Here is a 72,089-nt window from a genome sequence, read left to right as displayed (position 1 = left end):
AAGAATTCCCATCGTCGTATGCATTTAATGAAAATGTCGTATGGGTCTTTTTAAGAAGTAAAGACTTTTACCCAATAGAAGAGTACGTTAGAAATGTCTATAAAGTTGGAATTGTCTTTGCTAGGAACGTATTATCTTTAAAAAATATATTCATTATATACACAGACACTTCTTTATCACAAAAATAAGTTATTCTTTTCGAAAGTTTTTAGTATAAAACAGAATTTAGTCCACCACATTTCTCATATAAAAAAAAAAATTAATAACAAAACTACAAAACATAAAAAAGAAATTAAATCGAAGTCCTTAAACAAATGTCAAAATCAGAAAATCGATCACATCAGAGGTTTGTCTTGGTACAAACATTTTCATATGTATAAAATGATAGATAAAACCTAGTTTTGTAGCTAGCTAAACCTTTCACTTGCATAACAGTCGCATACAATTCCATTATATCATGTATATTGACAAGAATGTGTGAACAAAGAAAACAGACATAATAGGGTAAAAAAAATGAAAAAAAAACATGAAAAAAAGGTACAGCAGTGAACATTGTGTTATAATCTTAATCACTACTGGTATATAAAACACAAATATGTCAACAAACATAAAAGATAATGACAAATAGATAACGTACATATGCAAAAATGAAAGACAAGAATACAAAAAGTTACCATATCACAAAAGATAGTGTCGGGATATACAAGTACCAAACCACGCCAAAAGGATATATCTAACATAGACTAAACAGTAAAATGTTAATTATCTACAAAGAACCATAAACATAACTAAAACGATAAACAACGCTAGTACCAAGAACCTATACTGCACGACCATAATGTATTATTTGTAAAGTTGATACGTAATATTTATCATCAAGGTCTTGGTATCTTCCTATCAAAAAGAACGAGACGTGCTTAGAAATAAATCTGGTTTATCAACTTTTTGCACAAACACTGGTGACATTACAAAGTCTGTGTAGCAGCTGCAAGCTCTTGAATACCGAATAATTGGGTAAATGTATGTCCCATATGACGGTTAAGTTGGTTTATTGCTACTAAGGAGAAAAAAAAGTTACAATCGTCTACTCTGTCATATATCATAGTTGTGAGATGACCGGTCATTTCAAATTCGAGGTATATGTCTAAAATTTAGGCGGCTGTTATTTATTGGATTTCTAGTTCCGAGGGAAATATAAGATGTAAATAGAACCGAATCAGAAATGTTAAGATGCTTAATGAAAAGAACTTCATCAGTATATCTGATTGTGCAATTAAATGATTAGCTTCTTTTGTCTTCTTGTTTTTGTCAAGTGTCTGACTGACTTGAAAATAAGAACAAATTGACAAGTAGATGATGCAGACAGTTCGCTCCCTAGGAATGCCAACATTTTGTTAAAAAAATTAACCTCCAAATTCAACAACTACAGTATGTTGTCAATAAGAAACTCCAGCATACTGGTCACTTGTTCTTCTGTGTAGCATGTTTTACCTTTTCGTTCACTATCAACAATTTTTCTGTGGAAAAACCTAGTGGAATATATCTTCCGGATGATTTATTAAATTCACTTGGGAAGTAGTGATATACAGTGTTCAATATTCAGAAGTCTTAATAGAACCAATTTCGAACTAACAAAATATTTAAATTAAACAACGTATTACTAAACAGATGATTATACAGACAGAGGAGGAAATATGCTGAAAAACAAATTTATTTTCAATAACCTGTTTATATAAATATGACGTAATTTTTTTCAAAGTTGATGTTTTTATTTAATTGTTTAGCATTTCGCAGGGGTATATTTTTTTCTTTTATGTTCTGTACCAAGTCTGGAAAACGGCCATTGTTATATTATAGTTCGTTTCTGTTTGTGTTATGTTTTAATATTGTGCTTCTGTTGTGTCATAGTTCTCCTCTATTGTTTGATGTGTTTCCCTCAGTTTTAGTTTGTTTATAACCCGGTTTTTTTTCTCAATCGGTTTATTAATTTCGAACAGCGGTGTACTACTTTTTAATACATTTGTAGTAGATTATAATACTTTTACTTTCAATTATTCATCCCGTACTTTTATAACTTTGTATTTACATGTTATCATAGATCAAATTTATTTGTTCAGTGTACATAAAATTGTGAAATGAAATGGGGAATATGTAAAAGCGACAACGATCCGACTATAGAGCAGACAACAGCCGAAGGCCACCCATGGGTCTTCAATGTAGCGAGAAATTCCCGCACCCGGAGGCGGTCTTCAGCTGTATGTATGTTCCTTAGTGTTACTGTGTTCTTTTATTGAGTTAAGTCCTTTCAATTGATATTTTACAGTGTGTCCTTCTAAGTTTTGATGTTACACTATTGGTTCGGATAAGGGAGAACGTTTGGTATTATTAAAACGTTTAATGCCGCTTCAATTGTGTGGACCTGTCCAAAGTTAGTATACTGATGTTCAGTAGTTTTCGTATGTTGATGTGGTTCATAAGCGTTTCTCGTTTCTCGTTTTTGATATAGATTAGACTGATTTGAAAATACAGTTGAATTTTAGATTTTTGATGAGCCATGGTACTGTAATGCGTGTGTACAATCTAAGAAATAATGACCTATGAACATGGAGTTTTTGTTTTCCAAACAATAAACATTTTGATAAATTTTAGAATATCTGAATTTCTATGAATATACTACCATTTCAGTGAAATTTTAAATGTCAATTATCAGAAAAATGTTCATTTTATCAAATGGACATCATAGTTTTTATTTCATTTTTATTCTGAGGTTTTTAATGCATTATCGAGAACTGATCAATTTGTATTCAAATTTGGCATAATTTGAGTATGTGAATCAAGCATGCCCCAAGGTGACATCATGATAGGAATTAAACAACCAATCAGGTCCTTTTATTTCAAATAAGGTCAACTATCATCAAACAAAAGGTCATGAATCAGTTTGCAAGATTATGTCGGTAAACAGTAAAAACCAATGTTAAATTATCGAGCACTGGTCAGTAGAGTCTAGATGTTACATGTACCTCCTTATGGGCGAAGAGCGTGATGTAGACTGCTACAATTTCTTTATTAGAAGACTGAACTGGAGGAAATTTAAGAAATAATTCCTTCATGTCATGCTCTATGCTCATTTTAACATGGGTAGGCATTATATTTGTCGATATTTTACACTGAGCGTTAGAATTATTTCGATTTTAATAGGACAAATGTAGTATTTTTATAGGTCGAAGCGGAAGAAAATTACCATAAAAATGTTTGGCTGTTCCCGTTTCCTCCTCGAGGAATCTGTGCATTGCATTTCATATTTGATAAGTTTAAAAACTACTAGCAGGATAAATATATGTTGTTTCGTAAATATATATTAAAAGTTTATGTTAGCTGCCTATAAATGTATATATTTTAAAGGATACCGATGCAAATAACGTTAATATAAACAGTAAGTCCTTGCGCATGTGTCAAGCATATTTTTGTGCTCATTAGAACACGGCTTTATTAACAAAGCGTTATACATGAAAGGACGTCATATTAGAATTCCTCTTCTCTGTGAAGGTTTCGATCTTACTAGTTTAAAAACAGACGAAAAAGAGCTTCTTCAAAACATGAACTTACAAATCTGTATATTAGGTCAAATGTATTTATGCATCCTTTGTCAAGTGCACAATCTTTCAAATACTTTCGAACATTAACAGACAGGGGAAAAACGTTATTATTTAATGAAAAAAATATATTGTAACACAAGCGGATGATGATGATGATGATATGAAAAAAGGTCATCAAAGTTCCTATAGAAGATTTGCACAATGTATAGTGTCCTAATCAACTGCATACAAGTTACCGTCTATACTACTACATCCTATATTATTAATACATGTAGGATAAAGACAGCATATATGTTTAGCATGCCAGTTTTTTTTATGTATCATCCCCTGGATGCAGCAGAATTTAAGATACCGCACTGCTGTCTTACTTGCCGCCGACACAAAAAAGGCTACTAACAGGTTAATCTTTTGGGCTAGACAATTGTTTAATGTTATGTTTTTATTTCATTTTACTACATTGTAGATGTTACTTTTATTTTTCCTTTCCCCCCTCAATACTAATATATGCTTTTAAATCTAATATCAGCTTAACTCCCGTCATAGTGCTTATAGAAGCATTGTCTGCTTCGATATTTATTAATAAAAGTTATTTATATTACTAAATACATTTATTCTATTTTGTTTGCTTTAATTTAAAATTATACTGTCCTTCGAATAGGAATACAAATGTTATTCTTATCTTTTCGTTTTACGAGAGGCGAAAGGAATATTCAAATAAATAAACTGAAAATGCCATGGCAAAATAAAAAAAAACCAAACTCACACACACACAATTTAGAAAATTAAAGACTGAGGAACTCAAACCCCGTTTTTTTAATGTTATTTGCAGAAGACACGAAACATTGAATAACCTCCTCCCTTTCTTGTTGGGATCGGAAAATATGTTTTGGTGATAGCCGACTATGTTGACGGTTGTCTGCAAGTATGATTGTTTTAGAATATAGAATAATTTATAGACCAGAAGATATAAATTTTATAATGTATACAATATAGATGGTAAAATTAAAAAGAACTAGAACATACCCGTGATATCGCGTGTCCGTGACCGAATAAAGGAAAATATAACTATGCGTAAGCCTTATTCTAGTTTTGGTATCGTCATCGGATAAAGTCATGCCGATTATAAGATACACAGTTTTCTCTGCTTTCAAAATCTTTCTGTTTGAACCCGTCGACTTGGAACTTATCAATTATTGATAATATTAATTATTTGGAAAACATAAGGTCCTGGAATGGAATATTTCAATCAACAGCATTGTCTTATATGAGTTATAAATAAGGTTGAATTCATTTATTCGCTGTTTTATGTTTTACGTCATGGCATTGCCAGCTAATAAATTGAAAACTGTACCTATATAAATATAAATACGCTTTTTTTACGTCCATATTTTTAGTATTAGTATTGTTATCTTAGAAAGTCTTGCTGATTTAAATACTACAATAGGGAACAATTTGACAATAATTGAATTTAGTAGTGTCAACCCTGTGATTATGACCCGTGTATATAGCAAAATCATAAATACACCGTTTGGTGGTGCGTCTGTCAGATGCGAAACGTACAGATAAGGTAATAGGTAACAGGCAAATATACTAAAATTGGTATCGGAATCGGATTCGACCCGGAACTTTTTAATTAAATAAGGTGTCATACCACCAATTCAAAGTCCCTATCTGTTCAACCAAATTTTGCAATTTTAACAGCTTTCCAAATATTTTACCTTAAGTTTAACTTCATAGAAACTAGGTATATCCTGAATTGTACAGGTGTCACCTTTCTGCATGCCAATTTTCAACATGCATTCAAAATCATATAAGAAAGAAGAGAGCTCCCGAAAGGAGGTACCACTAAAAATAACCCCTGGTTTTCTGGAAATCTTTAATAAGTATACCATGGAGCGAATTAATCCTCAATTTTAAATGCAAACTCATAGACAGGTAAAATTTGGCTCAAAATGGTCTTGATATATTTCTCTTTCAACAAAAGTTTCATTTCTGCAAATTTGCTGGTTAGTTTAGGTGAACAATGACATCAAATGTAATATTTTTTTGTCCGAGTAGGCCTACTTTCACGTTCTAAATTTGAGGGAGTAATAGGTGGTATGACACCAATAAAAAAAGGATCTTGAGTGGTGTAATTTTTAATCTACACCATTGTCCTATATTATATAGCTATATATAAAGTTGAATTCTTTGATTTGTCGTTTTTACCCCATGACGGCTGACAAATTGAACCTCGTCATTTTAGTATTATAATAGATAATTCACAGAAAACAGTATTTATTAAGATGTAAACAGTCTAAACACAATAACTATGTAATCATGGTAATTGGGACACGAAACTTCAATATAATTTTAGCTACAAGATATATAACACATTAATTGCTTATGGGAAGACCATTTAACTTTGAGGAGCTTTATATTGTTTTTATTTATAAATCAATTTTTGTGCGCATTACGTGTGTTCTTACCGTGGCACCTGAACCAAACAACAGAAGTCGTCTTAAGTCTGCTGCAAACAAATTTACATTAAGCACAGTTGATTTGAAAATTTATATAAACTGAAAATTTACAAAAATTCTCATTAAGGATCAATAATTACTTTCCGTATAGTTCACAGGAAGACAGTCATACTGCTGCAGTCGTACCGATTGAAAGAATCATATGATACTGATTTCCGCGTCCGTATGACATATTACAGTCATAATTTTCATAAACATTTAGTATATTATTAAGATTGAAAACGCTTTATTTGTTCCTTTTTCTATCAATTTGTTTTGACGAATTCTATTTACTTTCTTGTGCTGGTCCCTTACGCCAATCCAAAGATCATTAATATAAGATTAAGCTATTTTACCGAAAAATATGAATATTATGTTCTAACTCTGGATATTTACATATGCATCATTTAGGATATGGCAATTACAAATTATTGAAAAATTCAAGAGCTTTCTAGGGAATCCAACAGTTTACTCCTCGCTGCTAGTGTGTATACCTGTGAATTTTAAAGACGTTGTGTATGATAAAATTCACAATGTTTGTGTATACATCAAAATGTGTTTGAAATAGTATATTTTGTTGATATATTGTGTGGCCAGGTAAATCCTATTTTTAAAAGGTTGTCAATAATGCAAACAGGTTATTTTTATTGCTTTATTGATTGTCGATCCGTTGAAAATGACATACATTAGCGTCCGGGTTCATTAAATATGCTGAAATAATATTTGTACCGGTTATATATATATTGTAAGTCGAAAGAGACTTACAAACAGATGCACTAAGATACTGGTAAGTACAAGTACGTTACCATATTATTACAAAAAATATATAGACTAGCTTTTCGCAATCTGATAAACCTAAAATCGAAGACAGCGCACTAAAACGTACAAGTATAAAAGTTTACAATAAAACAAAATCTTTAAAATTTGATTGAAAAACTTCCTGTCAAACATCAAACAGTATATATACACTAGCCAGTTACAAGATCAACTTGTCAGAGTTCCAATACCGTTTTGAAGCTAGAGTATTGACAGTTTCACCTGATTGGTGGTGTCACAATGTTGTGTTTCTACACCGTATGAAAAGAGCATATAATATATTGAATTTATCTTAAAACAATTGTGTAATTAATGATTGATAATTTATTCTTAGATGCAGACTTTTTTGTATTAGTTATTATTAGCGTTGAACTAGCTTTAAGTAACTGCGAGTACTCATAGATCTATGCCTCGTGTCTCTTTGATGTTGAAATATACCATTACCCGTTCACGTCCACACATTTTTTTTTATAGAATGTATTTCGTTTTGCATCCATCTGATGAGTTAAGCCTCTTTCAACTGATTTTTAATTTCCGTTCTTTTAATTTATATGTTGTACTGTCACACTACTGTCCAATGTTAGGGGGAGGGGCGTTGTCGATACCCGCATACTGTATGTATATGTATGTGCCTGTCCCCGTCCCATTCAGGATCCTGTAATTCAGTTGTTGTCGTTTGTTGCTGTGTTACATATTGGTTTTTCGCTCATTTTTTTGTACATTAATACGGCTGTTAGTTTTTCGTCTTATTTGTTTTACGATTGTGATTTCGGCGACTTTTATAGCTGACAATGCGGTATGGGCTTGCTCATTGTTGAAAGCCATACGGTGGCTTATAGCTGAAATTTCTGTATCATTTGGTCTCCCGTGGGTTCATTGATAATCATACCAGATCTTCTTTTTCATATACAATCATCAAATGAATACATGTATTTCAGTGCTTCGGTTTTTACATGGTATAAAACATAATTGGTTTTTCGCTCATTTTTTTGTACATTAATAAGGCTGTTAGTTTTTTCGTCTTAATTGTTTAACGATTGTGATTTCGGCGACTTTTATAGCTGACTATGCGGTATGGGCTTGCTCATTGTTGAAAGCCATACAGTGGCTTATAGCTGTTAATTTCTGTGTCATTTGGTCTTCCGTGGGTTCATTGATAATCATACCAGATCTTCTTTTTCATATACAATCATCAAATGAATACATGTATCTCAGTGCTTCCGTTTTTACATGGTATAAAACATAATTTTCTGAAATCATCCATTGATATATAAAAAAAACTTTGCAGAAGGCAATATTTACCTGCAAGAATTATGCTAATTTTTCAAAATGACAGCACACTGATATATCTATACATGTTTTATATTCAAGATTTGCCGGCTTCAGTTGAGAAATGGTCAGTATGCTTTGGAATCCAGCCAACACAATCAGATCCTCTAAAATACCAGCTTTGATGCAGGATCCGGGAATCATAATTGGTTACCGTCAGATAAATCAGACGTGGAGTTATTATGCGAGAAGCATGTTTAAAATTCACAACGAAACATTCAATATATGGACACATTTGATAGCCATTTTCATACATTTAAGTATGATTTACCAGTATGCCGAAAAATGCAACTATTATCGTGACCAACAATCATGGACTCTATTGATATTTAGTGTTTGTTGCATATATTCGACGACAATTAGTGTAATAGCACATATATTTCATAGCAAAAACATTGATGTCCATTTTAGCTTATTTCTGCTTGATTACGCAGGCGCGTATATGTATGGATATGCTTCCGGTTTGATAGCCATTTACTACTTTTCAGATGAATACACCTACAGCATGATCGTAAATGTTTACTTAATTTCCCATTGGATATTCTCTTTGTGTGGCTTTGTTCTTTTGTGTATTATAAAACTGACTTTTGGGCATAAAGAGCAACAATGGAGAAGGAAAGGTCTATTAGCTTTATTTTTTACGTTGCATGGAATTCTTTTGTCTGCAACAGTAGCAAGAAAATATTGGCTTTTACTGAATGGAAACCAGCAATATTTAGCACCCATTACTAATTATAATTGGATATATTTATCATTTTTTCTTGAAGGTGCGTCGTACGGTTGCCACTTGCCAGAAGTGTTTTTTCCAGGCAAATTTGATATTGTTGGACAAAGCCACCAAATTTTCCACATATTTGCTACATTAACACAGATATTACAGATACGCGCAGTGCGCTTTGAAATATCAAAAGGGAACTCTTCATATGGACATCAATCTTTGCCTTCACTGTTTATATTGTCAACTATTTCTTTAGGTGTTATTACTTTTATATGTGTATTTATCATTAGAATATATTATCCAGTAAGAAATATAAAAAAAGAAAAATAAGCCATATTGAGTTTCAATCTTAAAGTTAAAAAATGTATATACACGTCAGTTTGCACGCCAATACTGTTGTGTTTAGTTTTTCGTAGGTCAAAAACAGCATATTGCACAGGGCATACAGCATGTTACTAAAAATACATTCTAGAAATCCCCAAATTTACATTGTTCATGCAATAGTTGTTGATTAATAATATAACAATTGTAGCCTTTGGTTGTTCAAAGTCAATACGATGTTATATCGACCTCTGTCAATATGCTTCTCTTAGGTCGATATATAGAGAATAATACATGGCAAAATCCGTATCATATGTCGTATCATCCCGAGACATCAATATCAGTCCGAGGGCCTTTAGGTCCGAGGGATGATATTGGTCGAGGGTGATACGGCATGTGATACGAATTTTGCTATGTATTATACGCTTTATCATATATTTCAACCAACAGAAGAGTTTTATTTTATATGAACTGTTTTCTGATCCATAGCACTGGGTTACCTTCAATTCTCCTTTTGTCTTGTTTCAAAGCTTTAAAATAACTGCTCAATTATTTATACGAAGCACCTAGGTTACCTTACAATCTGTTGTTTTGAATATATTTTGATTTATTATTGTATAATTTTGATTCTAACATGACGTCCTTCAAACGCTTTGAGTACATACCCGTGGTAAAATATGAATATATTGCATTGGCTGTTCCGATCGTACTCCCACGTCATATGTTTTTTTAATGAATGAAGTACCCGACGTCATAGAATGATGACGTTATAATTTAAGCATTTTACGGGAAAATACACGCTTTTGATACCGAAAATCATCACAACAAGGAAACGTAAACAAACGATGCAAAAATGTGGTATAAGCCCATTTTTTTTTATATACATAGAAGGCATATAAGTAAGTTATCATTAAAATTTATCGAAATCTATCTTTATAAGTTTTGTGAATAGTTTGAGCATGTCACTTATTCTGTTTGCTCCGTTCTTTTACGCCAATCTAAAAGTGCGTGAATTTATGGGAACGGCAAATAATGGCCTCCACCTATGGCGCTTCGATCCAAAAAAGTAGCCGTATTTGTCCTATTAGAATCGAAATAAATCATGGGGGCTTGAATATATCTAGATTTTACCTCGGGTTGTCCCTTTATGCCGATATTTTACCCCTCGCTATCGCTCAGGGTAAAATCTTTGTCATAAAGGGCCAACCCGTGGTAAAATAACGATATATTCAAGCCCCCATGAATTATTTCTTAAGTGTTTTGTATTTTTTATAGTTGCATTTAGTGTGCCAAAAAATTTGTTGTAAAAACTTGATGTTCGTGACGTCACATACAATATGAAAACTTGATGTTCGTGACGTTACATACCAAACAATGACGTCATTAAAAAAATTGACCTTTTTTTACAAAAAAATAATCTTCAGCAAAAAAACAAAAAAAATGAATTTAGTTTAAAAAAAAAAAAAAAAAAAAAAGGCATGCGATACGGGTTTTACCATGCGATACGGGGTATGCGATACGGGTTTAGCCATGCGATACGGGGTATGCGATACAGGGTAGGTGAAACAGACTGGAAAGAAGAACCTTTATTAGATATACAAAATAGCTGTATTTTGTACTAAATATATGATAAAACCTCGTATCGACCTCATACAAAGGCTATAATTGTATAATATATAAAAAAATATATATAACAAATGAGGAAAGATTGAGAGTTGAGAGATTTTGTAGGATAGAACAACCAAGTGTTCATGTGTATGGCCCAAACAAGTAAACTTCTGTTTAAATAATTAAACCCGCTGCATTTAATTGCACCTGTCCTAAATGAGGAACCTATTGTTCCGTGGTTGTCGTTAGCTTATGTGGTTCATAAGTGTTTCTCATTTTTATAATATATAAGGTTTGCCAGTTTGAATGGTTTTACGCTAGTAATTTTTGGGAGCCTCACTAGCTTGCTGTTGGGTGCTAGCCAAGGCTCCGTGTTGAAGGCCGTTCTTTGACATATAATGGTTCACTTTTACATATTATGAAGTGTCTTATTGGCACTAATACCACATCTTCTTACATTTCTATGGCTGTCTTAAATGGGTTGTCTTTGTGAATTCTACATGTGTTTGCTGGTATATTCTTTGACAATTTGATGATCTTATCCTGTTTAACATAATCACCTTTACTAAAATATGGCTGTGGAATTTAACTTTATCAAAAATTATCAAAAAAGGTCACATTCCGATATGAATTCATTCCAAAAGTCTGATTGTTAATAATAGCAATTTGCTTAGATTAATTGTAAAAAGCAAACTATATGTTTACTTTTGAACAATACTGGATTTAGATATCGCAGATCAAATTTTATTCGTTCATAGTGTGTTAATTTACGTTTTTTGAATGAGTTAAGCCTTCAAATTGATATTTTATCGTGTGTTTTTCTTTGTTGTAATGTTATACTATTGTTTCAGAAAAAGGTATAAGGTTTGGTACCATTAAAACGTAAATCCAGCCGCAAATTTTTACACCTGTCCTAAGTCAGGATTCTGATGTACAGTATAGTTGTCATTTGTTTATGTAATTTATACGTGTTAAGTTTTTTTATATAGATTAGACCGTTGGTTTTCGTTTGAATAGTTTTACACTAGTAATTTTGGGGTCTTTTATAGCTTGTTGTTCGGTGTGAGCCAAGGCTCCGTGTTGAAGGCCGTACATTGACCTATAATGGTTTACTTTTATAAATTGTTATTTGGATGGAGATGTTTCTCATTGGCACTCACACCACATCTTTCTATATCTTTTTATGCTGTATGTTTTGTTTCCCCCGCCCAACTTTTTGGTCATTTGGTCTTTTGTGTAATATTGTCTAATTTGCAACCATACAACATTTTCTTATTTTATAAGTTGGTTGTTTGGCATAGTTAACATGGCTAGGTTTTGGCATTTAATTCAACACTTGCAATATGCTTTCAAAATTACACACATATAAATGAGAGACGAAAGATACCAATACGATATTCCTACTCATAAGTCGAAAACAAGCTCTGCATGTATAGGATAGAAAACGAAAAAAACCACCCCACAAACAACATAGATAACTGAAGACTAAGCAACAAGAGCCCCCCAAGAAGTATTGCAGTAGCCTCGCAGACCTGTTATGATATCCAGCTCCTCGTGTAAAGGAGAGACATATATCTGTTACAAATGTTTTTGACTCAATCAATTTATACAGGAAAAGTCTAAATACAAAAAATAAAATCAACTGAAAAATCATTGCAATAAAAATCTATTTGAAGCAGGTGATTGTAATATGAGATTGACAAAATTTCATAACCAGAAATTAATATTTCGATACAAAAACTAAGATTTAATAATAAAATATCCGAAAAAGAGTAAATCAAAGAGTGTCACATAATGCTCTAAATTAGAGATAAAAAAAATGATTGTATACGGAAACTAACAAATGTCATGACCTTCAAATACTATTTTAAATCTTAAACTAAATCAAAATATCTCCGGAAACAGGAAACAGGAAAAGTTTGTGAAATTAAATGCATATTAAGATTTTATGTCAATATTTTCCGATATATATAGTGAGTTATTTGAAATATTTATGACAAAAGATAAACGTGATATAAAACAAATCTGACAAAATGATTCTGAAAAATTGAAAAGTAAATGACAAAAGTATAAATCGGAATTCTGTCTATAACACTTTTACGACATCGGCTGTTGTCTGCTCTTTATCTAGTTGACATACACGTAATTCCCATTTCTTATCTCAATTTTATTTTTAAAAGTAAAGATTAAATTATTCCAAAATCATAGAGCTATAATACATAAATTGTTCCGGATCCATGGAAGTATCAGGGGGGAATTAATGTTGATACACATTAAGTCAAGTTATTGGAATCGGGTGAGTTTGGCTATTACGGTAATTAAAGATGGTGCATGTAGAATCAGATAAAAGACCAAGGCCCGGCCACTGCCTTATTATTTATGAGCAGACTAAATATAATTAAGAAGTTGGTTTGGATTCTGACATCTTCTAAGAGAACGAAAAAGGTTCTGAAATATAAAAAAAATATAATTGATTTTTTGTACCTAGGTCATGCATGCCTTAAAGTTCATTCAGCGATTGCAAGTACTGAATGCAAATTATTTGGAGTTCGGCTATTTTAGCCTAACTACCAGCATTGTAAAAACGAAGCTTTCAGTATGAAGTGATAATTTAACTGAGACTGTTATAGGTGCATTACATGTAAATAATGGGTGCTTTGTAAATAGAAATTGAAATCAATTGAACTTTTCGGAGATGTTTTTAACAAAGTTACAAATTCGTTATGAATAAGTATCACAACCTGTAGACACACCCAATGATAGACAGTTGGGAAATTGTGAGACGTTGGATAGGGGTAGGCAATTTTGCTATACATAAGGACCCATAACATAATTGATGGATTTGTTTTCATCCTGTCTAATGAAACTACGTACTCGGGACAATATCGAACTTTTGCATAACCTCGACCATATAAGAGGTACAAAAGATAACAGAGGGACATTCAAACTCATAAATCGAAAATAGACTGACAACGCCATAGCTAAAAAAAAAGGATGACAAACAGACAACCTATAGTACTCGAAAGCAATTTAGAAAACTAAAGACTAAGAAACATGAATCCCACCAAAAACTAGGGGTGATATTAGAGTGCTCCGGAAGAGATAAGCCGATCCTGTTCTACATATGACACTCTTCATATGACATAATGAGCATATCCGCTATCATCTGTGAAACGGATATTCCATAGCGATCAACCAACTCGTGAAAGCGTCCGTAAAATTCACGAATGGATGCTTAAGTTTAATAACATGATTCTCCCCGTCTCCTTCCTGGTGTATAAAAATAAGGAGATGTGGTATGATAGTAAAAAAGACAACTACCCATCAAGGTTCAAATGACGAAGTGTAAGCAATACAGTACAAACTTCAACTATGAAACAAACCTTTACCATATAGTAAACTATGAAAGGCCCCAGCATGTGCTTGTATGTGCGATATAAAATGTTCTAAATTTGAATCTGAATCTTTGAAATATTTGATTTGCATAATTTAGAGCAGTACATATATACATGTACATGTGGTTGTCGTTTGTTTATGTTTAACATATTTGTTTTTCGTTAATTTTTTCACATAAATAAGGCCGTTAGTTTTCTCGTTTGAATTGTTTTACATTGTCTTATCGGGGCCTATTATAGCTGACTATGCGGTATGAGCTTTGCTCATTGTTGAAGGCCGTACGGTGACCTATAGTTGTTAATGTCTGGGTCATTTTGGTCTTTTGTGGATAGTTGTCTCATTGACAATCAAACCACATCTTCTTTTTTTATATATACATTGTTTATCATGAACAACATAAAGGCAAAGACAGAGTAATTTTATTTCTTTGTGTTTTCCTAACATTATTAAGATAACAATCTACCATGATATACAGAGAATTGTTTGTCTGTCATATTACATTTATTACAGATGGATCTATAGATGAAAGACTATATTGTAATAACAATTTGATATTTATTATTCTACATGGAGTGGAACTTCTTGCGAACTGAATAAATATACAATAAATAGAAGAAACAAGATTCGTAGATGTTTATGTTTGTATTTAAAACTTATAAAGTAAGTCCGGCCAATTATCAGATGTAAAAAGCGAACTAATCACAACGAAGTGCTACAACACTTCCGTCATTCGGATAATCAAACACCAAGTCATTTAATGGCTGTTAAATTGATTTGTCAATAATGTTTCGTCATACATACAGCTCATTGTCAATTCAAATACCCAATGGCTTTCAAATTTTAGTTTTTAGCGTTCCCGATGAAGATGATAATCCAGAAAAGCGCTTCACAGGCATCAATTTTATAAGTAATAAACGATATTTTCATTTTCATTACGGGATTTTTACATCTAAAAAAAGATGAAAAAAGAAAACATGTTCTGGAATGCAGTCATTCATTTAAAAAAACCAACATATTTATAATATTTAAAGACGCATATATCTATATTTTAGTTGTGAAATAAATATTAACTTGTTACATGTTAAAGCATTCAGATAAAATTAATAAGTTCAAAAAATACTTTCATTTCATTTTCTAAGTAGACATATAGCATTTGGGACCGAGAAGGACATAAATCATAACATGCGGAATATACACAAGAGAGCATCAAAACAGTATATTAGATATTGCTAACAAATTATTTATTAAAGATTTATATAACCCAAATATTTGCGTTTACACTGGATTTTATTGTTCTCTTCAGAATGGAAAACACGCTGTTTACAATTATCTTTTAAGTTCGTTACGTGTATGAATAACACATATATAGGTTTCATAGCATAATATTAAACTAAAATAAAAAATAACAATGAAAAAAAACAAAAAACGATTGATCAATTTTAACATATTAACCAAACATGATCTTATTAAGGATTTATATAATTTACTTAAAGATTATCGCTTTCATAGTTATTATGTTATTGTGCGACTTGACAGTGAAACTGATAAATGAGAATATATCTCTATGTAGTTTACTTTTGGTTTTTTATTTTTTACTTTAGGTCAGGTTCAACTAAAGTATAACAACTATAAAATGAATAAACATAAAAGTATATTATAGCACGCAATCATGTTTGAATTAGACGAACAATGCCTTTTGTAATACAAACTAGTTTTCACTTTAAGTGAAAGAAGACTGAACTGACATATTTAAGTTAGGAAGAAGTAAGTTCAAATGAAAAAAAAGCACGATCACTCATAGAAAATGGTATGTCTGATAAGCAAGTTAAAAGATGCGTTTCAAATGACAACAAACATTCCAAGTGGTGACAAAACCAAACGCGGTTAAAAATGAAGATTGAGAAAATAAAAATGTCAATAAAAAGCGTTCACAATGCCATGAAATATACTTGATGAATGATTTAACTCATAAGTCTTCAGTTCCTAAATACATGCACACATTATTTAGGACTATGAGCAATATACGTATTTCCAAGCCACTTATTTCCAAATTGCCACATAGATTTAATCTTTTCGAACACTTCCTCCGTTGTCTCTGCTTGAGGCTTCATGAATGGTTTTTGCTGCGTTGGTGGTCGTTTTTGTTCTACGGAGTCATTATCACTTTGCGGTAATAGGTTCCCGTGCTCGTCTACTTCAGGTGATACTTGCTGAAAAAGAAAATATGATTAATACACATAGACGGATCGTCAAAAGTGATTATATCATGTTTTTTACCGTTTTTAAGATTTTTTTTAAACATAAAATAGTCCATTTTTTTTTATTCAGTTGAGAAACCGTTTTATAGAATTACGCTCACTTCCAAAAATCCTGGATTCGTCCTAAAATACATGTATATACATGTAGCAAGCTTCTTTTTTTTTTTTAGAAAATGCAGTGTGGAATGAGGAAATTAAATCGAGTGACTTATGAGAGGAGGCTACCACACTCTCTGCGTTATATATCATATTCAGCTTCTATAAGAAGGGTCCGTGCGAGGCCTGTAAAATATGACAATATCTTCTATTAAACATAACCTCATCATCCAGTGACAATGAAAAGTCTCAACCTGTCGTTTTGGTAACTCAGTCTCGTTTTAAAAATCAATGAATTTAAAAACTTACAATTTAATACCAAGTAAGTTTCGTGTTAAGAAGCCTGTTATATCTTTTGGTCACCATTCGAATCAATGCGTTACCAACTGGTAAAGCTCAAATAAAAACTAAACAAATAAAATACTAGTATTACACAGAAAAGTATTTTGAACTTGTCCATCCTTAAGATTAGAAATGAGAATAATCCATTAATCTAGATATTGTCTTGGACTGACAAACGTTCAGCAGTATACCCCTCCCTCTAGGGACACTCTTCATTTACCAAAAAAAATCAGTATATTTCCTACATGATAGTTAGATCATAAATGGTTATTACCTCCCCTTCCCACAAGTCAACATCCATATTAAAGACATAATGTCATGCTTCCCTTTATCAAATGTGATGTAGACTGTTATAAGGTTTACAAACCTTTAGTATCTATCAGATAAATCTCCGTTATATACATCTTTTGTATTTTTTAAATCTTTTAATTGTTATTTTTTCATAATAATTTTTCAATTTTAATCGTTCAATTTAACAATGACTCTTATAGTCTTTATCCATAGTAAATAGTTTTGAATAAGCTAAGGCATTAAAACATTGTGAGAAATTAAGTGGATTTAGATTGAGTAATACGATACAAGCACATGTACAGTGTACATGTAGTACAGTGTACATGTAGTACAGTCACATTCTTATTATTGATATACAGGTCAAACTTTATAATAGGGATTATATTAAAGAAAGACGAGCAAAATGAGAAAATAACCGAAGATAATGAATACGGGGACTATGTTCATGAAATTAGGGAGGGACGAGAAACTACGGAACAAGATCAGATCGAGGAATTGAATGTCTACATTGACAACGATACCACCAAACACTCGGATTATGAACAATCTGTTCCTGAAAACGAAGACAACTGTTTACCATTACCCCCTATTACAATCATTTTAGGTGCATCAAACTGTTGCCGTCTCAAGATATCTGACAACAGAATACACAATGCATCTGTTTCTGGTAGTACAGCAGAAGACATTGACAAACTTTTAGTCACACTGGACAAAAGTGTTGATAAAAATTATGTGTCGAAGGTCATCTTTTGTTTGGGTACAAACGACGTCACAAGAAACATGACAGATAAAGAAATGATTTGTGTTAATATGACAAATGCTATAAATAAAGTTAAAGCTGCGGATATATGCATATTCAGTATACTGCCAAGAAAGGGCAAAGGTCAAACTTTAACAAAATGTAATTTAACATCTCATTCTGTTAATTTGTATATGGAAAAGGTATGTTCAAAAGACCAAAGGCTATCTTTTATCGATCTTTGGGATGATTTTTGTCGACCAGGCATGGGTGTCAACCCCATTAAAACATTGTTTGATAAAAATGACCCATCCGGGGTACATATCAATCCAGAAGGAGCAAAACAACTTGTTTCTCTTGTCAAGAACTTTATGAGTATAGACAGATTAGGCGAATAGCAAACACCATGTGGTAAAAAGAGAACTCGAAGTTCAGCTTCAACACCAGGATCAGGCGAGAAACAGCAATCAAAAAGACAAAACTCTTCTTTGGAAGAAACTGTTTCTAAGTAAATTATCCCGGCATATTCCTTAAACGAGCTTATGGAGAACTTTGTGTAAAATGTATATAATATATTATTATAAATTTTTATCATATAATGAAAAACTTACAAAAAATACATGCTATTATTGTGTATGCAAAATCTTGCATTTATTGTAAATATTTTGGAAAATTTTTGAACTGTATTATGTTAGTGATACAAATATGTGTATTTGTTGGTGAAATAAGTAGGCAGATAATAATTATATATGAAATATATGGTATGGGAGATAACTCTAAAAAAAATGCATTGCAAGTGTACATGCAAATTCATTTATTGTAAATATATTGAATATAGGTTGGACTTTTATTATGTTGTATAACATAAATGAAATCGGTGAACTGTATAGCAAACTAAATATTCAGAATTTTGAAGACAATAATATAAATATATATTTTCCCCATAAAGTATGTCTATTCGTTTAATGTCATTAAACGCAAACGGTATGGGAGATAAGTCAAAACGAAATGCATTATTTCAATGGTGTCAAAAAAAGAATTTTGATTTTATATGTTTGCAAGAAACTCATTGCACAAAATTTGTTGAAAATGAATGGAAAAAAGAATGGGGAGGTTTAAGTTTTTGGTGTAACGGGACTTCCGTTTCCAAAGGGGTAGCAATTTTAGTGAAACCAAATTTAGATATAAACATTACTGAAAAATATAAAGATGCAGAGGGAAGGAAATTAATAGTTGAATTCAAATTAGACTCAAACGAAACTATTAGAATTTTTAATGTCTACGCCCCTAATAATGGCATAGAAAGAAAACATTTCTTTAATAAGTTAAAAATAGATAAAGAAAATGATATTGTGAATTACGTTATGGGAGATTTTAATTGTTGTCTAAATAGGAAATTAGATAGAAAACATATGCCCAAACGTGAAGATGCGGGAAATTATGAACTAAAAAATTTCATTGAAAAAAATGAATTGACGGACATTTGGCGTCTCAGATATCCAAACAAAAAACAATATACATTTTCAAGGGGTCAATCATACTCGAGAATAGATTATATTTTCACCAGTGAGAATATCGATTGTAGAGTAAACAATGCAAAAATTGTTTATTTTCCCTTCAGCGATCACGACGGCGTAACAATTACTATGAACATCGTCGAACCAGAAAGAGGCCCGGGTTACTGGAAAATGAACAATAGTATAATTAAAACCGACCTTTTCAAAAATACTTTTGAAACATTTTGGAAATCTTGGAAACTTAACATAAATAATTTTAAAGATAAAAAGGAGTTCTGGGATTTAACAAAAACTAAAATAAAGGACATAACAATAACGGTTTCAAAGAAACTTAGATTAAATGAAAATGAAGTTAAAAATTGGGAAGATAAATTAGAAAATCTGTTAGAAAATGATGGAACACAAAAAAATCTGAATGAGGTTGAAAAACTAAAAAAAGATATATATAAATATTACGAACAAAAAGCAGAAGCAGCACGCATAAGATCAAAAATAAATTGGTATGAAAAAGGTGAAAAATCCACAAATTATTTTTTCAGATTAGAACAAAAACGAGGAAAAGAAAAACTATGGTCAAAAATAAAAGCCGAAAATGGCACATACAAAAATAATATTAATGAAATCTTAGGCGAGCAATTAAAATATTATGAGAAACTTTTTACCTCGGGGGGTTGTAATAGAGAGGCTGGGGAAAAATTACTATATAATGTAAGTAAAACTCTATCTGAAGCAGAATAGTGATAGTGAAATTACAAAAGATGAAATTTTCAAAGCAATTAAATTAATGAAAAGGGATAAATCACCAGGGGAAGATGGCATAACTGCAGAATTTTATCAGGAATATTGGTTTTTGATACAGGATGAGCTTACGCAAATATTAAAAGAAACCTTTTTTGATAAAACACTTTCCGAATCGCAGAGACTTGGAATGATAAGCCTATTATATAAAAGTGGGGAGAGGGAGGATATTAAAAACTGGCGACCTATAACATTATTAAATGTAGACTATAAAATTTGCTCAAAAATTCTGGCTGAACGTTTGAAAATAGTTCTACCATCAATTATAGAAACAGATCAAAAAGGGTTTGTTAAGGGCAGAAATATTTTTGATTCTAATAGAATGCTGCAAGATATTTTCGATTTTATAGATATGGAAGACGAGGAAGGATCAATCCTTTTTCTTGATCAAACAAAAGCTTTTGACTATGCAGAATGGGAATGGTTAGATGCATGTTTAGAAAAATTTCAATTTGGGGAAAATTTTCGGGAATGGGTTAAAATGTTACTAAAAAATGCTAAAACTTGTTTAATGACTAACGGTTTTCAATCAAGATACGTCCCAATTTCTAGATCAATCCGTCAGGGCTGTCCAATATCGCCGATGCTTTACATTTTACAAGCAGAGCCGATGGCAGCCACAATTAGGGCTAATCCGAAAATTCAAGGAATAAATTTACCCCACCCTGACATAGAAAATGAAAAGAAAGAGGTTAAGATTAACATGTTTGCAGACGATACACAATTTTTTAATAGAACAGAGGAATCAATAGAGGAAACATTCAAGGTTTTAGAAATATATGAGAAAGCATCGGGTGCTAAGATAAATTATGAAAAGACAGTAGGGGTATATTTGGGTCGTTGGAAAAATAAAACACCAAAATATAAAAAAATTAGGTGGTCAAGCGAACCAATTAAAGCATTGGGAGTCATGCATGGATATAGTGTTGATATAGAAGCTATATGGTTAGAAAAAATAAAGAAGATTAAGGCGTGTCTTGAGGTTTGGAAATCTCGTGACCTAACATTGAAGGGCAGAGTCTTAATATTAAAATCATTGATCATTTCTAAAATAGGGTTCGAAATCGAAATGCGAGGTATACCTGAAAAATATAAAAAAGAAATAAACAATGTCATGTGGAATTTTATATGGGAGGGGAAAGTAAATTTAATTAAAAGGGACGTGTGTTGCTTACCGTTAGAAGAAGGGGGGATTGGTATGATCAATATAGACTCGTTCATTAAATCCAAACAAATCAAAAGTATGCAAAAGATTTTAAGATCAAAACCCGATAACTGGAACACAATAGCCAAATGGTGGCTACAGAAGTTTGATATCAAATATAATTGTAATAATTTTTTAGCAAAGTGTTCGGACTTACGAGGATTGCAAATGGAAAATTTTCCAAAATACTATCTTGAGTTAATTAAAACGTGGTCAAAATTTTTAAGTATACAAAGTCCAATAAATAAAAACGATATCCTAAACCAACAACTTTTTGGAAACATAAAAATTCAATACAATAAAAAACCTATTTTTTTCCCTAACTTCGGAAAAAGTGGAATTCATACAATAAAAGATATTTGGGATGAAGAAACGAAAAACATCAAAAGCGACAACTTTATATACAATACTCTTAAAGATAAGAGAAACTGGATCTCGGAATGGGCAAGGCTGAAATTAGCTATTCCTAAATTGTTCAAGGACAGACTAAAAAACGTCCACGTTGATCCAGAACCCCCCAAAAATGGTTATTATATTAAAAATACATTTGAATTTTACGATAAACAGAATAAAGTAGTAATCCCAAGTGAGATATCTTTGAAATTAATCCAATATTCGTTAAATTTAGATATAGTTCCAAACTGTCAAATAAAATGGAATATTCAGTATAATTCGGAATTACCGTGGAAAAAGATCTGGATAAATTTAAATAAAAGTATGTCCTCTAGGAAAGCAAATCAAATTAGCTGGAAAATTGTTCATAACATTATCTATACGGAGCAAAAACTATTTAGAATGGGCAAATCAAATAATGGCAAATGCCATTTTTGTAAAACAGAAAACGAAACTCTCACACACCTTTTTCACAACTGTAACATTATAATGGTTGTTTGGGAACACATTTTTGATGCGCTTAAAACATATAATGTACTAAATAACACAGTATATATTCCATTGAGCGAAGAACTTGCTAGGAATGTACGATTACAAAAAAAAGTACAATGTCATAACTAATACGATTATGAATACAGTTAAATGGATTATTTGGAAATGTAGGAATATAATCAAATATCAGTCTAAAAGTTTTACTTCCAGCCAATTGATAGCATATGCAAAACGGGAACTGGGAAGTTTAATTGAATCTATGGACAAATCATTATCATCCAAAAAAGAAAATTTTGCAGCTGAAATAAAACTTATAATAAATCTTATACACTAGTAAGTGACGAAATAATTTGTACTTACTTTCTTTTCCTTTTTAGAACATAATACATCCAACGATAGAAATATACAATACACGCATTTACAAGGTCGAGCATGTGACCTATAAAACCACTGACCGACACATAACAATGTAATCCAGGTGTTAAAAGTACAAAAAATTAAATGCCAATTATATAAGCAAAGGTAAATTATTGTGTAGATTGCAGTGTGTTTTGGGGGACTTTTATTAATGTATTTTATTTACTGTAGAATATTGTGAACATTTTATACGCAAACTCAATCTGTGTAATTAATATGAATGTATAACTTATGTATGGAAAAAAATATTAAATAGATTTTTTTTTTTATGATAGAGTCCACCGTTTATCCCTGGACGTTGGATCATTGTAAACACAGGGCCCCTTGTGTATTCTTCCCTGAGTTATACAAGGAAAATGTAATCAGGTGATTTTCAATAAATGTATTTCAAGTCTTAAAAAAAAAAAAAAAAAAAAAAAAAAAAAAAAAAAAAGAATACACCTTTTATAGTTTTAGAAATGTTTTTTACATATTTCTTTCGGTATACTATTTATATGAGTTTTTATTTTAAGCTATCAGTAAAATATACTAACTTGTTGATATACATTTGTACATGTACATGTATATGCACAAAGAAAAAAAAATTCCATAGTTTTTTTTTATTCTGAACACTTAATTATTAAAAAATTATAAGAAAAAATTAAACAGAAAATAATGCTTTTATAAAAATATAATATTTTTTGTTCCCATTTAGAACATATAGAAAAGCAACATACTATTTTCCTAAGATGACCTATCTTGTATACAACATGATTTAGATGGTCTTTCATTTCTTTATTCAATGATATTAAATTTAGACAAATCTCTCTCTTTTTTTCTCTTCCTTTTTTTTTGTCTATTCCTTAATTTATGCCCTGTGCTTTGAATGTTTGCCAATCATTCTCTATTTTGTAAACCCCATTTAGACCCATATATGCTATGGTGTACATTGTAGTTACTTTGTATTGTATTTTTTTTTCTAGTAAACTGGAGATAACCCAATTTAAATAAGGTTATCCATCGCCCATCTATAAACATGTCTTAGATTGTAAAAGCAAACAGTAAATCAGATGTGAATATATATAGACTACATTAATTATATCAAAAAGAATATCAAATCGAAGAAGAAAAAAAAGATAATCATTTTGATTGTTGCAACTACAGAATAAATGCCAAATACATGTAGGTCCGACTACTGCACTGATTTGATCACAAGTCATACTTGTTGCATGCACCGGTGCTATATTATTTTATGCTTTTAAAATAAAAATCGTAGTATAAAATTATACAATTCCACTCTGATAAAAATAAAGAACCTAATTTTTCAAATCCTTGGGACAAAGTAGATTTAAAATAATTTTTGGCGATTATTTTTATGTCCATTAAGCCCCTTACGTGTCTAAGTATTTATACATCTTTGGGATGCGCATGTTTAATTTATAAAAACAAAGAGAGGTAGTAGTATTATAGCCAAAAAGGCAGTTATCCACCAAAGTTCAAATGAAGTGGATGTAAGCAATCATATGCAACCGTACAACCTCTAACAATGAGAAAAACCCTATACCGTTTAGACAGTTACGATCGTTTCTAATATGAATAAATCAAGAAAAGATCTTGGACGAACAAATGTAATGTCATTCTATTGAATCGCTCATTCATCAATGCTCTTTCTAGTATACCTAAATCATACTGCAGTACGATTAAACATCCTTTTCCTATAGTTTAAATGCAATGGCTATCATACCGCATTTCCTTATTTTATGCAGTATTATTCGAAAACACAGTTGTGCTTTACAAGTCCAGTTTGTATGACAGCAGAAGATAACGTACAACAACCTACCTTCCCGAGAACAATCCTCTATACTGTGAAATGGAGCAGACGACACAAAGGATTACGTACCACAACCTACCTTCCAGAGAACAATCCTCTAGTGTCAAATGGAGCAGACGCTTGTAGTCTAAAGATTACGTACCACAACCTACCTTCTTGAGAACAATCCTCTAGCGTCAAATGGAGCAGACGCTTGTAGTCTAAAGATTACGTACCACAACCTACCTTCCTGAGAACAATCCTCTATACTGTGAAATGGAGCAGACGACACAAAGGATTACGTACCACAACCTACCTTCCTGAGAACAATCCTCTAGTGTCAAATGGAGCAGACGCTATTAGTCTAAAGATTACGTACCGCAACCTACCTTCCTGAGAACAATCCTCTAGTGTCAAATGGAGCAGACGCTTGTAGTCTAAAGATTACGTACCACAACCTACCTTCCTGAGAACAATCCTCTAGTGTCGAATGGAGCAGACGCTTGTAGTCTATAGATAACGTACCACAACCTACCTTCCTGAGAACAATCCTCTAGTGTCAAATGGAGCTGACGCTTGTAGTTTAAAGATAACGTACCACAACCTACCTTCCCGAGAACAATCCTCTAGTGTCAAATGGAGCAGACGACACAAAAAATAACGTACCACAACCTACCTTCCTGAGAACAATCCTCTAGTGTCGAATGGAGCAGACACTTGTAGTCTATAGATAACGTACCACAACCTACCTTCCTGAGAATAGTCCTCTAGTGTCAAATGGAACAGACGACACAAAAGATTACGTACCACAACCTACCTTCCTGAGAATAGTCCTCTAGTGTCAAATGGAGCAGACGCTTGTAGTCTATCAGACCTTTATGTATAAAGTTTAATGTTATTCAAAACTTGTTATACCGAAGAACCAAGAGGTTCATGTACTTGAAAATTGTAATACATCAAAGAAAAATAAAACATTTTTCGAAAGTTTAAGTAAACTGCTTTTGCTTTTGATATTTATGATATTCTCATAATTGGTAAGGCTTATAAAAAAACTGATTGTAAAAAAAACCCATCTTCTTTCATCAAACTATTTAAAGTATTTTTGAAAATAAATATCTATTCTAGATACGTTAAATAAGAAATTATTTTAAAAAGCATTTCGTGAAATAACGATTTTGTTAAATAAAGTCACTACAAATTAATGCGAACTCAAATCGATGATTGTTGGTTGCCTAACGTCCAGTGGCAAATATTTCATGCATGTTCAGGACGAAGCTCAAATCGAAGATTGAGATATCATGTGCTATGTGAAAAGTGCATGATTAGAACTGAAAAACAGACAAATAGCAGTGACAGTGAGCAAATCCTATGATTGAGCAATGCTATTTTTTTTAGCTGCAAATTTACTGAAGGGGTTTTAAAAAAGACTTTTGAATAAAAATAATTTCATTCACTTCTTGTAGAATTCAAAATGATATTTGTTCGTGAAAAAATTAATATAACTACATGTAGCACAATTATATGCAGGAATGCTACTGGTTAAACTCACAAGAAAAATGCGACTGCTTAGGTAAAAAGATTATTTAAAAAAAAAAGTAAAATCAAATATGCGTTGATGTTAAAAAATCATTTAACTATTATGTAGTCATTTATAGAAAATAAAATACTCTAAACTCTTAATTCGGTTATAGTTTATTGATTAAATAATATTCTCTTTGGCCAAGAAATATTACTTCGCATTGTGTTTAGCAACAACAGCGTTGTCTAGAACTAAAACATTTTGTTTGAAACGATGGTTTGATTTTTGGTTCTCGAAATATCTGAACTATCGAATAAGTTGGAGTCACCTCAACCCTTTACTAAAAATTGCGATATTTGATATGGATAAAATTATAGCATTTTGTTGAAATGCATTTCTAAAGTAGCCAACTTAAGTTTTGTGCATGGTGAAATAAAACTTTTAACTTTCATGTTAAATATTGTAAATTTTGGTTATTGAATTTACTATTACAATACAAAGTCTTATTCACAAAATGAGTGAATATTAAATAAACGTTCAAAATAATTAATTTGGAAATGGTGAAGCTCTCCAGTGCAAAACATCATTTGACACGATATATAAAGCAACGAGACAGACTCTTTGCAAAATTAAACTAATTAACCAAAAATGGTATCATGACTTAAATGAATTTTCAACTGTAGAATTCTGAAACTAGGCAGACGACTTGTACTGTTAGTCAGAAGGATTGTACTGTTGTCGTATGAGATGTACTGCTAATAGTCAGAGGTTTTGTTTTGTGTTTTGGTGTGCTGTTTTGTAATCGTCCTAGATATTGTATTGTTGGGTATGGTGCTTAACTGTACCAGTTAGCGAAGTTAAAACAGAAAAGTATTAATATTATATTTTTTCCAAATTCTGTCCGAATAATTGCCTTTACAGAAACATTTCATAATATATTACAACCAAAATATGTTGTCAATGTCGATTTATCTATGACGTTTAATATATAAATCATGTCAAATGCAGTGCAAGTCTCACCTATTCCAAATTATACTTTCAAACTCAGAGTCCTAAAAATCAAAATCATCGAGTCGACTTAGTATTGCAGTAGTATAACACTGTACACTCTGTGCTTTTATGCTATAAAATGTTAGCAATTTCACGTTTTCTGTCATTTGTTTCAATCAAAGATGGGTTGAGTTGAATATCTACTAGTATTTATAACTTTATGATAAAAGCAATTTAAGGTTTGCACTTGGATTTTAAAAAAGCTTTCGTACACATAGAGAGGCTTAAAATAGTATTTTAATTACCCACTCTGATGTCTCAACGATAAACAATTAGTTAATAATGAAATGCCTTTTGTTTAACGTTTTAGTTAATAACATTAACGGTATCAATTATACCTGCACCAGATGCGCATTTTGACAATACATGTCTCTTCAGTGATGCTCGTGGCCAAAATATTTGAAATCCAAAGCTTATATAAAAGATGAAGAGATTTAATCCAAAAGGTCCAAAGAGTATAGCCAAATCCGCGAAAGGAATCAGAGCTATGCATGAGGGAGATACATTAAAACTTCCACTCAACACGCCGTCAATGGGTTCAGAGTAAGATATTATGCTTAGATATCCTTTTGGTTGTTCTGAAAGTACAAATAATTCCTTTTCAAAAAAGCTTGATTCTGATGCATAACTTCCATCTACCCAAATACCATAACCCACCAGACAAATTACTATATAAAGCCTTGGTCACACGATTTTAGTGATACAAGGTATATAGCCGATGACTTCTGTTCTCAATATAAAGAGGCCTCATATATCAATTTTGGAATGGCAAATGTGTCCAGCACAGTGTTTAAAGCTAAACATTACCAATTAATCTATTATAGTAATAGAAATATTTATACAAAACTCACCCCTTCACCATCAGTTTCCTCTTTTCTATCTGAGTTATTGTGCGTTCTAGGTACAGATGTGCTCCTATGTTTAAACCAGGAGTCGGACAGAGGTTCTTGATCTCCCTGCAAAAAAGCAAGTCTGCAGTTAGATTTTATGACAAACACAAAAATGTCTTCCTATTAAATCATGCACGCTACCACTATGACATTTCCGTTATAAACGAATCTCAAAATATGGCTCATAACCTATCCAGTTCTTATATTTAAAAAAAATTACATAATAAAGATAAACATTTGTACTAAGTTTCAAGTTATATTAATTTTTTTGTATCGTTCTAGTCTACCTTAAACCCAAATTCAAGCTATGGGACAGACGGGAAAACAAAAAGACAAGAAAATACAATGCATCAAGAAAACAGGACATACACATGGAATTTTTGTTTCTTTGTAAATCAGGGGAATTTTTAAAACTACCCTGAATTTATTGATGAAGGCAGTACGGTGACCTATAATAGGGAGGTGTCTCATTTGCAACCATAGCATATCTTTATATATAGCTTTGCATCTCAGATAAACAATTATTTAACACAAACTAGGTAGCAATCATTTAACTTCAAAAGGGGGAAGTATGTAGATTTTTTGTCTGAGTTAGGAATTATACTGTAAATTCGCATAAAGATATTCGATGATTTCGTTTATGTACAACATCCATACCTTCTTTTGTTCAAGAGGATGTCTAAGCTTTGGTTGTTTCTTTTTCCTTTTGGAAGACGGTATATCCCTATTGGTATGTTTATATATTTTCTCTCTCAGCATACTTTCGTTTCGTTTTAAGTTTGACTTGCTTGGATTTGAATTTAATGTATCATCTGTAGTATTGTCATCTATTTCTTTTTCCTCCCCAGTTTCTGTAGTAATGTTTTCATCTTTGGAATGTACAATGATTTGATCATTTGTACTCATATCTAAATCATTTAAACTTGGATCAATTGGACTATCTTCATCAGTGATTAATGGATTAACCTGCTTCTTTTTCTGAGAAAAAAAAATACAAAGAATTAGGATACTAAATACAATACTAAGGTGACTAGCTCTTCGTGAGGGTAGTCATATCAGATACGTTTAACATTCCAAAAATCTTTAGTACTGATGGTCTGGCAGAATTGGTATTTGATATATGTTTGCCTTCCTATTCTTACTATATATAATGGTAAGTAAGGATCGTTGAGTCGATTTTCTTTGTACTGTGTATGAAAAAAATATATCACTTTACTGTCTTGTTGCTTTAAATTTCGAAACATTTCTACCTTGTTAAAAAAAAATAAAGGAAAATTAAATGAAAAAAAAAGACAGAATGAAAGTAAGAAAGAATTTGTATTGTACTAGTGAGTTTTACATTAAAACTTAAATGAATAAATTAACACACAGCAAAAAAAAAAGATATGTAAAAAAAAAAAGATCTTACCGTACAACCCAAAAACATAAATAATTCCATAGTGTGAGAGATTGCACTGCATGTCTTTATCGTTTTAGAGATTTTTTACTAACAAATGCAATGTTGCTATTGATGTTTAATAAGCTAGAAAAAGGAGGGGGATAATGACATAACTTTTAAATCGTCTGTATAACTGTGGAATTAAATACATGACGATTGGGATTAAGCACGACGAAGGATTGGGTCGGTAGGTAAACTTATTTTACCAAAGCACGAGTTGACTTAATTTCGTAGTTTTTCAGCATGATTAATAATTTTGTGGTGTGGCTTTCTTCAGGTCGCCCCGAAAAACAGATATCCGGATATCAAACTCTTCTATAGTAAACACCCATTCGACGAAAAAGATTTTTCTATTTTATTACGGTACTTTTCGGGCCATATACATGAATGGTACATGTATATTGCATTAAATAGAAAGATTTTGTTTTGGTCAAATAGACTACTTTCGAGTTCATCCGTCACCGAAAAAAAAAAACTCGGTCAATTATGCGCGCCTTTGATCGCCTGTATCCCTGCACTATTACTTTAACGTTCATCAAGCGTTTAACATGTTTATGTGATAGTCATTGTACAGGATAAACTAGAAATAATGTTTGTTTTGTAGGTACTTAATTAAAATTCCCTAATGACCGCAATGCTGATTGTCATTTATAAGAATTTGATTTGCTGAATAATTCATGCAATTTAACATTATATTAGTTTTCCAACTACTCGCTCAACATTTGAAGGGAAGTGACCATGCCCTTATACGCACAATTTTTTTTCACTAAAACCCGAGTTTTTTTACGGAAAATGCATCGAACTCGAAAGTTGTCTATAAATGTTTTCGTAGCATCGATATATCCAGTTGAAAATTTATAAATTGTTTAATTTATTTTAAAAGAGGTTTAAAATATTATCGACAACATAAGTCGAAGGAAATTCAAAGACATACTTATACACTTTCAAAACATCACAATTAAGACTACACCATTATGAACCTATATAAAACGTGTAACGAACAAAGGTGCTCCGGGTTCGTACATTGTGAGCGGCACATGTTAACGAATACTTCTGATGTAAAAGTATGCTGTTTTTTTTCTGTATTAATGTGGTTTTTTTTATACAATATTTTGTTGTTGATGTTTTATCCAGATGTTCAGAGGGATTGTGGTTTCTTTGGTTATAATTTATCTATTTTGTACGACAATGATTTTGAATAATACATTCTAAAGATTTCAAGGCTATAACTTGCACTGATTCAACATCTAATGCCAATTTAACAAGATTAAAATATATTTTGAAGATTAAGAATGTTAAAGAATTAACTTATGAGGAAAGGGGATTACGTTTAAACTAAACACCACGTAACGCCTTCGAAGTTATTAACTTTCGTGAAGTAGGCCAAGGGACAAAGTAATTAAGGTGGTACCCAACACTTTCACTAAAATTAATTTGGATCGTTTAGTTTTCATAAAATTTTGTCAAAGTATTTACTTTGAGCCTTTAACAAAAATATAAAAATTTCACAAATTTTGAACCAACCGTTTTATTAGAAAAATTACACTGGTTATATAGCAGTTTGACAAACACTAATTTTGATCATTGAGAAGCTTAATATTCCCTTACCAACACATCGTAATTAAAATGTTTAACTGATTTTACAGAGTTATCTCCCTGTAGTGTTAGGTACCACCTTAATTGCAGAAAGAGAAGAATATTTTGTAAAAAAGAATGAACTTGTCAAAAATAGGCCTTTCAAATTTATTAGTTCCACCAGGATTTAAACTGTGTACGCTAGAAGCACATTTCGTCAACAAATAGCTCATAATGTAAGTGACGCTTGAAAAGATCAAACACACTTAAAGGAGTAACATCGAAGAGCATTGAGGACTTAAAATATGAAATCGAATAAAATGGAGAAAGGAAACAGTGAATATGTCAAAGAGACAATAACCCGACCCAAGAAAAGAAAACAACCCGAGACCAGCAATGGGTCTTCAACACAGCGAGAAATTCCCATACCCGTAGGCATGCAGGCTTCAGTTGGTCCCGTAAAAAAGGTGTTTATAGTCTCATTCAGCGAATATGTACGGCATACTAAACTTTGAAACATATAAAAGAATCAAAAAAGAAATTCAGGTTATTATTTTGGTCAAGGTAGGTTTTGATGTAGATGAGGTCCAATGAACTTGAAACTTAGAAAACATGTTCCCTGTGAGATCATCTTTCTAATTTTGATTTCAAATAAGAGTTTTGACCCAAATGTCACTTTCCACTGAACATAGAAAGTGCTAGTGCCTGCTTCAGGTTGAATTCTTTGGTCAAGGTAGTTTTTGATGAAGTTAAAGTCCTATCAACTTGAAACACATGTTCCTGCTTCAGGTTGAATTCTTTGGTCAAGGTAGTTTTTGATGAAGTTAAAGTCCTATCAACTTGAAACACATGTTTCCCTCTTGTTTGAATGCAAAATTAGAGCTTTGACCCAAATTTCACGGTCCACTGAACATAGAAAATGATAGTTCGATTGGGGAATCAGTGTACTGTAAACACAATCTTCTTTGATAAATCAGAAAGGAAAAAAAATAATGTTATAATATTAAAAAAGAACGCCATATTTGTTGTTAGTAGAGTAAGTGCGTGACCTACCCTGAATGATTTAGGGCGGATCCTCAAAATATTTATCCGGGTACCAAAGACTAATTTATCGTCAGTATTACCATAGCGATCCTAGAAAATAAAATTGCAGGCTTTTACTTCAAATTTATCCAGCCTAAGTGGTTCGAATTCATTAATATATAATTTGATTTCTATTTTACGACATGAGTAGGATACCGGACAATCACAGCTCGCGCGAATTGCACATATAACTTTCTGTGGATTCATTTTTTTCTTAGGTATCAATTGTCGTGGATTGAGAAAAACCTTTTGTTATTCGTTGTCATTTGAATTCGTGGTTCAACGGTATCTAAGAAACCCACGAAAATTGGTATCCAACGAATAATAATGAATCCACAGTATTCAAAAGGTTCCAAATATTTATGGAGGAATTGTTGTTTTTATGTGTCAAAACATTTATTGTGAAAGGCAAACTGATAACGAAAAAGTAAACAAACAAAAACGCAAAATATAAACAGACAAATCACAGTACAACGTTAGTAATAGTTTAGTTAAAACAACATAAACGAAAAACTTATTACAATTATAAAATTATATATTTACCGGTTTTTGCTTTGATGTTCCCTTTCTTTTAATGCTGCTTCCAGGTCGGCGTTTCGAAGCTGAGCTTACTCGTCTAGTGGAAGATGCACTCTTGGTTCTCTTGACCCGTTTCTTTTTCTTCTTATTTGTTCCTCCTTGCTCTGTCTGAGTTGCATCAGTCTGGTGCTCTGGTATAGTCGTCATCGAAGGAGGAACGGCAATAGGTGAAATAAGGTCTGGTTGAAAGTCTCCACCATGGCTTATACTGTCCAGTACTATTTGAGGAATATTAGGTGTTTGAGTACCTTCGTCTCTCTTACCATCCAGAAAGTCACCAGTCGATTGCATTTGCAAAAAATTGTCACTACCCTGGTCGTCGTCATCGGAGTCTGAATATTCAGATGAGTAATCGATCGGTTCGGTAACTTCCGGAAGAGACTCGGCAACCATCGTACCCCGAGTTGACGGGTTAATATCGAGAAGAATCGAAGACTCGCGCCTAATTCCAGCAGACAGAAGCGAACCAGTTGTTAGTGTGGAATCAGGTCGACATCTTTCATCTATCATGATTTCAACACTTCTAGGTGTATCGTTAATCAGTGCTTTTTCGTCAATCACAACACCGTTACTTTTGCACATTCGTTTATTACGTATTTCGCCATTTGCGTATTTTGGATCTGGCTTTGGTGTGTCAACCTCTTTGTTTTCTTGGTAATATTTATAGTTCTGATAAAGTTTATAACCAATTACAGCAATGATTATTATCATTATCAAAGGCACAATAACCCCAAGTGCTATTGCCGCCGTGAAGTTTTCTGCCTCTGTATAAGCTGATTGAAACGAGAAAGTACATTAAATTTGAATAACTGAACAGCATCCATTTTTTTTTTATACTTGACGTATTTTCTTAAAAACTAAATCTAATGTACATTTTAAAGTTAAATCCAACGTCAATCTACTTTTTTTTTAAATCGCAGAAATCAGCTGAAACAAACTTTAAAAAAATAAAATCTGCTTCATAACTATGTAAATCTATATTAGGTATAGATGTCAACTATAAGATGCATGTGTATGCTCTAAATTTGCTTTTTCGCTGTTTGATTATGTTTGCTTTTGGTCAAACTCGAAATGTATTGCTTATAAAATATATAGTGCAAAAGTAAAAAAAAATATGCAGAAAATTTAAAACGATAGTTGTAGAAAGCTACAATGTACATTCAAAATGTTTAAGATTTTTGTTTCTGTAGAATAATTACTTGCTGTAAGGAGATAGTGTTCTTACATTTCAAAAGCCATTCAATTAAACATATGAAACTTACGACAGCTACCTGAAAAGAGAAACAAAAATATGTAGAATATGTTATATTTTGTTTACGTATTACTAGTATTCTTTTTTTTTTTTTACTTTAGATCACAAGAAATTAAACATTCAATCTGTACTCTCAATGTCTAAAATTAGTACTAGTTAAATTATTTTACGATAAACTTAATATTTATTTAAAGGTGACATTTCAACACTGCGTAAAAAGTAATAACATTAAGGGTAAAACGTTTTCTGCACCTGATGCACATTTCGGCAGTTAAATGTCGAATATCTGATTCAGGGTTTGCTTAATTTCTTATAAATATTATTACCAACAGGGTGATTTATCAAAATTATTGAAAGCTTTCCACCCTTCTTTTATAAATAGTCGCGATGAAGAAATAAGACTCGCTGACTTTCTTCCTTCGAAAATTTAGTAGTTAATCTCCTCAAGAAATCTTAATTGTGAGAAAATTGGGATGTTCTACTAATTAAGCCAGGGGCCGGTTTCACGAAGCTATCCTAAGACATGTCATAAGACATATCTTAGGACATGTCTTGTGATCCTCTTATGACTATCCTAGGACATATCTCAGACCTCGTCTCGAAGCTGTCTTAGGATGATCTTAGCTAAGACATCCTAAACCTGTCTCAAGTTCTTTAAATTTTCAAATATAAATATGATTTACGGAAAAAAATCATGTAAATGTAGTATGTCTTACCATAAATTATTCTAAACGTATTGATCAATATAAATGACATAATTTGCAAAATAAATATAAAAAAAGTAAAAGTCATTTATTTATAAATTTTCTTCAAGCAATACATCAATATAAATATGAAATTTTTAATGAAAAATTAAGAAAACAAGAATATAAAATGATAATTATTTTGGTACAAGTGAGTTGAATTCAATTTCGACTTTATTGGTTATAAAAGGTTAAGGGATAAAATCGTGCAATCTTGATATCAATTATACATCGAATTTACATTGTTGACAAATCATGATAATCCGTCAATCTAGAAAAATTGCGTTAAAAGCAGGAACAGGATAATTAGATGTTAATAAGATATTTTTTTCAAAATTAATATAAAAAAAAATTGTATAAATAAACGTATAACTATCCTAAGACCATCATAAGACACCTCTCGCGTTGTCCTAACTTTATGACCAACTTTAAGAGCTCTTACGATGAGTGTAATTTATATAGATAAACGTATAACTATCATAAGACCTCTCGCGTTGAACTAACTTTATGACCAACTTTAAGAGCTGTCTAATTTAGAACCACTTTGTGAAACCCACTTAGGACTAAGATATGTCGTAAGACCATCCTAAGACATGTCTTAGTCCTAAGACAGCTTTTTGAAACTGGGCCCAGGTTGTTAAGTTACCGATACACACTTACTCTTCAGTGAAAATTCTATCGAAGCACCTGGAGATGACACAGATTTTGAAGTCTGACCATCATAACAATTATTGGGATACTGTGTCATGTATCGTGAATTCCCATCAGTTGACATAACCTGGAGAAAAAAAAACACAAAAAAAAGATGACAAATTACCGATTTTGATATCAGTGGCGATAGGAGATGCTATTGATCGATATCAGTGGCGATAGGAGATGCTATTGATCGATATCAGTGGCGACAGGAGATGCTATTGATCGATATCAGTGGCGACAGAAGATGCTATTGATCGATATCAGTGGCGATAAGAGATGCTATTGATCGATATCAGTGGCGACAGAAGATGCTATTGATCGATATCAGTGGCGATAGGAGATGCTATTGATCGATATCAGTGGCGACAGAAGATGCTATTGATCGATATCAGTGGCGATAAGAGATGCTATTGATCGATATCAGTGGCGACAGAAGATGCTATTGATCGATATCAGTGGCGATAGGAGATGCTATTGATCGATATCAGTGGCGACAGAAGATGCTATTGATCGATATCAGTGGCGATAGGAGATGCTATTGATCGATATCAGTGGCGACAGAAGATGATATTGATAGATATCAGTGGCGATAGGAGATGCTATTGAGAAAGGGAGAGCAAGCGATTCCAGAAAACTGTGTGTAAAATATAAAAAAAGGGTAATGCAACTAAGTATTTTTTTTCTAAATTTAAGAGGTTAATACTTCAATAGAGTAGGTCCGGTAAGGACTCATTTTGGCCTCAAATTTCAGTTTCATCTGACGTAAGATTTTGACCACTTTTTAAACACTAAAGTGTCTATTTCACTTGATTCAATTAATTTTTGTGATAGATTTTAACTAATTTAGTCATTAAAAACGATCCAATTCAAGCTCAAATATGAAAAATCTCTCAAATATGCCAAAAAACTTTTCAGATGTTTTTTTTGTCAAAAATGAAAGTGGCCGCATCCGTGTTCATCCACAACCTTTATGTATGTTATGAATTATCATAAAATACAATCTACATCTCAATATTAAGGATGAACACGAATGCGGCCACTTTCGTTTTCCACGGAAACCGTCTAAAATTTAACTAAAATGATAGAATTTTGAAGATTTCAGTAATTTAGCATGACTTAATGGTGCTACAACCAGATATATGTGCATTGTATTATCAAAAACAGCCCATATTTATGTAGCAGAAGCATTCAACTGTTCAATAAATAACTAAAAGTTTACATTTTAACAATTTTGTAAAATTGTTATATTTTGGGGCCAAAAAGGGTTCTTACCGGACCTACTCCTTTGTGTTTTTTCTATGGCTCTTAATTTTTCTTCTCTCGAATAAACAGCAAGAGGGTGTCCTCCAAAGTTATAGTAATCAATCTGTATTTGAAAGGGAAATTTACAATAGCGTACATTAATACCTTGTGATTGGTTGTAGAAGATCACATGTAAATTCGTCGCCAACTTTGTACACCAGAATGAAAATAACATAATTGACCGTATTGGTTGGATATTCATTATTTGATACGTTTTTAACGAAAACATTTCAAACAAACAACTTAACAAAGTAAGAGGCTTTATTTCTTATGCAGCAAAAATACTGCAATCTGATTGGTTGACTTTTTCTTTTTTTCTGTAAACTCAAAAGAACACACTAATTTTCTGAATTTTTCCAAAAAGTATTTGACAATGTGCAGCAACATGGACATTGAAAAAATATTACGCTGGAAATTTTCCATTACCATTTTTACAATTTTACATCCTGGTTTCAAAATGAGTGAAGGAATTGTTCATAAGAAATAAATTCGTTATCTTGGTGTAATCAGGGGTGTACGGAATTTTACACCGTACGGTTGTTGAAAATTCATACACCCATTCGGCTGCGCCTCAGGGTGTATGAATTTTCAACAACGGTGTAAAATTCTGTACACCCCTGATTACACCAAGATAACTAATAATCTTACCAAACATGATATTCTGTAGGTGGTAGATTCGTCCGTTGTTGTGTCCAAATTAAGTACATGTTGATATGTCATGGAGTTTCCAGATGATGAATATAAACAATACAGGTCTCCTTGAGCTATAAAAATGATATATTCATTGAACTGTTACTATATTAGTAAACAATTGTATATAATAGTTACATTAGATGTATGTTTCGTTAAAATACTTTATTCTGATTGGCTAACTGCACATCACGTGTTATTCATTAAGCAATATTGCATCACTCAATAAAACTTATCATTCATGACAACACGTGTTCCCACAATAAAGTGCACAGGTGAATTAAATAAAAAAAATATAAAATTTGTGTTTTCATGATCCTAGCTAAAAAAATGTAATTATAAGTATTGTATGCTTCTTTTTGTAACTTCATAGGGTTGTAAAAGCGTTGACCGTGCGCACATACAAAATGTACTTCGGTCAACGCTTTTACACCCCAATAAAGTTACAAAATGAAGCATTCAATTCTTAAATACAAAACATAAATGTAACAACCATAATATCATTTTAAAGCATTGATTTGATTGTTGTTGTTCAACACCACATTGCGGCGGTTAGTTTCTATTGGTGGCGGAATTAGGATTCATTGTTCAGACGGACCAACCGAACTTCGACAGGAAACTTGTTAATCCTTATAAATCAAGATCGGAATCGAACGCACCATACATGTGTGGCGTTGAGCTTACAACTTCAGTGTTGGCAGGTAAATGATCGGCATTAATTGTGACGAGACACTTAGACCACAAGGTCACTGAAATCTCATTTATAAAAGAAGCTATGGTCAATTAAAAAGTTTATTGAATAGTCTTTTCATATCATTGGATAATGCAATGAGGCATAGCATACCTTTTTAAGTTTCTCTGTTATTTAATTGGGAAATTATTCAGAAGCTACTGATCCAAAGCACGAAGTATGATACCGTAGGTTGATTTGGTTATTTTATAATATCCCTTTTGAGGGTGAAACTTTTTAAGTACATGTACTCTTGTTTTGATGCTATCTTGACATTCAAATGTGAATGGTTCTTATATACCCGATGCATGTAAATAGACATGCGACAATGTGCACGATGTGGTATGAATGCCAATAAGACAACTCTCCATTCAACCCACAATTTGTAAAAGTATTCAATTATATGTCAAAGTAAGGTCTTCGACACAGAGCATTGGCTCACACCGAACAGCAAGCTTTAAAGGTTTCCCCCCCAAAAAAGACTAGTGTAAAGCCATTTAAAATGGAAAACCAAAGGTCTAATCTATATAAAAAAATCCATATGCAGCAATTTTTAATTGTTATTTTTTTATTCTATCAAAAGATATTTTTGTGTACATACCCGAATACATGATGTTCTGTGTACACTGTGTGTAGTTAAAAGCTAAAGCACTCTTATCTGTACAGATGTCAACGGAAGAATCGAAGTTACACGCTGAATTCCCTGAACTATCAGTAAAGTTGTATGACCATTCACCCTGAATAACACTGGAACAGGTCGAAGCTGCTTCAGATGCGTATCCTAAAAATGTATATTAAACGGTTGGTAAAATTAATAACTGTTATATATCATTATACTTTCATTCCAATCAAAAAGAGAAGGAAAAGTAAAACAATAAAAATTGCATTCCAATTCTAAACGAAAAGTCTCATCAAATAAGTCAATCCAAGTAACTAACTCTCTCAGTTATAACATTAAGTCACAAAGTTTACTGACTCACTAACTCACAAAATTGACTCATTCACTCACTCACTCAATCACTCACTCACTTATTCAATAACTTACCATCTTGCACCATTATGTTATATGAACCATATGCGTACATCACTCACTCGAATAACTTACCATCTTGCACCATTATGTTATAAGAACCATATGCGTACACCGTTCTGTCACAGATGTCAGCGACCGTTACACTTATTCAATAACTTACCATCTTGCACCATTATGTTATATGAACCATATGCGTACACCGTTCTGTCACAGATGTCAGCGACCGTTACACTTATTCAATAACTTACCATCTTGCACCATTATGTTATATGAACCATATGCGTACACCGTTCTGTCACAGATATCAGCGACCGTTACACTTATTCAATAACTTACCATCTTGCACCATTATGTTATATGAACCATATGCGTACACCGTTCTGTCACAGATGTAATCGACCGTTACACTCATTTAATATCTTACCATCTTGCACCATTATGTTATATGAACCATATGCGTACACCGTTCTGTCACAGATATCAGCGACCGTTACAGTTGCTGTGTTTGCTACTGTCTTCATCCTTTCGTTACTTAGTGTTGAATCCTTTACTGTAAATACAGATATTTGTAGAATTTACGATTCAAGATTCATCTTGTGCTTAACGTTCAGTGGCAAACATTTTATGCATGTTCAGGACGATAATATGTTTAACAACAACTTATAAGAGTGCGTTGGCTATGGAACACATATATGCATATGTGGCGGGGTTAAAAGAGTCCTTAATTTAAATGCAAGTGACCGAAATTATAAAAAAGAACATACAATATATAAAAACAACTAGATATTGTTTTACTTACATGCAAGCAGATGATTGATAAAATTCCAAACGGGCAAATTGGTATATGAAGGAGATATCTAATCTGTATACAAATCTAATGAAATAAAACATTTTGAAAGTTTAGTCTTAAAGGAGTGAACCGAGCGAAACTATATTCATTATTAAGGACTTGTCAGAAAAGCATTCTTTTAAGCTAAAAAAAAAATCCAAACCATGCTTGTTTAAATAAATGTAATATAGTCTTTGATTGTACCCGAACTACAGTAGCTACTTAAGGTGGTAGACCTTGGTTCAGGGAGATAACTCTTTAGATCAGTTAAGCGTTTGTAAAAGTCAAGTTCATCAATGTATTTTAAGCATTTACTTGAAACAGATTGAAAATAATCTATGTAACATAGAAGCTTAGAATATATTTTTGAAAATGGTTGACACAAACGTACTGATGATTTAAGAGTTATTTCCCTTAACCTAGGTCTACCGCCTTAAGTTGAGACTCATCTCTGTATACGAATTAAAATGCGCTTCTGCAGTGCTGTAATACTAGAAGTACATGAATTTAAAGAGGAGATATGGCTAATTTTCTTTTCATTATATTAAGAACAACCTACCCGAATCTTCATAGTAATAGTATTGGAACGTGGTGACTTTTACAAGCTTAAAGCATAAATATGCTCGAACGTCCACACCATAACGTGTAAAAGTAGTTGATCTAAAACAGATAAAAATACATTCAGCTTTTGAAGCACTTACGCGAATAACACGATATGTGCCACGTAAGGAGTATTATCTGGTCATTATTCTGGAAACCCATAGCTAGCAATCACCACCGTTTTTTTATGTGGTTCATAATGCGGAGTCTTATATATATTATTTTTGCATTGTAGAATGTTTTCGTTTTTTCCGTTTTTGTTTACCGTGGCAATGCCAGTTTGTCTTTGACTTAAAGAATGTGAGTGTGTATATCCATTTGGTACCCTCCATCTTTAACTATTATATCAAATAGATTGGTAGGTAGGTAAAATACCTTTAATGTAATTTTAACGGCATACAAATAGCATTGAGAATGGAAGGCTACCTATGGTCTTCAACGCAGCGTGAAAAGCCTGCACTCAGAATAAACTACTATTATTACGGTATGCACAACTTGGTTTTCTTTTAACGTTTAAAGGGGCATACTTTAACTTATATACCAAATATAAAAAAGTCTAAAATAAAGTTTTTACAGAGCATCCCTTTTTTGGGCTTGATTATAGCTATATCTGTTTCGTGTGCATTTAAGTCTTGAAGCTTTAAAACTAACTATCGGGTTCATCTCCGAAGACTGCCGACGGTCTTAAAACTTAGCAATGGACCGTGAAAATGAGGTCAAGGTCAAATAAAACCTGCGTAACCGACATATAGATAATAAAATATTTCCATACTCCAAATATAGTTTACCTAATGCATAAAGTATTAGAAAAATAGACCAAAACTAAAAAACTTAACTTTGACCACTGAACTATGAAAATGAGGTCAAGGTCAGATGACACCTTACAATTATTCCATACACCAATTATAGTAGACATATTGCATATAGTATAAGAAAAACAGACCAAAACACAAAAACTTAACTATAACCACTGAACCATGAAAATGAGGTCAAGGTCAGATGTCACCTGCCAGTTGGACATGTACACCTTAGTCCTTCCATACACCGAATATACAAAACCTATTGATTATAGTATCTGAGATATGGACTTGACCACGAAAACTTAACCTTGTTAACTGATCCATGATATGAGGTCGAGGTCAAGTGAAAATGGTCTGACAGCCATGAGGACCTTGCAAGGTACGCACATACCAAATACAGTTATCCAATTACTTATAATAAGAGAGAATTTAACATTACAAAAAAATTGAACTTTTTTTAAGTAGTCACTGAACCATGAAAATGAGATCAAGGATATTGGACAGTTGACTGACGGAAAGTTCGTAACATGAGCCTACATAACATAACACAGAGGCATCTATATACAAAGTATGAAGCATCCAGGTCTTCTACCTTTTTAAATATAAAGCTTTTAAGAAGTGAGCTAACACCGTCGCCGCCGTAGCCGCCGTAGCCGCCGCCGACGGATCACAACAAAAGTTGCAAGCTCGACAAAAAAACATATTTTATATTTTTATAAATCACGTAGATAAACAGAGACAATGATTTTCAGAGGGAATATATAAGACTGTTATAATAATCAAAATAATGGACCAGAATTAAACAGAAATAACCCCCAGTACAGTCAATTATCTTCATCCAAGTAAAATGAATATAAAATTTTAAATACAATGATGAGGTATGATTGCCAATAAGACAACACTCTACTAGAGATCAAATGATATGGAATTATTAATTTTTTACTCTGAAAACGCTTTAGTTACCTTGCTACATATTGGGTTCCAGAACTTGTATAGCATTCAAAACTAAGGCTACCAAATGTTGACGTTGGATAATCTATTATTATATTTGATGTAATGGAAAGCGATCCTTTGTCTGTTGAATGCCATGACCCGCTATTCATAGGAAATAAACAAGCTGCATCTTAAATAGAAATTATTGTATGCCAATAAGAAACTAGACAAACTGTAAAAAGTAAAATCACAAAAATACTGAACTTAGAGGAAAATCAATTCTGAAAGTCCATAATCACATGGCAAAATCATATAACAATACGCATAAAAAACGAATGGACAAGAACTGTCATATTCCTGACTTGGTACATGCATTTTCACATGTAGAAAATGGTGGAAAAGCGCACGAGTTTCTTTATTACTGTATTGGTCATGTGAGCCTAAAAAAACTTGAATTTCTGGCCACGTGACTAACATGTGTTTGACCTATTGTGAATAACTGACCCGAGTTTTTTTACTGACGACATATATGATCAATAATAAAATTGCTTCTTGTAGCTGGGTCAATAGAAGCCTCGTTCTAGGCCCAGTCATTTAAGCAAGAGTCTGTATCTCGACAATACAGTAGTCGAAACATCTTTCCAATGTTTTTCCCAATGAGCAATTATTTTATGTATAATTCCCAAATATGCATGATATATTTGTCACTACTTTTAACAAGTTATAAAATTCAATCAATATTGATTCAGCCCTAGACTCCCATATCAAGCCAGAGGGCTTAAGCCCGAGGGCTTGATATGGGTCGTGGGCTGATACCATGGACCATATGAAAAAGGACATGTAATAATCTATTTATCACATATTTTTAAGCAAGAGAAAACAAATAGCTTACACCAAATTATGTTTGATAACTCATCAAAAATCAAAAAGATATTTAACGAAAAAAAAATAAAAAAATGTATCACTGTGAGTAAAAAAAAGTTTGTATCACAGTAGGTTAACAACGTTTTGTGAAAAGTTTCAGAAATAATTAGCAATAAATATATTAATTCTAAGAATTGCAAATATAAAACGACTTTAAAGTGTTACATTACAAATGTTAAAAAATGCTTAAGAATAATCCTATATCGCTACTCATTCCAGTGTGGCGTCATATATTTTCTAAATTCTTTATGATGTCGACATTTTACGGGAACTTTTGTGATTTTCACTGTTAATTTCTACTCTTTTCTTCTAACTTTCTAAATTCCTTTTCATTGTGTTCAACTTGTTTACAAATAGTCTTTGATTAACAGATTACCGGAAGTTAAACTCGGGGGCTTGATATGGATTTCGAGGGCTGATATCGATATCGGCCCCGAGGGCTGATAACCAACCTTGACTTCCGACTATTATTGGCCATGCAAAAACGTACATATCAGTACAAAATATGTGATAAAACAAGACTTGAAGTTATACAATAAATCAAGGTGAATGAATCGAAAGTATAGTTGAAACTTCCAAATGCCATTTAAAAATGGGATCATGCTCAATAATATTGGAAAACACCACTACGGATCCTTGTCGTTGGAAGTTTTTAATAATAATACTTTTCGAGAGCTTCCAAAATGAGACATTGGTTAAGAGGCGGATCCAGATATTTTCAAGAGGCATTTTTTTGTTTAGGGGCGGGGGTCCAACAATATGTCCCCATTGAAACGTGAGCATTGATCGTGAAAAAGGGGGGTCCATTATGGATCCCCCTACCTGCATTGTTGGTTTAAACATTTTCATTTTGAGGAAACATTAGTATATATCTAAACAATTTGGTCAACTTTCTATATACAATTTAATCAATTGTGAGAGAAAATATAAATCGGAGAATAGTGGTTTCAGAATAACATTTGACTATATATTTTATTTTTATATACTAAGTACATGTATGAGGTTTGACAGAGGCAAAGGGACATAGGAATGAGGGAGCAGGAAGACTAGTTAGTGGGGAGGGTGGCGGAAGTTAGAAGTGGGAACTAAGTGAAAAGTAGGAGTAAAATATGCATATGCGGAAACAAAAATTTGGCCGACTTTTGTCTGGCAGTTAGGGGATAGGGGATAGGGGAGTGGGAGTAGGAAAGGGAATGATAGAAAGGGGTTAAGTTTAGAGTTGGGGTACTTAAGTGGGAGTCAGGAGCCACTGCCCACCCTCATTTTAAGATGTCATACATTCTTGTCTTTCAGTACATTTGTGTTTGTAATACAAATAATACTTAAGTGATTTCAATACAAATTCAACTTACCTATGACATCATGATTTTGAAGAAGAAGAATGAAAGAGATGAACCAGTATGACGGCTGTTGCCACAAAATCATCTTATGTTGGAAATTTCACTTTCCGTAGAAGAACATCCATATTTCCTAATTATCTTATAAAAAAACGTTTTCTCATCTTTTCTATACAAAATATAACTTTATGTTAGAGTGTCGGCCATTGTTTTAATCTACCTAGCAATAGTATTGTCACGGATGCATAAACAATAATTTTACCAAGACAAAGTCTAAAACTTTTAAAGACTAAGCCGATTTTGGAAATAGAACAAATTTCATCGACATTAAGATTAGTGTATTAAATAATGTTCTTTTAAATATGGATTAATAAATTATATCAATCAAATTTGAGGCTACGGGATTATGACAAATTGTTTATAAATTAATTAATATTTCTTTGTAAATGATTTTATCTCTCGATTTCAATCGGGAAGGCAGGTGGGCATGCATGTATTTTTTATTCATTAAGTCACACGTGTTTAACGTTACAAAGCACGATATAAAATTGAGAATGGAAATGAGGAATGTGTCAAAGAGACAACAACCCGACCATAGAAAAAAGCATACATGTACATTGTATATAACTTACAGTCGATTAAAATTGAAAACTTACATGTTCAATACTTAGTTTGTTTAGTAATCATGCATATTACCAACATTAACGGTACAAATGTGTATACACCAAATGCACATTCCGACAGTTAATAATGCTTGGAAAGGGGGGGGGGGGGGGGGGGGGAGAGTATTTGATAATCCAAAATCGACACAAAAGATGTGAACCATGCAAAATTGATATCAATAGATTGAGGAAATTTCCACAAAATAATGATAGCCAAGAAGAAATCAATAGAACGGGAAATTTCCACAAAAAGATAACCAAATAGTTATCAGTAGATTTATTCCCACCCAGGCCCACTTTATTGTATATATCTCAAAGTATGATTCATATTTCAAAATATTCAAGGGTGAAATCAACGATGAATTATTGAAGCATGTTTCCTTAATGTTCAGTGACAAATATTTCATGCATATTGAATGCGAAAAGTTTAAAAAGCTTCTACAAATTATAGAGTCTAAAACTGGTAATTTTTACCAGCCCTGAAAAAGTATATTACATGTACATTGTAGATACAGGCCGAAAACTTGACTATTTAACCTCGGGAACTATGCAAGGGTAATGATAAGGCTTTCGTTACTTGCAGAGAGCATGAAGGTCATCATATAGGGATCATATGGTCATTTTCAAATGAGGAGTTAGGAATTTGATACAGTAATTGGGTCCCAAAACTAGGCAACGTTTGGAACTAGAACACGTAAGAAGTCTATGCAATAGCCATATACAATGTATGATGTACTTCAATTAAGGGAATCCCTGGTACCCTGCACTCCGTTAATCCCCCTTTTCTAACTTGATGTAGGCAGAGGACATTGGTCTGCAGTTGTCGGAATTGTGTCTTTCGGGTAATTCTAAAATTTCCACCTATAATTTGACATTTATGGACTCCTGAAGTAGCTTGCATAAGAAAATGATTAATAATAAAATTTATATAATTTCAATAAATTCAACTCGCAAATACAGTACTGGTTTGAGAGAAATTGAAATAAACAGAATGACTCATATTGACACATGACTTAGAGAAATAAATTTAGTTGCTGAATGGCAAGTAAATATAACTATATATTACAACTAAGCCTCTGTAACTCACAGAAGACATAACACATTTTAAGCTCAACTGACCCAGGGAACCAAGTGATATTTTCATCCCTTGGCGTCCGTCGTCATCAAACAATCTTCTCTTAAACAATTAGGGCAAATTTAACCAAACTTAGCCAAAATTATCCTTAGGGTATTTTGTTAAAATGACAACGCATTGGCTAATAATAAAAAGACACCCCCCCCCCAATAATAGTACTGAAGACACAACATAGAACACTAAAGACTAAACAACACGAACCGTACCAAACAAACGTGATCTCAGGTGCTAGGAAGGGTAAGCAGATCCTGCTCCACATGTTGCACCCGTCGTGTTGCTTATGTTATTACAAATCTGGTAAATATTCTAATTCGGTAGGTCATATTCGTAAAGGGGAGTAGATTTTAGTTACAACATAAGGAACATATCCGATATAATCTGTCAAATGGTTATTCCATAACGATCAACCTACTCGTGATGGTGTCCGTAATAATTTACGAAGGAATGATTTCAACTTCATCAATTGGAACTCTCGGTTAAATATATTCTATGTGAGCAACACTCATCTATCAAGAAAATAATATTAGGAAATACAAGCTCGGGAATATAGTATCAATTGGGAGATATATACTCCGTATGCAGAATGTTGCTACAAAGAAATGGAAAGTTCACAATTTGGAAGCTGAAATCATCATGATAATCTCCTTGTCGTAAAGATCTGTTTTCAACCGAATCTCATGGCAAATTTATGGATGTAAGTCAAGATGTGAGGCAGACTAATTTGTATCTGTAGTAACCTTCTTTTTTTTTAAGCTTTAACATGTATAATTTTTTATGATATGCTAATTATTTGTCTAAATATTTATGTATCTACTTACTAATTTACAAGTACCACTATACCATTTTGTTAGATTTGCGTCTGTTTGTATTCATTTGATGAATTAAAGTTGAGAATTGAATTTTGGAATGTATCAAAGAGACAACAACCCGACCAAAAAGCAAAAAAACAGCCGAAAGCAATCCGCACTCGGAGGCGTGCTTCAACTCGCACTGAAACATAAGTATGCATTGTTTCAGTAAAAATGGACGTCATAATCAACTCCGAAATAAATAAAAGACACAAAAAGTTAAAACCATACAAGACTAACAAAGCCTAGAGGCTCCTGACTTTGGACAGGCACAAACATGTGGCGGGGTTAAACATTTTGTTTTTTTTTAAATCGATTTCTAAAGTGAATTCATATGTTTTACTGTTACACCACTATTCCTTGTTAGGGTAGGTAGGAGACACATTCTGTATGTGTGTATTCCCAAAGTCCGGAACCTTTAATTGAGATGTAGTCGTTGTTGTTGTCCTATAAGTTTTTTATTGATTATTTTTTACTTAAATTAGACTATTAGTGTTCTCAGTTGAACGGCCTTAGATTTGTCATATGTCGGGCCTTTTCTAGCTAACTATGCGGTCTGGGATTCGTTCATTGACAAAGACATAATCTTGCTCCATATTTTCGTTTATCTATGTGTCAGTTTGTCTCTTGTGGGGACTTGTCTCATTGGCTATCATGCTAAATCTTCTCTTGTTTTTATATGTCTATACGGACAAAAAAAAATTAGCACACAGAATTATAGTAAAAGCTTGAAACATATAAGAGGGTAAACAGGCAAACCATGTACTCCACAGAAAAGAACTTTTTTGGAAAACTTTTATTACGTATATTAAGATTATAGTCATTGGTAGCAGACACGTGGCGAGAAGAAACAGAGTAGAGGATATACAGAAATCTGATATTTTAATTCTCAAAGCGGAGATTCTGTCATAAATCTCTAAGACATTTTGAAAATTTGAAAAAAAGAACCAAATCATTTTAAAATGCATATTATTAAATAGTTATCAAAAGTACCAGGATTATAATTTAGTACGCCAGACGCGCGTTTCGTCTACATAAGACTCACCAGTGACGCTCAGATCAAAATATTTATAAATCCAAACAAGTACAAAGATGAAGAGCACTGATATCCAAAATTCCCCAAAAGGTATGCCAAATATTTTTTTTTTTAAAATTCAAAGTTTTGTAAACAGGAATTTAAAAAAAAACCGCGGTTATTGATACCAAAGTGATGGGAAAAAAGTTGAAAACGAACTTGATGACGCCATGGCAAAAAACAATCCAGAAGGATAAGAACACACTGCTCCACATATTGCGTCGTGGATTTATACCTCACATATTTATAAAGTATAGAAGATGTAAACAATTTACTGATGTTCAAATCGTGTAAATCGATTTAAGATTGTGAAAGGAGCTTATATTCAAATTTAAAAAAAAATCATGCATGTATATTCCATTGACAAAAATTTGTACAGACAGTGAGCATAATTACTATTTTTATCATTTGTTGAACTTGCAAAAAATTATACATTAAAATAGTTGAAATCACAGAATCCTTATTCTTGTTGATGACTATTAAGTTCACCCTCGATCGTAGGTCAATAATTATACGTCAAATATTAAACTTCCATTCTCCAGTCGCGTTCCACCAAGAAGCAATCGCAACATATAATACATTTAATGGGTTCGGATCGGTCCAGTTGTAAATTTTATTACTTTCTATGTGTTTCACTTCAATATAACCGTCATCTATCTGTATTTGGAAAGCTTGATAGGAGAAACAGTCTACCAGCGACGGTGCCCATTCCGAGAGTACCGAATGAGAAAACTTTCCTCTGCGCATAATTATTTTTGTATTTTTTTCGCCACCAATGACAATTTCATATAATGGTCCGATATCAGTCTGTTCTGTCATCAGCGCAATGTGAGCTCCTCTACATGTTTTAACTTCAAAGACTATGGACGAATTCTCAACAAATGATATTCCGGCATCAAAAAGATGCAAATATTCATAATCATTTGTAGTAAAAAACCGTAAAGGACCACCTGAAAAATAAGAGAAAAATAAAATTGAAATAAAATCAGATAAAAGACTTAAGTTTTGTTTATGGAGCTATTTATATATTTGTGTAACAAAAATCGCATTCAAGGGAGATAGAACGTGATATCAAAGTCAGTTTCAAACATAAATCATTATTTGTATTGATACCTTATTCTGGGAAGTCATAATACAAAAACCTAAAGAGACTTAACTTGTTTTGTGTGATTCCCGCTTAATAGAGAATGATGAAGATTATCAATTATAAGAAAAATCCATTTAATCAAAACAGAAGAAGAGCGAAATATACCAAAGAGACCGTAAACAACATAGATTGAAAATAAACTCACAACGACATGGTTAAAAGACGAAAACAGAAAAACTAACAAACATAGCACACAAGAAACAACATAGAAAACTGGGGTGATATCAGGTGCTCCGGACGGGTAAGCAGATCTTACTCCATATATGGCACCCGTCGTGTTGCTTCTGTTTTTACCAACCCGGTAAAATGTCTAATTTGGTAGATTCCTTTCGTGAAAAGGTATCATCTGTAAATTGGATATTTCATAACGGCCAACTAACTAGTAACGGCGTCGCTTTAACATATCCATTATGTTAAAAAATAAACAATACTGCAACATTTAGAATGCATAATAAAACTAACCACATTTGATAAATGAAGATACACCATTTTCCTTTTTCACCATCTTATCAGAGGAGAATAAACTACAGTCTAATTCACGTCGAATTTGAATTGCTTCACATCCATAACTACTCTTTATTGCGCATTTCATTGCGCACTCGAGATGCCCATCTGTATTCATTGATGTGCATGCCAGTGGTATTTCGTTTGCAGCGATCAAGCTGTACAGCATCTGTTTATATCCTTTTATTTCTACACTTGCAGCTGAAATGGTATGAAAAGTGCATTAAAAGTAAGTTTTGATGTTGGAAAAACATAGAAACATCATAAGGAATATGCAGAAAAAAGTGGAAGGTGTCTATAAGTGAGTTGAATATTTCCCTGGATGAGCGGATAAACTTTATAAAAAAACAAAAAAAAAACAGCCGTGGTTTAAGGATGATTTGGAAAATGCTAACGGATAGATAAAACAACAAGAAATCAAAAGAGATTTTATCATATCAGATAATTTATAAAACGCTAACAAAAAACAAAAGCAGTACAAACGGTAAAACAGCTATACTTCAGTTTTTAACATTAAACGTAAACAAAATGTGACAAAAGACAACAAATGACAACACTTGACTTATGAAAGAAACATGGACATTTTATCGGAGTAAAACTTATTTGACAGCTTCCAACCCTTTTTATCACTATGGACATTGGTTTAAAAGCATAACATAAGAACAGTGTAAACATCATTAGGAACGGTTTCGTTTCATCTGGATCTGATAAGCACAGAGGTAAAAATAAACTTACAAAATGACAAAAGACACAAAATACTCATCTAAGAATACTCTCGGTATTTTAATCTCAAATTTCGCTTTTCAACTATACATAAACCGGAACTCCAAAACATTTCCGTTTCTATTCTAGTTTTTTTTGAGCCTGCGACTTTTGTCACAGAAAGTTCGACATGGGGATGGTGATTCGGCGGCGGCGGCGGCGTTAGCTAACTTCTTTAAAGCTTTACATTTTAGAAGGTGGAAGACGTGGAAGCTTCATACTTTGTATATGGATGAGTCAGTGACATGTCTAATGTCCTTGACTCAATTTTATTGTTCAGTGACTACTTGAAAAAAAAGTTCAGATTTTTTGAAATGCTAATTTTTCTCTTATTATAAGTATTAGGATAAATATATTTGGTATGTGCGTACCTTGCAAGGTTCTCCTGCCTGTCAGACAGTTTTCACTTGACCTCGACCTCATTGTATGGATCAGTGAACAAGGTTAATTTTTGGTGGTCAAGTATCTCAGATATGGAATCTGAGATACTATAAACAATAGGTCTTGAATATTCGATGTATGGAAGCAGTGTATGGTGTACATGTCTAACTGGCAGGTGTCATCTGACCTTGACCTTATTTTCATGTTCAGTGGTTATAGTTAAGTTTTTGAGTTTTGGTATGTTTTTCTTTTACTGTAAGCAATAGGTCTACTATATTTTGTGTATGGAATGATGTAAGGTGTACATGTCTAAGTGACAGGTGTCATTTGACCTTGGCCTCAATTTCATGAGTCAGTCTTTTTACTTATACTATATGCAATAAGTTTACTATATTTTTTTTACGTTAACCTCATGTTTATGGTTCATTGCTTAGTGTTAAGTGTTTGTGTTTTGGTATGTTTTTCTTAAACTTTAAGCAATAAGTCAACTGCATTTGTTGTTTAGAAGAATTGATAGCTGTACATGCATACCTGACATGGTTTATCTAACTTGACCCCATTTTCTGGTTCAAAGTTCAATAATTAGTTTTTTCTTGGTTTATGTAAAGTTTATGTGACAGTTGTAATAAAGCTTTATTTTTAAGACTATCAACATAAGATCAATTATTAGTCAAGAAGGCGAGCCATATCAGTGTAAGCACTCTTGTTAGGATATTTATTAGTACTACATTAGATTTCTATACAACAATATCAATACCGGTTAACATAATTATAAATAACACTGTAATTGCAGACAATATAAATAACCAAACAACATTAATTGAAAACAAAAGCAGTGAAAACCGGACTACTAAAATGGCGTGAATAGAATAACTAAATCGGCGTTAATAGAACAACTAAAGCGGTGTAGACAACAACAAAATCGATGTCAACAGACCAACCAAACGGCTTAAATTATAAGAACAGCTAAAGCAGTGTAAACAGAAAACTGAACAGCGTAAAGAACACAACCAAACCGCGTTATCAAAACAACCACAGCGGTGATAAAAGAACAATGAAAACGACGTTAACCGAAAAATTAAGTGGTATACATAAAACCACCACAGCTTCATAAATAGAACCGCTGAAAAGTGTACACAGAACAACCAACACGATTTTAACAGGGCTAACAATAGGTCAAATTTTCACGAGGAATTTTTAATATCTTAATCTTTTAAAAACCAATACATAAAAACATGGAATCAATATCCCTTGTTTTACCTTTGTTTTCCTCAACCTTTTAAAACTATAATGTAGTTCTAGACTTATTATTAATGTTCCCTAAAAGTTTTGATATGAGTTGATATGACTAATAATAAAGGTACTATTTCACCATAATCTGAACATTTTCAACTATGAACTGTCTTATCTAAATTTGTTTTTAGATGCAATAATATATACATGTAACATACCGACTGTCAAAGCTAAATGCATCCAACTTGTAAATATGAACTGCTTGTTTTCCATGTTTGGTTAGCAAATGTTATGAATTCCTGTCAATATATGTATGGACAACAATAAATTTGATTTAATGCTAAAAACCAGAGTCTATTACAACAAAAATGCGTGTTTGCTTTTTAGTAACAAGATTAAAACTGGTCAGGTGAAATTTATAGTCCTCAAGGGAAATCGAACGACCTAAATTTGTTTGGTTGCCATAGGAAAAAAGACACATATATACTCGTACATACAATTTGTTAATGTCAGAAGCTACTGTCTTTTAAATAATTTATTTTTATTCATAACATTCCTACTGGCACTTATCTGAAAATTCTGATCTGGAATGACCCTGCCAAAGGTTTCAAACGTATATAGGTCATTGATACCTAAATCAGCCATATGAGATGGCATCATTACTACAGACGTATTTATTGCCTTTGGTTTAAAACCATTAAACCATTAGGACATTTCGAATGATACTTGATACAGCAAATTTAAAAAAACAGTTGTAATTGAATATATAGAAATATAGTAATGAACAAAAATGAATATCAATAAAAGCCTATCACTAGGGATTTCACTTTCTTTTGAAATGGTAACAAATCAACGTCACATGCATAATTCATGCAATAAATTGTTTTACCTGGTGTTTATATATTTTCATTGTCATCACATCATGACGGGAACGAAGGAATAAAGACGCAGTGACCTTGTGCCAGCATTAATCAGAAATAGATAAAAGGCAGTGGTTTCGGCATGGAGAGGAGATGCTATTTTTCAGTCTGATCAATAATTTGTAATAACATTTGTGTATGTACCTTAGTTTTACGTCAACTTACAATACATGAATTATAAACAAAATAATTTATGGCTGACGAACGAGGAATTTCAGCACTGAAGATATGAATTGTACTTTTTTTTAAAATACAAATTGGTGTTTTTCATATATGAGCATTTTGATTTTTATAAAAATATAAATAAATTTGGTGTATTTACTGTCTTCTGATTAGTTAAAATTATTAGTTTTATTTTCAATGTTGTCCATTTTTATGGCGACACGCCCACTCTGAATTCATTGAACCATGCTTCGCGGATTATTCAATGTGAAGAGTCAAAACTTAATTTGATGGTTAAATAAATTCAAAATAGATAATAGCCATTCATTAAATATTACATCAATCTACTCTTGTCAGTTAGAGAGAATACACAATGTATCAACATTTGTTTTGGAAAAAGGTTAAATATTTTCATTAAACTTATGATTAATACCATTTCTCATTATAAGTTGATAACCTCCCTTTATACGCTTTCATAGTGTTGTTTGATATTTTAATCCATTGACGATGATTCTACGATGAAAACATACATTTTATTCATAATTACTCAACAATGTTGAATATTTAATTTTGTGAATAAATTATCATTGCTGTGCTTTCATTTGGGTAATTATGTTTTACATGAATATATCTCAAATTTAACTGCCAAAAGCTTAGCTTTTCTTTCTGTGTTTGTCCGTAGACAGAGTGTGCGTCTCTTATCATCAAATTTATCTAGATACAGTTGCTATCAATGACATTTCTTTTCGCTGTACACTCGTGTATTTCCGGATTGCATAATATGTTGTCATTTTCACTTATTATATCAGATTTTTATGCATGAAATATTATATTTTTCACGATCCCCGCTGTGTGATGTACCCGTTAAATACCACACACTATACATTTGTTTGGCTATAGATGGTTATATATCAGAAAAAAACAATATTCTCTTTTGATGTCAGTGTCAAAAGGTAGGCCAAACAATCTTTATTTGGCAGAGCACAACAGTTATGACAAGTATAATTGTAAAAGAGTAAATTATAGACAACATAGACGTTTTTCATTTAGTTTTAGAATCGAAGTTTACCTTAAGTAATAGAGACAGATCATTACACCGAGCCAAACACTCTTCCAAATGACAGAATATGTAAATATTGTATAGTCTGTTAAGATCATATGTACAATACAGGTACAGGGGATGTAATGCCATTGCTAAAGTGTAATACTGTCATTTAGGGAAAACGTGCATTTTAGACATGTTTATCTTTGATTCTGATTGAACATTAAAACAATTTCAATGATCACTCTTGAAAATAAATAATATTTATATTGAATAAGCACGGAGCTAATTTGTGCCAATTTGAAGGAACACTTTACATTTTTTCTCAAATAAGATAAACATACAGACACTGATGCCGTTCGTCGACTAAATCATGAAAATGTGATAAATACCAACAATTTTGAAAGAAGTTTGAACAGCAGTATACTACTGTTGCCTTTATCATTCACATTTAAAGCATACTTTTGTAGAGAAGATATTCCAATTTTAGATTATTTAAAAAAATCAACATGCGTTTCTCTTTTAAAAGGAAAACGTTAGCTATGTATTTCCAAAGGATAAAATGTTCAAGTAGTCGACATTTTCGGTAAATATCTAAAATTTCGACCCCATTTAGATTTTACATAAAGGTAAATTTTATATTACATTATTGTATTGAATAGATAAAAAATAGCTAGCATGCAAACTTTCGCACAAAATTCACACTGGGATTAAAACTGTACAGTATGTTTTTGAAGTCTCAGTTTGTATGACCTGAACCTAATGTAACAGTCAAAAAAAAAATATCCGAAAATAAAACTAATACACATAAATATTTATAAAACGTGTAAGTGACAACTCCCTCGTTCAATTCCACCCCTCAATAACAAAATCATAAAAAAGCAAGCTATTTTAAAAAAAATCTAATTTCATTTACTAGTACTTGTATTTGATATTGCAAATTTAAAGCGTTCGGAACAATCAAAAAAGTTAAAATTCCCAATTGTTTGATAGCATTAACCTACATCAACTAATATGAAGGCGTACACCATCTATAGGTATTACACAAGAATACATACTCATATAGCTTTTTTTTTTTTTACATACATACATTGTACGTCAACATGAAAATTGGTACTGTTAATTTTATTAAGCTGTAAGTGACCTTTTATTGTAATATTTCACGATTAATTTTGTGTCATGTTTGCTGTAGTACATTTATAAAGGAAAATACCGAAACCATTGTTCCCCAAAGAAAACTCATCATTCTCATAGCGGTAAGTATCCAAACCAATGGCAAAATCAAAAGCTCATACAAGCACGTTATCTTGACTTGTAACAGGCATTTTCGTATGTCTGTACAAAACAAGTTGACAACTAGGTAAAAATGCAAAATATAGAGGTACAGCAGTCAACGTTATATTCTAATCTTAATCACTTTAAAAAACAACAGATGTGAAACCAAGAAAGTAAAAAAAAAAAAAAAAAAAAATATAGTTCATTAGAAAAAAGGAACGACAAGAATACTCAAACAAATACCATTAAACAATATCACAATGACGGGATGATTGTTCAAATATAGTATTGCATTCGCACATTGACTTAAAATATGAATTGGACTGAATACCAATTAAAACTACCTAGATTTAAACAAACCATACCAACAAATTGCAATGCCTTCAGTTTACTTTTAAATTTGTAAGTTGAGTTATGTTGTACTGTTCGTTCAATGCATTAATTTGATCTTCCGTAGCATCTCAGTGAATGATTTAAGTTGTTTCAACCTGTTAAAGATCTTTAACAAGTGTTTTGTCAAAAAAGTACACACAATTAACCATATAAGAAGACATTTACAGCATTGGTAAACTTTAATTAATATTGTTAATTTTTGTTAATTCCGATTGTAAGTATGTTTGATATGAAAATAACCGTTTAAGATTTTAGACTTATGTCAAAGGTGTTTCATTTGTCTAGAAAAGATAAACTGTATATAGACTAGTCATTAATATTTATGATTAACCTTTTACATTAATTTAATTTTGGTATGTACCGCCTCTTCTGATTGGCTTACGTTATTTTGTTATGAGCCCATAGACATAATTTTGTCAGGTGACCGTGACGTCATCAATGTTTTTTCATGGTTTTCTATGGTTTAAAATGGAATTTAGAATAAAATTATAAGAAATGACTGTAATATTTTTTCTGTCTACTCGAAATAACATAAAAAATGTGGTGCACACTGTTAAATACCCCGCTACGCGCGTTATTTAGTGGGCACCAAATTTTTTATGTTATTTCTTCATAGACAGAAAAAATATTACAGTTATCCTTAAATGTATACGTGCATTTTTTACAACAAAATTTCCAAATAACTATACCAATGACAACTATAAGTACTAATACCACCCCACCAACTATGATTCCTGCTATTTCTCTGCAAGCGATAAAAAAAGGATAATAATACTTGTTCATGCTTGTAAAACTTTACTAGGAATACACGGTCATACTTGAAAACTATACAAGGAATATCTGTATCATAACCAAATCAAAGCTATTGAACAAGTCCAAAATGTTTTACTCATCTTCAGTACTGTAATAGCTATCACTGTTACCCCGATAATGAATCGTGATGGGATGCACTCCTAACAACAATTAAAAGTGATATCCAATCTGATATACAGATCTTTTTACTTCAAGTTATACGAGTTAACAAGTGTGAAAAAATGTCATATGCATTTTACATCCCCGTTATTATCATTTTTATTATCTATTTATGTTCATTGAAATACTAAGGTGCACATATGAAGGAACATTAGCTATGATAAAGCATTTGTTTTCTTCACATTTTCAAGATATCATATACATTTGAAAAGTTACTTTTAAAAACTAATGATAGTATCTGATAAACTAAATAATGTAATTGACATATCTAATAACTCGTATTCTTTATTATTATGAGGCTGACTTCAAAAGGTACTTCTTAGGACAAATGATAAGAAGTAAGCGATATTCTTTTACTTTACGTTCCGCTATATATATGATGTTCTCTCACTAAATACAAATTTGATGAACGGATCTATCTATTATAGAAATAAGGATAATACTGATACAGTTAAATATATCTGCCTCATATCTTGACCTTCATCTAAAACTTGACAATAAAGGTCGGTTGAAAACAAAACTTTACGACAAAAGAGATGATTTCAGCTGCCCAATTGTGAACTTTTTATTTGTTTGTTGCAACATTCCAGCACCGCCTACATACGGGGTATATATCTCCAAATTGATACAATATTCCCGGGCTTGTGTTTCCTATCATGATTTCCTTGGTACGGGAGTTCTGCTAACAGGGAAGCTATTAAACCATGAGTTCCAAATGGTTGAAATAATCCTTTCGTTAATTTTACGGACGCCTTCACGAGTTGGTTGACGGTATGTTATAACCGTTTCATAGATGATATCGGATAATTGTCTTATTAGTTCGTAACTACAATACCTTCCCTTTTAACGAATGTGATCTACCGAATTAGATTATTTAATGGATTTTCTAATAACATAAGCAACACGAAGAGTGCCAAATGTGGAGCGGGATTTGCTAACAATTTCGGAGCTCCTGAAATTAACCCCAGTTTTTGGTGGAGATCGCGTTGCTTAGTCTGTAGTTTTCTATGTTATGTCTTCTGTACTATTATTTGTCTGTTTGTCTTTTTATTTTAAGCCATGACGTTGTCAGTTTATTTTCAATCTATGAGTTTGACTGTCCATCTGGTATCTTTCGTCCCTCCTCTAGTAGAAGACAGTTGAAACACGATGGAGCAAACTTGAATATAATCGTTAACTTTCTTGAGCTACAGCCTAGATTATATATGCGCACTAGACAAAAAACGACATCAGCCTACAATTTATAGTCCTTATACAAAACAAGAGATTTTTTTTCTTACACCTTTTCTATTTTTGTGGTATTTTCCCCCTTGGTATTCACGTAACACAATACTTCATGACAGTTTCAGTTATATACAATAATGTGTTTTAACTGTCAACAATATGCCTTATTCATGTATATTCAGTAGACATTTTGAAAAAAAACCCTGACTTTTTATTTTCTTTTATTTGTCTATTTCATAAGTATGAGTAAGCATATATTTTAGTTATTTTTCTATCTATTCTAAACAACCATGAACATTTGTTAGTTTTTTTGTTCATTTCAAAATAAATTTACGTTTTAAACTTCAATTTGTAATATTTAAATATCTTATCTTTCTGCCAGTTTAATGAACTGTCCATCAGTAGATATTAAGAGTATGGTTGGGTACATACTTATGTCTTTTGTCAGTAGTTATTAATAACTGTATAACACAAACTTCTTTTTGAAGATGTATAATTTAAAAATGTATTCTGTTTGTATTATGAACTATGTTGTAATTAATATTGTGTATATAAATATGCTCCTGTTACGCAGTCTTCTGCGGCTGAGTTTTCTCTAATAAACTATCAAACTAAACTATAATGAGTTTTCAAATTTTCATTTCAGAATTAATTGTTCAATTAACATATTAAAGCATAAATCCTTTATATCACAAATTTTATTTGATTACATTTCTATTTTTAATTTTTTTTTGTATAGATTGACTTTTATTTTTGAAATGATGCATGTCTCTTCAATGACAATGAAAAAACCCAACGCGAAGCATAACGGTTATCAATGGTTTACAGACTGACATTTAGTTTAAAAAAAAAATATAAAAACATTTATATGGTTTGCTTGTTTAACGTAGCACAATACAAAGATTGTTTTACTGCCAATCTCCAACCTTAAAAATGCCGTTACCTTCTCAAGAATGCATATTAATTAATAAAAGAGGTAAAAATAGATACAAAAAAAATAATCTTTAAAGCGAATGCAATATTCTTAAAAATGTATGTAATTTAATAAAAGAGGTATTTATAAATTGTCAACATCTTGATCAGTTAACTTGAATGAATTAAGCTTTTTCGTCTCTTTAACTATACAGGATTTTGTTAACGAAATCCTCATCAATACAGCAAGAGCTACAATGTAACAACTTTAGGTCACTGTACAGCTTTCAACAATGAGCAAAGCCAGCTATAAAAAGCCCCAAATAACAATGTAAAACATTTCAGAGGAGAAAACTAACGGCCTAATTTATATACAACAAATGAACGAAAAACAAATATGTGACACATAAACAAACGAATACCACTAAAACATACAGGCTCCTGATTGTAGGCACATACTTACAGAATGTTGAAGGGTTAAAAATGTTATAATGACCTTGGCCCTCTCCTAATTTGGGACAATGGTGCAACCGTACAACATAAGAACGAACTTCAGATGAAAAAGACTAAAATCATCAGATGGATCAAAATACTACAAATACACACAGACAAAGCCGGGTACACGTACATACCAACAATAAATTAATAAAAAGATTAGCATCTAAAACTATATTATCAATCAGTACACACCCAACACCCAACGGATTTAGTGTAAAGACGTCATAAATAGTCAGACAAAAACATGACCTTGTGCAATGTCAAGATACATGTATCAACAGATTGTAGATATATGAATGTGTATATGACAAGAATATTAAACTTTAATTTACTGATAACTTCAAAACTAAATCTTTATGTTTATGGCACAGTTTTGTAAAGGTTTGTTTTAGTCTAAATTAAATAAGTTATGATATACAATGGATTTGTGACAAGGATGTGAACTAGGATATGTTTTATAAATTAGCAGCGTTGAATCTATTCCTATTATATTACTCTTCTCTACTGGATTATTTCCCTTCTCGTTTTGTTCATGATTTAGTTAGACCCGTCATTGTTGGTCCCTATATGGCATTATGTTGAAGATAAACCAATGATTGCTGAATTTGATTTAATGGACTGTGTCTTTAATAGAGAATTTTTTTTTTTGGAACTCATATTTTTATATACATTTATAAAGCAAGTGTCAGAAAACATAACAAAAAGGCAACATGACACTCATTGTGATCCGGAGTATTTGAATAATTGAAGATATAGCCCAATATAACCGCAGCCAAGCACTACAAATACAAGATATTTTTTTGTTATCAAATTTGCAACAGACTTTTTTTTTTTTTTTTTTTTTTTTTTTTTTAATCTTTGATGAGTTTTGATATAGTGAAGAAGAGAAAGAAAAACTGTTTGGAGACATTGCGTACAGAGGACGTGATGTTTAATAACGATGACCATAGCTGCTTCTACCTGTTCTACATTGAGAGAAATATTATTAATATATAGTTAGTGTTAAAAATCACAAATGAGTAAAAAAGTTTAGGTTACATAATATATCATAGTGCAGCACGGAATCAGTTTTCTTTTACTTGATGACAGGTTAAATAGAATAAACATGGAAGTGCTGCATCATCATATGGACACTCTTTTGGCTGAAAAACAAAACAAAACAAATTTGTCAGTCATATCTAAAATGTTTTTCATTTAGTGGTGTGTAAATAATCAAACCGTTATTTTTTATTGTTAATAGTTTTGCAAATGTTATTTTTGTGTCTTTTATATATTGATACGTGGTATTGATGTTACATATTTTCGAAGGTCGTTCGGTCACCTTAAGGTGCTAACATATTACGTTGTGTGGTCCCTGAAGGAGAAAATGATGTTTAAAGGTATTATATTGGATAAAAACTAAATTTAGACGGCAACTCAACTGCACAATAAAAACCAACAGGACGTTTACACGTCAACGCATTGGGTTATTAATTAGACAGCTATTTTTAATGATAGGTCCTTTATGTGTGCCGACTAAGACATATGTTTGTTTTTCTCATTGATGACGGCTGCATGTTATCATCAACTGTCTTTGAACTATAGTAGAAATTGGCAAGTTTTTATTCATTATACGGTTTTAATCTTTTTACTTCTGTCCTGTCTACGACCTAAGTTGATTTTAATTTTGTTTTGTCCGCGCATTAATCTAATTTTGTTCTTGTATTGTCCGTTCAATGACTTCATTTGAGAACTCATATGGTATCCGTGCAATGACATAATACCTGGCATGATTCATTAGACCGTGACCTTATTTTCTTGTTTCATACCTGGAGGTCTCAGAACTCTGGAATGTACAAAATAATTATTATAACAACTACTTAGTCAATTAAAACATGATTATGGAGGGACAGTTGAAGTGTTTTCCTTATCGATAAAGTTACAGTAATTTTGTATAAGTTATTTTTACAGTTATATAATGCAATACACATACGAGTCATGTTTCAAAGAGACATCGCCCATCCCATAGCAGAAAACTGCATTTTAGTACTTAATTTTATTTTAATAGCAAGAACTGAGGTCATTTTTTTTGTGTGAAGAAGTCAAATACCTGTTTGAACTTTTTAAAGGTTAGAGGCTCCTGCCTTGGGACAGGCGGAAAAATGCAGCGGGGTTAAACATGTTTATAAGATCTCTTTTTTATTTTGGTTTAGCCTGTTTCACACACGCTCAATATAAGCAATATGTTTACTTTATTTAGTGTATAGAAAAATTGAACGGTGTCTTTTGCATTAGTTATATATGACCTTAGCCTCAAGTTCGTTGAATAAATTAAGTTTATGTGATAGCTTACAACTATCAACATAATATGAGAGGTTAGCAAAGAGACAACAACCCGACCAAAGAGACAACAACCCGACCAAAGAGCATTAAACAGCGGAGGCCGACCAAAGAGCATTAAACAGCGGAAGGCCACAAAGTGGCATGCAATACAAGTTGATTTATCTTGTACTGTGCGTGAAATTTAACAATATTCACGAATGACATACGATGAATACAGATCTTAAACATATTATTTGACAAGGAACGTAGTGCACAAAATTAACCATGAGAGATAACATTAACAACAAAAGGAAACTAAAATTGTTGGTGTTAAATTGAATTTGATAAACTAAGTATGTTATATACATGTAACAAAATAACCTTGAATACTTCATATACGAATTTTTCATAAAATGCCATAGGGGTTACATTCAAGCAATATCCGATTGTCATTTAACAGATGTGAATATACCTACATTTCTTACAACAAAATTTCCAAATAACTATAGAAATGACAACTATAAGTACTAATATCACCACACATCCGACTACGATTCCTGCTATTTCTCTACAAGTGAAAAAAAAAATGAAATAATTGTTAATACTTAACCATTACTTAGTATAATTATGCTGAAAGAAAACAAATACCAGATCAATAAGACATAATAAATATACTATGAATAATAGGTGATTTGACATTTTTTTCTCAGGTACTTCTATAAAGATAGTATTCCTGCCATTTTTTAACCACATTTATTGACATAAACTCTGAGCAGATTATTGTCACTAAATCTCAGTTCTTCATTGTTCAGAATTATATTATAACGTCAATTCTTGCATTTTTCTGATTTCTTTGCCGAGGCGTCATAATGAAGGCAATAAAACAAGTTTCGTTGAACAAAATATAACGGGCTTTTGAAGATCAGTAAAAAGGAAAGCTAAAATTTGCAACATATCGTATAGTATAATACGGATTCCAAAACGACATTTCCAGTGTTTGACAGTTCGATTTTACATATCTGTAATTTTTGCTATCAATTATATTTAGCTAAACAACACATTAACGTAATTTAAAGATAACAGTTACACACATAACATGCATTTCGCATAGATAAATTTGCTCTCTCCGGAAGCCCCTATTGTGAATAAAGATAATTGTCACTTCTACATGTAACAACCGGAATGGGATCTCTAATTACAGTGTACACTACAAAAATTGGCAAACAGATTATACAAATTTGGGAATTAAATTTTACGAAGAATCTTTTGAATGATATGTCCAGGTTGTGAATTTGTTCTTGATAGAAGGGCAATTGTTCAAATATATCAGTATTGAACCTTAAACCATCCTATAGATATTTGCATTTGAATATAGATTATAGGCTATTGGCAACACCATTGAAACACTTCTCGTTTACAAATAATATATTTAAATATGTAATAGAAAGACAAAAAAAACCAAAATCAATGTTGAACCTACCCTTCCGACAAGCTGTCAGTTTTATCCTGATCTGCAATTTAAGAATCATTATTTCAAATTTAATAAAAATGTAGATGTATAATGATATATTTTGATCTATCAAAGCTAATGAATAATATATCAAAAGATTGAAAGCAAATTGCTTTCAAAGGAAGATGTAATATTAAAACATTTTGAACACAAGTTTCAGACTATAAGCAGTTAAATCTAAAATACTATTTTTTTTCTCAATCATTTATGAAATAAGTCGCTTTTTGCAGCCAGAATGGTTCAATTTTGTCAAAATAAGCTAAACAATATTGATTATTAACTATTCACTTGCAAGTGAATGATTCGACCTCATTGAATTCGGATGCGTGGTAACATCAACGTTACCCTTATCTTGAGATGAATAATACGTGAATTGTGTGTGTTAAGTTATTAAATGAAAAAAATGTCAATAGTGAAAGTAAAACAAAGACAAATCATCTGATTGACGGATTCGATTCTCTAAAAAAATCATTCTTATGATAAAATTGATGATAAAAATTGATGAAATTAAATAGACCTAGAAAAATCCAACAGCAAGAGTTTTGATTAAAATATTTATATCTTTAGTTATGTTTACATCATTTATATGGTCATCGGATGACTAGATAGGTCAACCCGATATTTAGTTAGATGGCGTCTAGACTAAAATACGCACTAGACGAAGCTCCGTATTGTCATGCCCGTGCCCTGTTAACTTTTTATTATAGAATTTTGATTGTTTGGATAAATGTTTTACATTGTCATAAAATTAAATATGAGAATTTTATTAAAATTGGTGAACATGAACTTGACAGCAAGTGCCCCTTTAAGATCAAAAAGGAAAAAAAAGAAAGAAAATAGTCGCTTTTTTCATGTAAGCCATGAAAAAAACCACCCTTTTTTATCTTATCTCTTTGTATTATCACTCAGTATATCTTACACAAGATTTTTCTTGACGATCATATTTATGATATATTAATAAATTGTTTACCACACAATGTTTCGGTATGCTTTGTAGTACACGTGCAGGCAAATTGAGAGAGAGAAATTGTTTATTTTAAGGTAGTACAATACAAAGACTGTTCATCCCCAATCAGACATCTTTAAACTGATGTAATTCCACTCACCCTCCTGAAATTTTATAAATGAGGTACCAAAAGAAAGAAGAATGACTAATCTTTCAAATTGTGATAATTAAATTATGACATAATTATTACATAACTAACTGTTATGTTGTAAGTTGCTATATTGTGATGTCCATACTTGAATGAATTTGTTATTCATAGCATCCCAAAATATTTAGATTCTTGCAGAACACAGTTCGACATCCAAAACCGTGTTTCAGATTTTTCCTATTGTATGTCATTCTCTCATAAATCTTTAATGAAGTTTGCAACATCAATTTATAAGAGATCACCAAATTCAATTGGGAATAACATTTGTTGTATTGATGTTTTTGGAAATCTGAGACATGGTTTTGGAGGTCAAGCTGAGTTGTACAAGAATCTATAAAGTATTTTGGAATGCTGTTAAGATCAAAGACGCTAAATTCATTCAAGTGTTGACATCACAATATAGCAACTAATTACATATCAATTGATTATGTAATAAATATGTCATAATGAAATTTTCACAATTTGAAAGATTAATCATTTTTCTTTTTTTTGGTACCTCATTTATAAAATATAGAGAAGGATGAAATGAATTACATCAGTTTAAAGTTGTCTGATTGGTGAACAAATCTTTGTATTGTGCTACCTTAAAAAAGTTTAGCTGATAAAAAAAAACCCAGTTTTCACATGAAACTTTCGGTCCAGCAATATATAAATGATCATCAAATTGAAGAATAAATCATGGATACTAGGATTGAAATTTTATATTAGTAGTTATTTTGTACCAGACGCGCGTTTCGTTTCAAAAAGACTCATAAGAAATGCCCGAATAAAAAGAATGTGAAAGGCAATTTAAGTTTGAAGTTGAGGAGCAGTGATGACCAAAATTTCCAAAATGTTTATTCGTATACAGCTAAGGCAATCCTGAGGTAGAAAATTAATATTTCAAATATTCAGAGTTTTGTAAACTGTGGATTTGTTATTATAACCATATTAATCATAATTCATAAAGTCAGAAGTTGAAGAGCATTGAGGATCAAAATTTCCTAAATGTTTTATCAAATACAGCTGATGTTATATATTCCGAAGATCGAACAGTTTTAGTATTTCATTAAATTCAAAATATTGTAAACAGTCAACACATTTATAATTATTACCATTTGAATGATAACTAATCATGATCATGTCAACACAGAAGTGCTGACTACTGGGCTGGTGATACCCTCTGCAAACACAAATAAACGTTTAACAATGTATCATTATTATACTCGCCTGACCAAAAATGAGAAAAAATATATTTTAACAAAACGAATTTGACGAGCAGTTTGACAACGGTTGTTCTTAAACCCTGCTGACTGCCATGCCGATTGTCAAATAAACGGATCACCAGATGTAACAAAACGGATATTGGTTATTTATTAAAAACCAAACAGAAAACAATATACTTGCGGATAAGATGGAGTAAAGATGAGATGCAAAAAGATGTACACCATATCCGGATTTCGACAATTAGGTCTCTTCAGTAATCTTAGAATGGAAACGGTATTTGGAAGGCCATATATTATACCTCAATTTAGGATAGACTGTTGAATTTTGAAATAGGATGAACGAATCATATTAACCCGAAGGAAAAAATAATACAACCCCATACGAAAAAAATAATAAAATAAATTGAAAACAACGTTCAAACCTATGATTTGTTGGATAAAAAAAATACAAGTGTGCATGCAAACCAAATTTCTTCTGCAAATATATTAAGTTAAACAGTTAAACAAAGATGTTAAAAGAGACATCTTTTGAACACGAAAGGTCAATGGACAAATAATGGAATGATTACATATTCCCACTCTGCGTTCAGCAATGAGCTAAACCCTAATCAAATGATATTTCAAAAAGTTATTTCCCCAATTCGTTTTATTTATTACTTTGTTAATTTTCATATCAAAAGCCTTCACCCTTTAGTGGTCATTTATTATATTATGTTGCTTATGGTGGTATATTATCAAACACACGGAACTACCTGCTGGGTCATCTGCCGGGAGGTCACAATCTACCTGTAGCTTCGTACACGGTAAACAAGGTGGAGCTGCTGTCACTGATGGCACAGAGGCCTCTGTCAATTATAAAATAAAACATTATCTTAGGATATCTGTGTGGATAACACAAAATCCTGAATATCACTTCAATGTGTGAATATCATTAGAACTGTCAGCTCAACTATCTTTAAAACAAGATACAAAAAGTTGCCAGTGAGCGTTCAAATCTTTTGCATCATAGTCTGTAATGTGTGCATATTCGATATACTGCGGATTCGTATATTCTTTTATGTCGGTATCAAATTTGTTTGATTAAGAAACATTGTGTCATCTTTGATATTTATATCGGATTTTGTCCATATAAATTATCAGACATATCGTATGAAGATGAACATTTAAATTCCTAGCTTTATTTTACGCATGAAATGAATGACACATTTTGTGAACTATACACGTTTCGTCATGGTTTGTTGTAAACGTAACTTGTTCAATTATGTACGTGTATCTATTTATGAACAGCTTTTACCTTATTTAAGGTGGCTGGCGGGTATAAGATTTTCAGAAAATAATTAAACATTTAATTTTCATTACAAATTTTATAAATTACCTTAAGTAGTTGTTACCTTATCATATGGCACAAAAATCGTTTCAAAAAATATATTCGTGTTTGCCCCAGCTGGCTTTTAAAATGTAGATATCATTGAAAAAGCTCGAAATTATCTCCCTTTGGTGCAAAAATGCCCTTTTTCGGCATTAAAATTGAAATATCTTTTTTTACTCATCGGTGACCTATATTTTTTATTATTGATTTCAAATAAGCTATACATAAACTAAATAATTGTAAAATTTAAGCGATTTCTGTAATTAGGTTCTTTTTTTATTTCGATATTACCTCTTTTTCTTCTTTAGTTCAACAGAAAAAGAGTACCTTTTCAAAAATGTATGTTTCTTTCGATGGCAGATTGTGAGCGGAAATGATCGGTGACCCCTCTTTTTAATTTAATTTTTCTATAAGGTATAAGATAAAGTTCATTTATAGAAAAAAATAGGGAAATCTTATATTAGATAAAAAAAAATGATTTAGACCCTCGAGCCCCCTTAAGATCAGAATAAACAAGTCTGAGAAGCCAAAATTTTCTAGAATAAAACTTTTTTTTTATTATTGTGTAACCAGATTGTGTCCGGATCCTTTTTGTGAATGTGTTTATAATTTATACTTGTATTTTTCATAATAAAATATTGTTTACACTAACCAGATTTTTTTTGGGTTTATCTGACTATAAAAAAAATTATTGTTTAGAATTTTTTTTTTATTTAGGTGCATTTTCTTTTTAGCTACCCATCTTTGTAGACAAAAACTTTTACTGTATTTTTCTCAGTCGTCATCAATATTTACCTACTATTTTTCTTGGGTATTTTTGTAAAAAAAATCACAATTCCACAATCAAACTTTTTTTCATACTTAATATAAAATGACGAAGATAACCAATCTAATCAAATTTAACTTGCAAAAAACTATAAGTAGCTGTTAAGGTGGTACCAAACACCTTCACTAAAATTAATTTGGCTCGTTTAATTTTCATAAAATTTTGACAAAGTATTAACTTTGACTCTTTGACAGAAATATAAACATTTCAAAAGATTTGAACCAACCAATTTATCAGAAAAAATACACTGGTTATAAAGCAGTTTGACAAAGACTAATTTTGATCATTGAGAAGCGTAATATTCCCTTAACAACACAACGTAATTAAAACGTTTATCTGATTTTACAGAGTTTTCTCCCTGTAGTGTTAGGTACCACCTTAATATAAGAAAGAAGCATCATATTTTGATGATATTTTGTGTTAAATTAATCATGCTGTTAATTTTGAAAATTTGTGTTTTTCTCTTTTTTAAGAACAAAATGCATATTTTTTTGGTTTTGTTACAAAAGATTGAAAAATACATATCTGAGTAATGATAAAAGAAAAAAATGATACGGGTTGTACATGTTTTTGGTAAAATCATTTCTTGTACCCCTCAGCTTTTTTCTCATTATGCTAAAAAGACTGGAACAATTGGTAAAACAATTTGAAAAAAAACATTACTAAAAAACTACTTTTTATAAATATACAGTTTTTAATTAAGGTTAAGTTTGATTATATTTCTTTTTAAAATTCATTGACATTTTGCACTTGTATCTCACCACGGCCGAAACTTGGCTAACCGAGAGATTAGTCGGTTAATCTATATTGAGTATGAGGCTATATCGGCGGTTGGTCTGTTAATCGGGATGGCTAAAGTCTGTTAACTAGGTGTTATCGAGACAATCATTGCAAGTTCAGTATGTTTCATTGTTTAACTTTTTAAATACATTTTTGTCATAAATATCATTTATGTCTGACAAAACAATTCAATGTACCGAATACAGTGGTGTAATTATTTTTCTTCTAGCTTCCATAAACGATCTATAAAATAAAAAGGCAGGTTACTCATCAATAAATTTATACACATTTTTCACACACAAATTGTACACAAAATGACAACTTGGTTGAATTTACTTGCATGCATTATTTTGAACATCGAATAAATACAGGCATTATGTTTATTAACCATATTAATATCATTGTGTGAAAAATCTACACGAAAATCTGTATTTTGGATACAATAATCAATTTTCATTAAAAACCTGGTCTGTTGATGGGTCGGATGTATAAAGGTTACTCATCAATAAATTTATACACATTTTACACACACAAATTGCACACAAAATGACAACTTGGTTGAATTTACTTGCATGCATTATTTTGAACATCGAATATTTTTTATTATTGATTTCAAATAAGCTATACATAAACTAAATAATTGTAAAATTTAAGCGATTTCTGTAATTAGGTTCTTTTTTTATTTCGATATTACCTCTTTTTCTTCTTTAGTTCAACAGAAAAAGAGTACCTTTTCAAAAATGTATGTTTCTTTCGATGGCAGATTGTGAGCGGAAATGATCGGTGACCCCTCTTTTTAATTTAATTTTTCTATAAGGTATAAGATAAAGTTCATTTATAGAAAAAAATAGGGAAATCTTATATTAGATAAAAAAAAATGATTTAGACCCTCGAGCCCCCTTAAGATCAGAATAAACAAGTCTGAGAAGCCAAAATTTTCTAGAATAAAACTTTTTTTTTATTATTGTGTAACCAGATTGTGTCCGGATCCTTTTTGTGAATGTGTTTATAATTTATACTTGTATTTTTCATAATAAAATATTGTTTACACTAACCAGATTTTTTTTGGGTTTATCTGACTATAAAAAAAATTATTGTTTAGAAATTTTTTTTTATTTAGGTGCATTTTCTTTTTAGCTACCCATCTTTGTAGACAAAAACTTTTACTGTATTTTTCTCAGTCGTCATCAATATTTACCTACTATTTTTCTTGGGTATTTTTGTAAAAAAAATCACAATTCCACAATCAAACTTTTTTTCATACTTAATATAAAATGACGAAGATAACCAATCTAATCAAATTTAACTTGCAAAAAACTATAAGTAGCTGTTAAGGTGGTACCAAACACCTTCACTAAAATTAATTTGGCTCGTTTAATTTTCATAAAATTTTGACAAAGTATTAACTTTGACTCTTTGACAGAAATATAAACATTTCAAAAGATTTGAACCAACCAATTTATCAGAAAAAATACACTGGTTATAAAGCAGTTTGACAAAGACTAATTTTGATCATTGAGAAGCGTAATATTCCCTTAACAACACAACGTAATTAAAACGTTTATCTGATTTTACAGAGTTTTCTCCCTGTAGTGTTAGGTACCACCTTAATATAAGAAAGAAGCATCATATTTTGATGATATTTTGTGTTAAATTAATCATGCTGTTAATTTTGAAAATTTGTGTTTTTCTCTTTTTTAAGAACAAAATGCATATTTTTTTGGTTTTGTTACAAAAGATTGAAAAATACATATCTGAGTAATGATAAAAGAAAAAAATGATACGGGTTGTACATGTTTTTGGTAAAATCATTTCTTGTACCCCTCAGCTTTTTTCTCATTATGCTAAAAAGACTGGAACAATTGGTAAAACAATTTGAAAAAAAACATTACTAAAAAACTACTTTTTATAAATATACAGTTTTTAATTAAGGTTAAGTTTGATTATATTTCTTTTTAAAATTCATTGACATTTTGCACTTGTATCTCACCACGGCCGAAACTTGGCTAACCGAGAGATTAGTCGGTTAATCTATATTGAGTATGAGGCTATATCGGCGGTTGGTCTGTTAATCGGGATGGCTAAAGTCTGTTAACTAGGTGTTATCGAGACAATCATTGCAAGTTCAGTATGTTTCATTGTTTAACTTTTTAAATACATTTTTGTCATAAATATCATTTATGTCTGACAAAACAATTCAATGTACCGAATACAGTGGTGTAATTATTTTTCTTCTAGCTTCCATAAACGATCTATAAAATAAAAAGGCAGGTTACTCATCAATAAATTTATACACATTTTTCACACACAAATTGTACACAAAATGACAACTTGGTTGAATTTACTTGCATGCATTATTTTGAACATCGAATAAATACAGGCATTATGTTTATTAACCATATTAATATCATTGTGTGAAAAATCTACACGAAAATCTGTATTTTGGATACAATAATCAATTTTCATTAAAAACCTGGTCTGTTGATGGGTCGGATGTATAAAGGTTACTCATCAATAAATTTATACACATTTTACACACACAAATTGCACACAAAATGACAACTTGGTTGAATTTACTTGCATGCATTATTTTGAACATCGAATAAAGACAGGCATTATGTTTGTTAACCATATTAATATCATTGTGTGAAAAATCTAAACGAAAATCAGTATTTTTTGGTTACATTAATCAATTTTCATTAAAAACCTGGTCTGATGATGGGTCGGATGTATAAAACCCGGTCTGTTTATTGGTTTGTTAAGAGTTATAAATGGTATCAGTATAAATTGATAGCTTAATGGGGAGTTATCGGATCAAATGGGTAGGCTCCAGACGAGTTGCTAAAAATTTACGAAAACAACACATGAACAATGAAACATAAATTTAGACGGGTTTCAAAAGGTGTAATATTTAAGTAATATTAATTTCATCCAAGAATGGTTGCATACATCATGTGGATTCTGTTTCTTTGTTATGAATAACACCAATTTGTCATCTGCATTGGTAATACGTATATACATCAGAGATAAACATCGTAATGTTACTAAACATCAGTAAGTAAAATCTCTTTGGATGCATAAATATAAAGAATAGATAAAAAATAATGAGAAAAATAAATAAAATGCAGAGAAAAGTGACATAACAATTAAAAGAATACAGAAATCAACAACACTCCCA

General features: G+C 31.7%; 3 protein-coding genes and 1 long non-coding RNA gene across 7 annotated transcripts; 1 reads left to right on the top strand and 3 right to left on the bottom strand.

Annotated features, from left to right (window-relative positions):
• Positions 1–6,581: 6,581 nt before the first annotated feature.
• Positions 6,582–9,293, top strand: LOC134695999 (membrane progestin receptor alpha-like). 2 transcript variants are annotated; one of them, XM_063557518.1, is made up of 2 exons: positions 6,582–6,891; positions 8,282–9,293. In XM_063557518.1, the coding sequence occupies exon 2, from the start codon at positions 8,304–8,306 to the stop codon at positions 9,285–9,287; it is 984 nt and encodes a 327-aa protein (XP_063413588.1). In that variant the 5' UTR covers positions 6,582–6,891; positions 8,282–8,303; the 3' UTR covers positions 9,288–9,293. The 2 variants fall into 2 exon arrangements, with proteins under 2 accessions (XP_063413588.1, XP_063413587.1); XM_063557517.1 differs by having other exon boundaries at positions 6,586–6,881.
• A 5,424-nt stretch (positions 9,294–14,717) lies between these two features.
• LOC134696531 (uncharacterized) lies at positions 14,718–33,513 on the bottom strand. Of its 3 annotated transcripts, XM_063558373.1 has the most exons (7): positions 32,717–33,513; positions 32,144–32,224; positions 28,735–29,055; positions 28,039–28,143; positions 27,158–27,189; positions 25,436–25,492; positions 16,322–16,492 (listed from the first exon to the last, which is right to left on the bottom strand). In XM_063558373.1, the coding sequence occupies exons 1-7, from the start codon at positions 33,461–33,463 to the stop codon at positions 16,474–16,476; spliced, it is 1,362 nt and encodes a 453-aa protein (XP_063414443.1). In that variant the 5' UTR covers positions 33,464–33,513; the 3' UTR covers positions 16,322–16,473. The 3 variants fall into 3 exon arrangements, with proteins under 3 accessions (XP_063414441.1, XP_063414442.1, XP_063414443.1); XM_063558371.1 differs by lacking the exons at positions 25,436–25,492; positions 27,158–27,189 and having other exon boundaries at positions 14,718–16,492; XM_063558372.1 differs by lacking the exons at positions 25,436–25,492; positions 27,158–27,189; positions 32,144–32,224 and having other exon boundaries at positions 14,718–16,492.
• Positions 33,514–33,921: 408 nt separating this feature from the next.
• LOC134697755 (uncharacterized) lies at positions 33,922–44,894 on the bottom strand. The gene is made up of 8 exons (XM_063560042.1): positions 44,637–44,894; positions 42,391–42,550; positions 40,587–40,687; positions 39,623–39,748; positions 38,767–38,946; positions 37,394–37,509; positions 35,394–35,525; positions 33,922–34,023 (listed from the first exon to the last, which is right to left on the bottom strand). Exons 1-8 carry the CDS (start codon positions 44,707–44,709, stop codon positions 33,922–33,924), a joined length of 990 nt encoding a protein of 329 aa, XP_063416112.1. The 5' UTR covers positions 44,710–44,894.
• A 17,649-nt stretch (positions 44,895–62,543) lies between these two features.
• On the bottom strand, positions 62,544–66,780 carry LOC134695786 (uncharacterized). The gene is made up of 3 exons (XR_010102846.1): positions 66,689–66,780; positions 63,548–63,578; positions 62,544–62,635 (listed from the first exon to the last, which is right to left on the bottom strand). It is a non-coding gene; the product is annotated as an uncharacterized LOC134695786 (long non-coding RNA).
• Positions 66,781–72,089: the final 5,309 nt, after the last annotated feature.

The sequence above is a fragment of the Mytilus trossulus genome, chromosome 14, assembly GCF_036588685.1.
Source record: "Mytilus trossulus isolate FHL-02 chromosome 14, PNRI_Mtr1.1.1.hap1, whole genome shotgun sequence".
NCBI classification, from domain to species: domain Eukaryota; kingdom Metazoa; phylum Mollusca; class Bivalvia; order Mytilida; family Mytilidae; genus Mytilus; species Mytilus trossulus.
Note: the sequence above shows the minus strand (reverse complement) of the source record. Positions and strands in the feature narration are given on the sequence as shown.

Coding starts and splice junctions, on each gene's coding strand:
- LOC134695999 (XM_063557518.1), top strand. CDS start 8,304: ATGGTCAGTATGCTTTGGAATCCAGCCAACACAATCAGATCCTCTAAA.
- LOC134696531 (XM_063558371.1), bottom strand. CDS start 33,463: ATGATAATAATCATTGCTGTAATTGGTTATAAACTTTATCAGAACTAT. Junction 29,056..32,143: donor TCCGCCCTAAATCATTCAGG/GTAGGTCACGCA, acceptor TTTTTTTCTCAG/AAAAAGAAGCAGGTTAATCC. Junction 28,144..28,734: donor ATCCTCTTGAACAAAAGAAG/GTATGGATGTTG, acceptor GCTTTTTTGCAG/GGAGATCAAGAACCTCTGTC.
- LOC134697755 (XM_063560042.1), bottom strand. CDS start 44,709: ATGATTTTGTGGCAACAGCCGTCATACTGGTTCATCTCTTTCATTCTT. Junction 42,551..44,636: donor TCAAAATCATGATGTCATAG/GTAAGTTGAATT, acceptor TTTCTATTTAAG/ATGCAGCTTGTTTATTTCCT. Junction 39,749..40,586: donor CTATTACTATGAAGATTCGG/GTAGGTTGTTCT, acceptor CTGTATTTACAG/TAAAGGATTCAACACTAAGT.